Source organism: Miscanthus floridulus, chromosome 8, assembly GCF_019320115.1.
Source record: "Miscanthus floridulus cultivar M001 chromosome 8, ASM1932011v1, whole genome shotgun sequence".
Lineage (NCBI taxonomy): Eukaryota > Viridiplantae > Streptophyta > Magnoliopsida > Poales > Poaceae > Miscanthus > Miscanthus floridulus.
Window position 1 is genome coordinate 182,867,091 of NC_089587.1, and position 72,089 is coordinate 182,939,179.

General features: G+C 44.8%; 3 protein-coding genes and 1 pseudogene across 4 annotated transcripts; 3 read left to right on the forward strand and 1 right to left on the reverse strand.

Moving 5' to 3' along the window:
* Nucleotides 1–32,556: 32,556 nt before the first annotated feature.
* LOC136470288 (eukaryotic translation initiation factor-like) lies at nucleotides 32,557–50,713 on the reverse strand. The gene is given in 13 exon segments (XM_066468183.1): nucleotides 32,557–32,978; nucleotides 33,659–33,777; nucleotides 33,779–34,275; nucleotides 34,554–34,796; nucleotides 34,973–35,010; nucleotides 35,013–35,138; nucleotides 35,141–35,321; nucleotides 35,406–35,493; nucleotides 35,623–35,713; nucleotides 36,598–36,787; nucleotides 36,923–37,027; nucleotides 44,327–44,398; nucleotides 50,606–50,713. Coding segments are annotated over 13 exon segments (2,202 nt in total). The 3' UTR covers nucleotides 32,557–32,634.
* A 342-nt stretch (nucleotides 50,714–51,055) lies between these two features.
* Nucleotides 51,056–57,909, forward strand: LOC136477689 (hydroxycinnamoyltransferase 2-like). Its single transcript, XM_066475931.1, has 3 exons — nucleotides 51,056–51,210; nucleotides 51,379–51,813; nucleotides 56,678–57,909. Exons 2-3 carry the CDS (start codon nucleotides 51,379–51,381, stop codon nucleotides 57,581–57,583), a joined length of 1,341 nt encoding a protein of 446 aa, XP_066332028.1. The 5' UTR covers nucleotides 51,056–51,210; the 3' UTR covers nucleotides 57,584–57,909.
* A 5,116-nt stretch (nucleotides 57,910–63,025) lies between these two features.
* On the forward strand, nucleotides 63,026–66,218 carry LOC136474216 (uncharacterized). 2 transcript variants are annotated; one of them, XM_066471816.1, is made up of 3 exons: nucleotides 63,026–63,421; nucleotides 64,888–65,400; nucleotides 65,651–66,218. In XM_066471816.1, exons 1-3 carry the CDS (start codon nucleotides 63,185–63,187, stop codon nucleotides 65,912–65,914), a joined length of 1,014 nt encoding a protein of 337 aa, XP_066327913.1. In that variant the 5' UTR covers nucleotides 63,026–63,184; the 3' UTR covers nucleotides 65,915–66,218. The 2 variants fall into 2 exon arrangements, with proteins under 2 accessions (XP_066327913.1, XP_066327914.1); XM_066471817.1 differs by having other exon boundaries at nucleotides 63,029–63,415.
* Nucleotides 66,219–71,475: 5,257 nt separating this feature from the next.
* LOC136474218 (phosphatidyl-N-methylethanolamine N-methyltransferase-like) overlaps nucleotides 71,476–72,089 on the forward strand; it is a 3,468-nt pseudogene continuing 2,854 nt past the window's right edge.

The following is a 72,089-nucleotide window of genomic DNA, read 5'->3' on the forward strand; positions in this document are numbered from 1 at the left end:
CAGATCTAGAATACCATCCTCATCTTGTGAAGTTCCAGGAACATACGAACCCCGCGTACGACGCATCTGCTCATAACAAACCAAACTTTATTCACAAGCCTTTATTGAATTGCACAAAAGCTTACTCCAGACACATTACATAGGGTTTACTAATATAAACACCAGAACCTGTAAGTACTAAAACAAAGATACATAGCTTAACTATAACTAACTATTATACAACTCTACTCTTTTCCGTGATTACTTCAAACTTCAGGCTCGGTATCCATTCCGGAATTATTACCGCCTTCATCATCACTTTCATTGATCATTACTAATTCTTCAGGATCTTCTTCTTCTTCCTCTTCCGATTCATTATCATCGGCAAGGATGACACCGGGGTCCATGGCATCAGCTTGGGGCTCATGATTGGGATTTAGTAGATTACTAAGCCTATGAACTTCCTCATGCAGATAAGTATTATGTTCTTCTAAATCTTCTACATAGAATTCTAGCTCATGAGTTCTAGCTCTAGCTACATTTTCCCTATGCCAAGCCTCATTTCGTCCCTCCACCGTACGAACTAATATGCTTTCGCAGTTCCTGTGCACGGTAGGTGAGACGCCTGAATTGATCCTGTAATTCTCCTACCTGTATAGCATCCAAAGCCCTATCTCTAGTAGCTTGTGCTAATTCTACAGAAATCCTTTGTATCTCTGCCTGGGAATCAGGCCTAGAACTGCTACTGCTAGCACCATCATTTCTAGGGGCAAGTTGATGATGAGGAACTCCTTTGGGTCCAGTGGACTTACGGGGCGTCATCTTGGCATGAGCCATACTGTAGGAAACCAATTTAATCCAAGTAAGACCATTGGATCAAAATCTAAAAAGTAGCTAAGATGGATTACATTCTTCAAACCAGACTCACTACTCAACTCCAGACTAAGAGGTGAAGGAAGTAACGAGTGAATTATTAATGATGCATGAATCGTTCTTACGAACAAAAACATCAAAGTTTATAATGCACATAAACAACATTTATTTTTATATAGGGCATAGTAAGATTACTACTCCACTACACAAGACCTTTTTAATCAAATACGGAATGGTGAGAAAGAAATAAGATAAGTCAGAAGCAATTTGGACCAAATTATCAAGTTAAATTTAGTCATCCCAAATCATTTTGAAGTTTTTGTAAAACAATACAACAAAAACCTTGTAACGATCGCTCTGATACCATTCTATGGCAGAACCTCCTAAATTATAGGACCCACATGCACTTGTCACTGTCCATCGACCTTTGACAACTATGCATATGTTCCTGGTAACTTAAGAAGTCTGTCGGGTGTCCTCGGGGAACCCCGAATCATCCACGATTTTCGAGCAGGATCACGTTATAGAGTCATTGCTAGTATTACAACATTTATTCAAATATCAATACCAGAGTAAAAACAGCGGAAGTCTTACGATAACATAGTTTACAAACCAGTTATTTCAAACCTTACAAACTAAGTTCGATACTTATTACAAACCATAGTAGTAGTGGAGTGGCATATTAACATATACATAACACACAAAATAAACATCCTGCCCAAGGATCACACATTTACTTCTCATCGTCAGAACGAACGATAGTCATGCAGCACGATCCAAAATAGATCTGCTCATGAGGCTTGCACCTGCAACAAGGGATCAACGAACCCTGAGTACAAAAGTACTCAACAAGACTTAACTGAAATATAACTGATAAACTCAGGAATGCAGGCTCAGGGATTCAAGGTATGGCTTTAACAATAATCAAAGTTCTTTTGCGTAAAAGCTCTTTAACAAAATTCTTTAATTCAAAGGTATAACTTTATAAGTATCACATATGAATCTGCCATGATCCGTAATGAGATCATGAACTTCATATCAATCTCTTTCGCAGACCTTTCTCAAGTTCCAGTTATTAATACTACGATGATGAACAGTGAGTTGAGTCTCCATATCCGAGGAGCAACGACGATTCTAACCGATTGTAAACCCAGCTGGGATTCCAGACCACACGACATATGCAGGTCCCCGACCTACATATACCAACCTACCCTCGGATCCTCTTAAACAAGAACGGGTCCGCGCCACCCGAGAACATAGTACTCCACCAATCCAGCCCATGGCCACGTGGGTACACGCTATTCCCGCCATCTCTCCACTCCCAGTGCGATGAGTAGCCATTCTCGTTCTAGAATCTCCAAGTTAAGGCTTACCGGAGTATGTGGTTAGTACTACAAATTCTCACCTCATGCAATTCAACAACGGACGTGCCTTAATCGACACAGGCGGAAAGACCCCGCTCACAAGACCTCCATGTCTGGTGGCTCACACTCTCTGAGTCCGCCCGGTCTAGATTTATTACTCCACATTCCCATATCACATGCTAACATAATTAACCAATGTTCCATTTAAAACTTGCAGGTGGCAGGTAATCACCCGACTTTCATCGTTCTACGCATAGCTAAGCAAAACTAGGCATATACGAGTTTAAAACTGGTAATATGGTAAATATGGAATAACAAGGGTGGTAATGCACCAATTAGGCTCTTACTTAACTCCTAATCACTTAATGCAGTAACAGAAAGCAAAAGCGAAATTAATTTATAAAACACAAGGTAGGGTTGTATGCATCCGGGGCTTGCCTTCGTTGACGATAAAGTCTGGTTCCTGCGACGTTTCACAAGTATTCGATCCGACCTCAATAGACGGATTAACCTCCTCAACAACTTGATTAACTACCACGTGTTCACCTTCGTTCACTACACGTAATAACAATGCCATGTTTAACATGATGCGGAATACGAAACATGATGCTCGATGATGGATACAAAAATTAACAATTTGAATACAACTTTCCTTCGCGGTACAGTTGCAAGTCAAACAACTAAATCTTTTTCGTAACACATACATCAATTGCTAAGGATCATTATCAACTAATGACCCAAGGTCATCACTCAATCCAAAATTTCAAACAAAACCTAAATCATTAAAGGTTACTATTTGCTTTTATGAATTAATTATTTAATTCAAAATTATGAAATAAATCAACTTATTCTAATTGAGCTCAAAATTTTAGTAAATGTTCATTACATGATAAGTGAGTGGCAAAACAAATTTCATAATTTTTGGACAATTAAATAAGTCTAGAAAAATCATGGAAATCCATTTATTAATAAATTGAGCAATTTTTATCACATTCAAAAAGTACTGAAAAACATTATTTCATATTTTTATTAAATACTATACATCACAGGGAAGTCACACAAAAATTTTCATAATTTTTGGATCTCTAAATAAATCTACACAAAAATAACAAATTGCATCACTATTCATTCAAATCTGAAAATAGAAAAATCCATTTGAACGCTGAGTCACTGACAACGGGTCCCACCTGTCATCCCAAACCTCGCGCGTTTGACCACGACGGCGACGGCGCTGACTGACGTAAACTCGTCGACGGTGAGTCCAACGACGACGGCCAAAGTACCAAAATGATCACCAAGACTAGGCGCGTCGATTGACGTCCCTATCAGCACTGATTACGGCCCTATACTAGCTCGTCGTCGGCCATGGCGGACGCGGTGGCACGGCAGCGCTATGCCGGCGGCGTGCAACCGGTAGAGCTTAAACAAAGGATCTAGGAAGCACCAGTGGCTCACCCCGAACGCGTTGAAGCAAGGAGCGAGGTCAGAGAAGCAACGGAGAGGCGTGACGACGATCACGGTGATCACGGCGGAGCAAAGATCGTCGGTGAGGAAGAACCGGCGACTGCAGTGGTCAAAATGAGCAACCAACTATGGATTAAGTACCATAGCATCGAAACGAAATGGAATCGACCAAAACCAGGGACGGAGATGCACCGTGGAGCTCTAGCCACGGCGAATCGCGCTCGGCGGAGGAGTTGCCGGCCACGAGGAAGAAGACGATGCAACTCGAGTTCCCGACGAAGACAAGCCGAATTGGTGGGTCGGCTGGATACGCAAGGAGTAAGCGAAGCTGGAACTAGCTTATCAGCGATGGTGGAGCACAACAACGACGGCGCAGGCTCGCCGGAGATGAGCAAGGCGATGGGAAAAATAGAGCAAGAAGAAAGGGCAAAGACGACGGCGGCTCAGGCTATAAAGGGGGCCAAGAAGCTCGAGGAAGCTGCGTTGTGGCCTTCACCGCGCCAGCGCAACGCCAAAATGGCCACGACCGCGCCTGGAACGCCGAAGAAGGAAACGCCGGCAATGTAGCTTCGGCGGTGGACACTGTTCACAAAAATTACAGATTTGCCATTCGCCAAATTTCACAAATTACTCCCAAATTTTCATAACAACTCAAAAATCTCCAAAAACAAAAGTTGTTCAAAATCAAAAGTTCTACAACTTTGCTTTAGAAACCTTACCCAAATTCGGCCTACATTTTGAAATGAACTTTTGAATCCAAAGCGGGGATATTTAAGGAATTTTGCCTTTTTGAATAACTTCAAATTTTACTACACAACTTGAAAAACTCCAAAAACAAACTTTGCTTAACTTGTCAAGCTCTACACTTTTGCTTTTGGACTCAACCCCAAAATATGCTTAGATTTTGAAATGGATTTTCAGGGTAGGATTTAAATATTGAAAATCAGGGTTTTCGGAGTTTCAAATCAATACAAAGATTTCAAACTTGATTCAAACAATACCAAGCAATACTTATAACATTAATGTAAACTTATTTTAGTGAATGCATACAGAGTGTTTAATAAGACCAATTGCCTTGCAATGCATATGATGACATGGCCGTTTTAGTATTTAAACACCCGGGGTGTTACAATCCTTCCCCCTAAAAGAAATCTTGCCCCGAGATTCAAAGCCATAGGGTAAGTAATGGAAAAGGAAATGTGTCAGTCCAAAAATATCCAAAACTTGTCCATAAAACAGCTAAGGTTTATTTTTCAAAACACAACTTGTACAACCGAGCTCAACTAACACTACTATATTCTTATATAGACGCTAGAAATTCTGGAAACTTCTCTAACAAGTAATCTTCTGATTCCCAAGTAGCTTCCTCTTCTGAATGTTGATTCCATTGTATTTTATAGAACTTGATTGTCCGTCTTCGAGTAACACAATCTTTCTGATCTAACACTCGGATAGGATATTCGGAATAAGTTAGATCTGGTTCAAGTTCCACTCCTTCAACTTCAACATTCTGTTTAGGCACTCGGAGACACTTCTTCAATTGAGAAACATGGAACACATCATGCACAGCTACGAGATGTTCAGGTAATTTCAAGCGATGTGCCACTTTTCCGTACCTTTCCAAAATTTGATATGGTCCAATATATCGAGGGGCCAACTTTCCTTTAACACCAAAACAGGTAACTCCTTTCATTGGTGATACTTTCAGATATACAAAGTCTCCTTTGTTAAATACCAATGGTCTCCGTCTTCTATCCGCATAGCTCTTTTGGCGGGACTGAGCTATCTTCAAATTACTCTGTATTTGCCTAACCTTGTCTTCTGTTTCTTTCACAAGGTCAACTCCAAAGAATCTTCTTTCTCCAGGCTCAGACCAACTCAACGATGTTCTGCATCTACGACCATAGAGTGCTTCAAATGGAGCCATTCTAATGCTTTCCTAATAACTATTGTTGTATGAGAACTCGGCCAAAGGTAAGCATTCATCCCACTTATTGGAATAGTTAAGGACACAACACCTTAACATATCTTCAAGTACTTGATTGACTCTTTCAGTCTGTCCATCAGTCTGCGGATGATAAGCTATACTATACAGAAGTTTGGTACCCAATGAAGAATGCAATTGTTTCCAAAAGTTAGAGACAAACTGTGTACCCCTATTGGACAATATGGTCTTTGGTATTCCATGGAGACTCATAATTCTTGCTAAATATATCTTGGCATATTGGACAGTGGGGTATATAGTCTTAACAGGAAGAAAATGTGCTGACTTAGTGAGTCGATCTACAATTACCCATATTAAATCAAATCCCTTTGATGTCTTGGGTAGACCAACAATAAAGTCCATACTTATGTCCTCCCACTTCCAAGATGGAATAGGCAATGGTTGTAATTCTCCAGCAGACCTCAAATGTATAGCTTTCACTTTCTGACAAGTATCACACTTTGCTATATATCTCGCAATTTCTATCTTCATTTTGGTCCACCAAAATCTTTGTTTTAAGTCATGGTACATCTTGTTACTCCCCGGATGAATAGATAACCTAGTAGCATGTGCTTCTTCAAGAATTAACTGTCGCAACTCGAGAACCTTTGGTACTACCAGACGATCCTTGAACCATAGCACACCTTCATTATCTATGCTGAAACATTCCGCCTTCCCACTCCTGACTCTTTCCTTGAGATGGGCTACACCATTGTTTTCCTTCTGAGCAGCAATAACTTGATCTCGAATAGTAGCTTCAACAATTATGTTGGTCAAACTTCCTTGTTGAATTACTTCTACATTCAACTTTTCCATTTCTTGACATAAATTCAAACCCATTGTTCTCACTGTCAGACAATTGCAATAACTTTTGTGACTGAGGGCATCTGCAAACACATTTGCTTTACCTGGGTGATAATGTACTTCCAAATGCCTTGCAATGCATATGATGACATGGCCGTTTTAGTATTTAAACACCCGGGGTGTTACATCGGGGCAGTCCTCGAGCATGGCCGTGGTCTAGTCCATCCTTGAGCACAAGACATGCAGCGAAAAAACGAACGCCTCTTGTACTATTATTTGGTGTATTTATTTATCTCCTTACTCTGTCAAGTCCAATCTGACACGTCTGGTCAAAAAAGCAGATGGATATAGCACGTCACACTGTCTTCTTGCTCTTTCTGGCAAACAGTCACTTGGCACCTGTAAGGAGGTGCGTCAGTGTGGGCCCTCTCACACTATCAACGAAGAGGCGCGTACACTGGTTACGAAGGGGCACATTTATTGGTGTAGATCTCGAGGTTGTGAGAACAACCGTCTGCGGCACATGCGCACGTCTCCCAAGAATCTCGGGTGGACAAAACGACGGAGCTCTTGGTTATTTATAAAATAGAACTGGTAAGTTACTTTTTACCGATCCCCATTATCATTCGCCGCCGCAGCCTTCTTCTTCCTCCTGCCGAACCCTACACCTCTGAAATCATCACCAATCCCCCCCTCCACCGCATCCACCCCTTTAGCAAGGACAGATTAACGGTGAAGAGAGACGCCTAGAAGAAAGCCGGAGTCGTGGCAAAGGAGTGGTGGAAGTCAAGGAGCAACGAGCAGACCATCGAAGACCTCATCACCATGGGAGTGCTCCACAACAAGGCACTCGTGGGATGGCACGCGCTGGAAGGAGAAAGCTTTCCCCATCCACAACCAGGTGAGATTGTGGTTTTCGAGGACCCTGGCACCACATGCCTGCGTCACCTATTACCAGGCTCGGGGACTAAGTGGGCACACTTCACCTTGCGGCGAATGTGTTTATTTAATCGACCCCTATGCTTTGACTGATTGTAAGGATTACTATCGTGCTCGGGAACTGTCCCGACCACTGCTCGGAGATCGTTCTCCTCGGCTACATGTGATTTGTACTCACATACAGTTGAGAGACATTTATTTAGACCTTGCTACAAGGCTCATACTTCGCCTTCCAGCAAGCCCGGGGACTACATCGGTACGATGCACCTGCCGATGCATCTCGTATTGCCTGTACGACAATTGGGTTCTCAACTTAACTGGGAATTCTTTTTAGACCCTGGCACCATGTGCCTACGTCACCTACTACCAGGGGTTAATACCCCCATAGCTAGTCCCCGAGCACCATGTATTATGCTACGACACGCCATTTTAACCTTCTTTGACAAGTAAGGCTTGAGTCCTTGACGTCTTTGACCACCGTTGTCGCCAAAGAAGTAGGTTGTCCGAAGAATGTATGGTGCTCTTATGAAAAAAGAAAAAGATTTCCATCCTATGAAGTGTGCCCACTTGTATTTCTGAAAAGAAATGTAAGTGAATCTTGAAGCGTAGCACCCTTGATCATCAGAGGCGTAGGGGTCGAAAAACAAACACATTCACCACAAGGTGAAGTGTGCCCACTTAGTCCCCGAGCCTGGTAGTAGGTGACGTAGGGACGTGGTGCCAGGGTCTAAAAAGAATTCCCGATTAAGTTGAGAACCCAATTGTCATACAGGCAATACAAGATGCACCGGCAGGTGCATCGTACCGATGTAGTCCCCGGGCTTGCTGGAAGGCGAAGTATGAGCCTTGTAGCAAGGTCTAAATAAATGTCTCTTAACTGTATGTGAGTACAAATAATATGTAGCCGAGGAGAGCGATCTCCGAGCAGTGGTCGAAGCAGTCCCTGAGCACGGTAGTGGTCAGAGCAGTCCCCAAGCACGGCAGTGGTCGGAGCAGTCCCCGAGCACGGCAGTGGTCTGGGTAGTCCCCGAGCGTTATAGTGGTCGGGGCAGTCCTCGAGCATGGCCGTGGTCTGGTCCATCCTTGAGCACAAGACATGCAGCGAAAAAACGAACGCCTCTTGTACTATTATTTGGTGTATTTATTTATCTCCTTACTCTGTCAAGTCCAATCTGACACGTCTGGTCAAAAAAGCAGACGGATATAGCATGTCACACTGTCTTCTTGCTCTTTCTGGCAAACAGTCACTTGGCACCTGTAAGGAGGTGCGTCAGTGTGGGCCCTCTCACACTATCAACGAAGAGGTGCGTACATTGGTAACGAAGGGGCGTGTTTATTGGCGTAGATCTCGAGGTTGTGAAAACAACCGTCTACGGCGCGTGCGCACGTCTCCCAAGAATCTCGGGTGGACGAAACGATGGAGCTCTTGGTTATTTATAAAATAGAACTGGTAAGTTACTTTTTACCGATCCCCATTATCATTCACCGCCGTAGCCTTCTTCTTCCTCCTGCCGAACCCTACACCTCTGAAATCATCACCAATCCCCCCTCCACCGCATCCACCCCTTTAGCAAGGACAGATTAATGGCGAAGAGAGATGCCCAGAAGAAAGCCGATGTCATGGCAAAGGAGTGGTGGAAGTCAAGGAGCAACGAGCAGACCATCGAAGACCTCGTCACCATGGGAGTGCTCCACAACAAGGCACTCGCGGGATGGCACGCGCCAGAAGGAGAAAGCTTTCCCGATCCACAACCAGGTGAGATTGTGGTTTTCGAGGATTTCTTCAAGCGGGGTTTTGGGGTTCCAGTGCACCCTTTCCTTCAGGGGCTCTGTTTGTATTACGAGATTGGGATTTGCAACCTGCATCCCAACTCGATTCTTCTTATCTCCACCTTCATCCATCTTTGCGAAACCTATGGTGGCTTCCAGCCCCATTTCGACCTCTTTCGCCATCTGTTCTGTCTGTGGAAGAAAGGGAGCAGCGGCTCAAAGATAGCTGGAGGCGTATACCTCAATCTGCATGATGGGATGAAGGCCCAGTACTTGCACAGCCCTTGGAACACATCACTGGACTGCTCCCAGAGAAGACGAAACACTCCTGCTTTACATTGCGGCTACCAATCGAGTAGTCTCCATGGCCATGGTGGTCGAGCGCGATGAGCCCGGCCACATCTACAAGGTACAGCGACCAATTTATTTCATCAGTGAGGTACTCAATGAGTCCAAGACTAGGTACCCACAGATTCAGAAGTTGATCTATGCCATACTGATAACATCCCGAAAGTTGAAACATTACTTCGACGGATATCGTGTGGTGGTCATGACTGAGTACCCTCTGCGAGATATCATTAGCAACAAGGATGCGAACGGGCGCATCGTCAAATGGGCAATGGAGCTATGCCCCTTCTCCTTGGAATTTGCTAGCCGTACTACAATCAAGTCTCACGCACTCGTTGATTTCATCGTCGAGTGGACAGACTTAAGCACGCCTGCCTCTCTGGGGTCCGATGAGTATTGGACGATGTACTTTGATGGTTCTCTCAACATTGACGGTGTGGGGGTAGGAGTCCTTTTCGTGTCACCATCCAAGGAGCAGCTGCGGTATGTCCTCAGGATTTATTTTCCAGCATCTAATAATGCCGCCGAGTACGAAGCATGCCTACATGGTTTGCGCATTGCGGTTGAGCTCGGCGTTAAATGTCTCTATGTCTACGAAGACTCTGCTTTAGTCATCAACCAACTCAACAAGGACTGGGACACGACCAGCAAAAAGATGGATGCATACTGCAAATCGATCAGAAAGCTGGAAGGCAGGTTCTATGGCATCGAGTACATACATGTGGTCCGGGACAAAAATCAAGCAGTGGATGCGCTGTCAAAGTTAGGATCATCTCAAGCCAAAGTCCCACATGGCGTATTCGTCCAAGACCTGCTCACGCCTTCCATCGAAGAGGAAGATTCCTCGGTCGACAAGCCTCTAGACCAGCAATTGGTTGCTACGGTTCCAACGTCGAGCACCACCAAGCCGCTTCTGACCACTCTTGAGTCTGACTAGAGAATACCTTTCATCAAGTACCTAACAGATGGCAGCAGTTACACTGATCAGATAGAAAATAAGCGCCTGATGCGTCGCAGTAAGCAGTACCTGCTCGTTGATGGCAAGTTATGGCGCAAGAACGTAAAGGAGGAAATCTTGATGAAGTGTATAACCCAGGAGGATGGCAAACATCTCCTGGACCAAATCCACTCTGGCTCCTGCGGCAACCACGCGGCCTCAAGAACGCTGGTCGGTAAGGCTTTCCGAGCAGGGTTCTATTGGCCGTCAGCAGTAGCCGACGCGGAGAAGCTAGTACGCCACTGTGAGGGTTGTCAGTTCTTTGCCAAGAGAATCCATATACCAGCACATGAGATCTAGACAATACCAGCCTCTTGGCCCTTTGCATGTTGGGGATTGGATATGATCGGGCCCTTCAAACCGGCTCCTGGGAAATTTACATGCGTCTTTGTGCTGATCGACAAATTCTCTAAGTGGATAGAATACATGCCTCTGGTACATGCATCCTCAGAAAAGGCTGTCATGTTCCTCGACCAGGTCATCCACCGTTTCGGCATACCCAACAACATCATCACTGATCTGGGCACTTAGTTCACCGGGAACGCTTTTTGGGACTTCTGCGATGAAAGGAGCATAGTAGTAAAATACGTCTCAGTGGCGCACCCTAGAGCAAATGGACAGGTCGAGCGGGCAAATGGCATGATCTTGGATGCATTGAAGAAGAGGATGTACAGAGAAAATGACAAAGCTCCCGGAAGATGGCTCAAAGAGTTACCAGCTGTGGTCTGGGGCCTCAGAACTCAGCCCAGTCGTAACACCGGCGTCTCACCATACTTTATGGTTTACGGCGCTGAGGTAGTCCTCCTAGTAGATATAGCTTTCAGATCAGCATGAGTAGAGAACTTCAACGAAGGTAGGGTCAATGAAGTACGGGAGCTAGAAGTGAATAGTGCAAAAGAGAAGTGGCTCGATTCTTGTGTACGTACAGCCAAATACCTTGCTGTTTTGCGCAGGTACTACAACAAGAACGTTAAAGAGCGGTTCTTCATGGTTGGGGACCTGGTCCTAAAGTGGAAGACAAACCAAGCTAGTGTCCATAAACTCACAACCCCATGGGAGGGGCCCTTCATGATCAAGGAAGTCACACGACCAACATCTTACAGGTTAGCTCACCTGGACGGTACGGACATACCAAACTCATGGCACATCGACAAGCTTAGACGTTTCTATGCTTAACCACTGAGATATGTACTCCTTTTGTACTTTCGATTTACTTCAATAAAGCTATTATGATTTCTCCGACCACTCTAAAGCGTCACTTCAAATTTTATGGTTATTCTAACTTAGCCAGTAAAGGCCGACCACCATTCCTTCTACGGTTTTCGGAGCAGGCCCTGTCTCTGATTCCTCCCAACACGTGCATGGGATCCGCTCTCTACGTTACGGGTGATCGGCAGGTCCCCCCTGGTTTGACTTGTTCGCGTCTATGTGTGCACAGGTCACGCACCTCACACTCCGACCACATGGCAAACTAGGGCCGCACAAACTTTTCAGAATGACGTGTCAAGCAAAATGATACAACTAAACAGAACGTTAACATGTTCTCACTTAGTTACACCAAAATGAGTTTGAAGCTTAAATACGTTTTATACAAAGCAAACAAGCTTATGATGATATATAGTTACGTTATTACAAGCTTGCCTAAAGAGGTCCAAGTTTACAATAACACAACTATGTCCTTCTTCTATAGCTCTAAGCCCATTACATTGGCTGGTCGGGGCGCGCGGCACCTAGTGCTCGCCGCTTCTGATATTCTACTCGAGTCTCGGGGACTCTTGTGCTGGTCGAGCTGAAGAGGATGGCCCCGCTGATGCCTGGCTGGTCGAGACCGCAGGCTTCGTCGGTTGGCTTGCAACTGATGGCATTTCCAGCTGACTTGTCGATGGCATACCCTATACAGGTGCTGTACCACCTCCACACAGGTTAATGTCACCAATTATCTTTGACGACAGGTCCAGCTAGGCCATCCGAAGCTCCTCAGCCTCATCTGGGTCTACCTCCTTTGGGTACCCAGCCTCTAGGCGCTTGAGATCGATCAGGGGGTAGTGGGCACGCAACATGCTTAGCACATGTGCATTCGTGTACTCACCCGCCTCCTTCACAAACTCTTGGAACCATTCCCATGCCTTTCGGCATCTCTCGACCAGTCCGGGCTGTGGCGTCCTTGGCACTTCCTCTGTGAGCGCCGGGTCAATAAGGTCGAGGACGGGTAAAATGCCAGTTGCCACCTCCTGGCACCGGTTCTTCCATGTATCCCGATCCTCGGTGGTCTCTAGGCATCGCGCCTTCCAGCAGTCACGATCTTTCATCACAGCCTCCAGGTGTTTCTTGGCATTTACTTTTAAAACTGCAAAACGTACAAGACATCAAAATGTAATGGCACGACAAGATAAGGCGGGCAACAGAATGAGCAAGGTGGTCTGGAACACTTACTTTTTAGTTCCTCCTTCATCTTAGTTGTGCGGTCTTGGAGTTGAGACTGGTCGCGCGCCAGTTTCTCGTTGTCCTCCTTCAGGTGACCACACTCTGCGGTCACATGGCTATTCTCCTCTTGGAGGCGGGTTACTTCAGCTTCTAAGCCTGCACTACAGCTATCACTACCAACAATACAACAACAAGTGTCATGCACTAGCTGTGATAAAATGACAACTTACTTGTTTTTTCCTACTCTTTGTTACTGAGCTGGACGACCAGGTTCTAGTTTTTTGCATCTTGTTCCGTCCTCTCCTGGTCGGTGGCTTCAAGTTGGCGGCACAAGCGTTCCACCTCGGCCACCAGTTCTCTATTGTTTGCCGTGATTCCCTCAATCTGGTCGAAGCACCTCTTTCGGTACTTTGCGGTCTTCATCAAGTCCTGCACATAAACAAGCTAAGTCAGACAGTTCGACTAAATAGCAGGATTAAGTGGTCAAGCCAAACATACCTGGACTTCTGTCACCAGACGTTTTGCCGCTCGTTCAACTTTTAGGATCTCTTCGACCTCTAGGATTTCCTCATGCATAACCCACTCATCGTTCCACCAGCGCGACACATATACATGTTGTCGTTTGTCTTGGGGACGGCCCAGGATCTCATCTACTTCGTCCTCTTCGGCCTCTTGTTCAGGAGGTGGCACTGGTCTAGAGTTTGTAGTCTCTGCGACCACTATGGCTTTCCCACGAGCCGTAGCATCGGCAAGCGTGCTCTGTGCCACCTCTGGCTACTGCTCCCTGGCTTGGTTTGGTCCCCTTGGCACCAAAGTATCCCCTTAGTAGGGTTAGTGCTCGAAGCACTTGTACTTGGCTCAGCTCTCTTCTCGACTAGCTACTCAGGGACTATCGTCTAGCCGCTCGTCTGCTGAGGTTCCGGTGCATTTTCTTCCGTAGGTTCCTTCACAGCTGGCTGCTGGGCAGTTTTTTCCGCCATTGCTGGCGAAGTCGTGCCGTACCTGGCTAGCTGGTTGGGATTTTCGGTGGACGCCGACCTAATATATCAGAGATAAGTTTAGAAGACAATAGTATTCAATACAAATTGTAAGCTTACATCAAGGTTACAAATACTTATAGCTTGGAAGCATGGAATGATGTGGCGAAGGAGCGTCTCTTCGACCGCGCTTGCTCCATGTGCTCAGCGGGTTCCACTAGGTCTTTTTCCACGACCAGTACCGGCACCGGGGTTTGGTGCTTGACCCCTTCTCCGCTTGTCCTCTATGTTGCAGTGGTCGGTGATGCGATCCCTACTGGCACAGAGGAGCCACCCTGCTCCATCGACTCCATTTGTCTCCTCCTCTTTCGAGGGACGAGCCGGGAGATGTCCGCATCCTCTGTTTCATCGTCTGAAAGAGGGAAGATGGCCTGACAACGTTTGTTGGCCGCGGGCCACTTGCCAGCAGCCCTGGCCGTTGCCTCCTCTCCAACCCCGAGTATGGCCCAGTCGACGTCTTCGGCCCTGGCACTGGTCTGGGGGGTTGGGCCAACAACTTGTGGCCAATCCACACCAGGGGGTGGAGACACGAACACTGCTGCCCTGTCACGACCATTACTCTGGGAAACATAAAGATGACAACACAGTCAATTTTTGTTCCAACATAACTCTATAGCTACAAGGACGCATAATTTACCTTTGGGGGAGGTTGGGCCAGCTTGAAGGCATGCTCGATGTCGCTTAACATGACATAATTGGGATCGGCTAGGTTGAATAGCTCCCCAATCCTGGCCTTCACTTTGATCTTGTCAAGCGCCTCTTTTCTGGTCCTCGTTGGATCTGTGCTCCCCTAGTATTCATAGCCAGGATGTACCCTCTTCTGGCAGGGTTGGATCCTTCGGCTGATGAAGTTCCTGACCACGCTTGGACCATCCAGCTTCCCCCACGGGATCATCTTGAGCAGTTCTGCGATCTATTCTAAGTGCTCGGGCTTCTCTGACCAGCTGTTCTTCTTCTTCGGAATCAACCCCACATCGCACAGAGTAAGGAGATAAATAAATACACCAAATAATAGTACAAGAGGCGTTTGTTTTTTCGCTGCATGTCTTGTGCTCAAGGATGGACCAGACCACGGCCATGCTCGAGGACTGCCCTGACCACTACAACGCTTGGGGACTGCTCTGACCACTACCGTGCACGGGGACTGCTCCGACCACTGCCGTGCTCAGGGACTGCTCCGACCACTGCTTGGAGATCGCTCTCCTTGGCTACATATGATTTGTACTCACATACAGTTGAGAGACATTTATTTAGACCTTGCTACAAGGCTCATACTTCGCCTTCCAGCAAGCTCGGGGACTACATCGGTACGATGCACCTACCGGCTGAAGGTGATGCGGGCGTGGTCGGAGCCAGATGTACCGTGGTCGGAGCCAGATCCATCGTGGTCAGAGCCGTATCCGTCGTGGTCGGAGCCAGATCCATCGTGGTCGGAGCCAGATCCATCGTGGTCAGAGCCGTATCCACCATGGTCGGAGCCGTAGCCGATGCAGGTGAAGCAGTGGTCGGCGTAGACTGAATCCGTGCCTCCTCTATGGTCATGGCAACGAAGTCGTTGGAGCCGGTGGTCCAGGTGATCTGGCCGACGGTGAACGTGAGGCCGTTCGGCGTAGCCATGGAGCCGGAGATGATGACCATCTTGTTTGCTTGGAGAGCAGTATGCACACCCCCTACTTGGCACACCACTGTCGATGAAATATGGTCGACAGTCTACCTAGGGGTATGCCCAAGGTAGTAGATTGTCGGCAGACAGATGCGCAAGCCACAAACAAGACGGTGACGCAAGACAGACACGAGGTTTTATCCAGGTTCGGCCGCCAAGAAGGCGTAATACCTACGTCCTATGTCTGATTATATTGCTGTATGTCAATGAGAGATGTTTTTTAGAGGGGTCCCCTGTCCGCCTTATATAGTCCGAGGGGCAGGGTTACAAATCTGGAAACTAATCCTAGCCAGTTACAATTGCCATATGTGGCTGGATAAGGATTCCTATTCTAACCGACCAGTATCTTGCTTGATCGCCAAATCTGCCTTGACTCCTTGCACGGGACTCCGAACAGGTTGGCCGAGCCGCGCGTCATCTTTTGGTGGACCGGTCCCACTGATCCGGGCCGGCCCAAGCCTAGCCGTAAGGGTATAGGGGTTAATACCCCCACAATAGTGTTTTGGATAGTCCCCGAGCATGATGGTGGTCTGGACAGTCCCTGAGCATGATAGTGGTCTGGACAGTCCCCGAGCATGATGGTGGTCTGGACAGTCCCCGAGCACGAGAGGTGCGACGAAAAACCAAATGCCACTTGTACTATTATTCTGTGTATTTATTTATTTACTTGCTCTGTCAAGTCCAGTCTGACACGTCTGGTCAAAAAAGTAGACGAGTATAGCACGTCATACTGCCTTCTTGTCCTTTCAAGCAAACAGTTACCTAGCGCCTATAAGTAGGTGCGTCGGTGTGGGCCCGCTCACACTGGTAACGAAGAGGCGCATACACTAATAACGAAGAGGCACATATATTGGTATAGATCTTGAGGCTGTGAAAACAACCATCTGCGGCGCGTGCGCATGTCTCCCAAGAATCTCGTGCAGACAAAACAGTAGAACTCTCGGGGCCAGTGGTCTAGGTGATCTGGCCGATGGTGAACGTGAGGTCGCTCGGTGTAGCCACGGAACCGGGGATGATGACCATCTTGTTCGCCTGGAGAGCAGTACGCATACCCCCTACCTGGCATGCCACTATCAACGAAATATGGTCGGCAGTCTACCTAGGGGTATGCCCAAGGTAGTAGATTATCGGCAGACAGATGCGCAAGCTACAAGCAAGATGGTGACGCAGGACAGACATGAGATTTTATCCAGGTTCGGCCGTCGTAAAGGCGTAATACCTACGTCCTGCGTCTGATTGTATTTCTGTATGTCACTAAGAGATGTTTTTTAGAGGGGTCCCCTACCCGCCTTATATAGTCCGAGGGTAGGGTTATAGATCTAGAAACTAATCCTAGCCAGTTACAATTTCCATAGGTGACCGGATAAGGATTCCTATTCTAACCGACCAGGATCTTGCTTGACCTCCAAATCTGCCTTGATTCCTTGCGCGGGATTCCAAACAGATTGGCCGGGCCGCACGTCGTCTTCTAGTGGGCCAGACCCCCTGATCCGGGCCGGCCCAAGCCTAGCCATAAGGGTATAGGGGTTAATACCCCCACAACAAGCTGCCACATAAAATTTTCATTGGTTTGACATAAGTTCGACATCACATAACCAACTAAGCCTACAAGTTTTGGACGCCAATATTCGTTCGACCTAACAAACTAAGACCCAGGAGTGTAAGGATCCCTCGGATGCCTCTGTCTCTTCAGATTTGTTGGCAACACATTAGGAGTGTAGCCAACGTCGGTGTGGTCGCGTCGCTGGTGCGTACGGCTCGTACCCTGCAAGTATATGATATGCACGATTACTTATAATCTTTATGATCGTTAGTTCATGGAGCCTACGTATTTAAAGAAACTACCTTTGTTAGTACCTATGAGGCTCCTTGGATACCAAGCAGGGCACCACCTAGCTGAGACATGCCGATCTCGTCCTGCGACCAATCGTCCCACTGGTTGTGCTATCTGTGGAGGCCTGGGGGTCGCCGTCGTCATCGTCATCCTCGATTGCAAGGTCCTTCCCAGCACTATGATGTGATGGTGTACGCACTGTGGAAGTGGCACCTATCACCAACTGAGAAGAGCCGGCTGGTGTCCTCAAAGAGGCTGAAGACATGCCACCCAATCGTGCTGGGAGTGGCGGTTCCACATAAGGAGTGTCCATGCAGCTCAGCTTCTGAGCTAGCTTCCTGTAGCTCTTCTTCACCTTCTGCATAAATAGACGTTAAAGTTAGTGCATTTCCCAAATGCATATACACTAAAGAAACATTTTCGGAATAGATAAGTTTATGTTTACCTCCACAAAAGCCTTGAGAACGCCTGGCCCCTGCCCTCTAGACTCGTGAAGCTAGAACACTGCTTCATTGGACATCCTTGACAATTGTGTTGCCTAGGTACAGAAACACGGTTGGACAGTTTTAGTATACATACTTAATACCAAAAGGATAACAAATTGTACCATTCAAGTATCTTACCACGTATCTTTGAAGCGGGGCTCTCTATAGCTGTGTGTCCTCACTAGTGGCAACATCCTACACATCTTCGATCACATCTTCCTTCGAGTCCTCATCAATCGCCTCCTCAGTGTACGGGGGCTTGATATATGTCCTCGTAGACCTATGAAGCCACCGTAGGTACTCGTCTAAGGTGTGCTGGTTGTGTGAAGGACCTGCATGGACTGGCTGCCGTTCCCTGGTCTCCCACAAGTGAATGTGCGCGTTGTGTGTCATGCGCCAATCCTTGGTCTTATACCTCTTCCTACGGTCATACCTACAACAAAACGATGTTAGTTGTACCACACACACCTCTGAATTGTAGCTTTGTTATTAATTGATAACGCACCCGTGCAATCCTTGGTTGGTGGAGTAAAGCGGTGGTGGGCAGCCTGTCATTCTTCTAAACTGTCTGTAGACCTTGATGGGCAAGTGAATCTCAATCACGTGGAAGAAAATAAGAGGGACGTTGCAGCGATACTCGTCTGACTCGTCCCTAGTGACAGGACTAAGATAGTACTGGAGCTCTGGAGCACCCCAAGGACACCAATGCACCTGAACATTTCATAATTGAGTTAGGTTGTGATATAGTGTACATCAAACAAGACACATGTATGATAGTAAAGAGAGCGTAACCTGGTGCTGTGTTAGGACATCGAGACCGTCTGTGTACTCCCTGTACTTGTGCCTCGCATTCCCTCTAACTAACTCTTCTTCCGTCTAGATATATAGAGCTGTAGGGAGTGTATCCTACTCGTTCCATTGCTGCATTGAACACGATAATGAATTAGCCATTAATAATCTCATCATATGTAACTGCCTCGAAGAATATAGTGAACCAAAGTACTTATCGATAAACTAGTATTAAGGGGCCTCCCAACGGGGCATCGTTCCCAACACCAAACCTGGAGTAGGTAGGAGCACCCCCAAGGTTCGCATACCCTGAGGTGCAACGGCAGGGAACGCATAGCTATCGATATGTTCATGCCAGGACAGCGATGCCTTAGCTGTACGCCGCTATGTTCTCCCACGTCTGGCGTAGTATGTCAAGGAAGATCCAGCTGATGGTGTTGCCCGATGCGTCTGGAAAGAGGAAAGCACCAAGAAAGTGTCAGAGCCACACTCTAGCGAACCTGTCGATCTGAGCCTCCTCAGCCTATGGGTCCGAGTAATCAAAGCGCTCTGTGATCTAGGACGATGAAACTTTGGAACTTTTACTAAAATTCACCAAAGAAAATAAGATCCGATGGCTGTAGGAAAGTAATGCAAGTATTAAATAGGCTTGAATTGCTCACTTATTTTTCTTTGAAACCTCATCATCCGGTGGAAGAAAGCTAGTGAACTGAGCCACCAGCTCCCTTCAGTGATCATTGTCAACTATACCCGTCACTAGAAGTCCTCCCAACCGAAGGCCAAAGATAGCCTTCACGTCCTGCATGGTCAAGATCATCTTGCCGCAAGGTAGGTGGAACGTGTGGGTCTCAGGCCTCCACCTATTATAAGAATAGAACGACTGTTAGTTGACTCAAATTTGTTATAAGAATGTTTACGTACAAAGAAAGCACTCGCACCTGTCTATAGCTACAGTAAGTAGTGCTGGGTCAAGGGGCGGAAGACCGTAGTTGACAACACAGACAAGCTCGAGGAAGCCGGCACGCCATATATACGGCGCGTAACGCTCGTCCCACTGGTGCGCCCTGGTGTGCGTGCGGGGCCTCAAAGTAGGCAAGACCACCTGTGCGCACTGTTCGCCTAAATGGCTGTTTAGCCCTTTTACACACCGTTTATACGCTAAACGGTGGTATACCATTTCCGTTTATTCGGTGGTTTTGACCGTTTAAACGGCCGTTTTTCCTGTTTAAACACCCGTTTTGCCGAATAATTGGCTAAACGGTAGGTAACCGACTATTTACCGTTTAATGTTTAGGATAACACTGCCTGTGCGTCGGTGTCACTCAAAATGTGTGCTCGGTGCTGGTCGTCATACTCCACCTCAAGAATGGGGTACAGCGGGTGCTGCGTGGGAGGGGTCATCCTGTTACAAATTGATAAACAAAGGGTTAGAGTATTCAAATTAACAATATTCAAATTAACATTATGTAGCATTGCAAAATTTGAACTACTTGTTATGCAATACGAACACAATACGAAAGCACATGTATATATTCAAAGTAACATTAACAGACACATTAAACAACTTTGCTAGAAAAATAAGCATTTGACGAAACTTCATCGAGTCATCCAAATCGTCGTATCACGCACAACTAAGTACCGACAATCAATCCCTAAACCCAAAATCCTAACTAACAGTAACCTAAACCCTAACTACCTAACCAAAACTACCTAACCTAAACCCAAAATCAATCCCTAAACCCAAAATCCTAACTAACAGTAACCTTAACCCTAACTACCTAACCAAACCTTAACTATCCTAAATCACTAACAAATTCTAAATCACTATCCTAACAAATTCTAAGTCACTATCCTAAATCACTAACAAATCCCAACAAATTCACTAACCTAACTATCCTAAATCACTAACCCTAACTAAAATAATAATCATAATAACATGAAATTAAGAGAGCCTACCTTGATATGAGCGGGCGATCGGCGGTCGTGACGCGCCGATGTTCGTGGCGTGTCTAGAGTGGGCGGGCACGTGCGGGCGGCCAGAGGGGCTCTGCGCGGCGTGCGGGCGGCCGAGCGGGCGGGCAGGTGTGGTGGTCGGCGTGCAGGCATGGTGGCGGGAGGCGCTGCAGGCGCGGCGGCGGCGACGCTTCGGGCAGCGGCGGTAAGCAGGAGGCAGGGAGGGTGGCTCAGGGGTAGGGGCGGCTCGCGGATGATATTTATCTGATCCTACCGCGCCATGAGCCGTGATGCGTCACTGCCGTGCCAAGATCGGTGGGGCGATAGAGCCTGCCATGTCACCGGTCAGCGGCCCCGGTCTTTGCCATGTCAGCCTCCTACCGCGCCACCATGCATGGTGCGACACAAGCATTTCGAAGCGCCATGGCAATAGGCATGGCCAAAAGTGTTAGTTTTGAAAAAAACAGTGTTAGATTTAAAATTAGTTTACAAAAAGTGTTAAAAAGAAAAAAATTGCGGGCAACATCTTCTGGGATGAAAATCCTTCTTGAGTGCTCTTACAATGATGATGGCATCTGCGGATGTCAGTCACCTTCCTAAAGGAATCACTGGAGCGCTTAAGCTGCCTTAACCGGCCCCAAAAGCTCTGGCTTTGACTCATCATCTGCAGGTCTTAGGGCGAAAGCCCTTATGAGCCTGGTGCTTCGGTCATCGATGATGGCATCCGTGGACGTCATTTTCCTTCTTGAAGGCATCGACACAAGCACGCCTGTCCCCCGCCGAGCTTGGCATGGCCTTGTGCTCTCCCTGGTTGCTCTCCCTCCCTTTGTGCCTCCTTACTCCTTGTTCCCTCTTGGGTGAGACTAGCCCTAGCTATCGGTCGTTGCCGATGTTTCGACAAGTGTGCTCATCTAGCGTCTCTGCTCCATTGGCGCTCTCCTTGATGGTGGCAGAAAATCTAATGCCGGGTGGTGTTTCCACTGTTGCCGCCATTCCCCTCCATGGTTTCCTCCCCGTGGACGACGTTGAATGGTGATACATGGGCCCAGAAATGCTATAGGTGTCACCATCAACTTCAAGGGAGGTCGCCGTGTCTGGTGATCTTGGGCTTGCGTGTCCATCACCACTCTTAGTCCCCATTCCACTTTTGGTCCTCAGATGGAGAACGGCAGCGGAGCGGCGTAGCTACGAGGAGTGGTGCAGGGCACAATGGTCACGGCGTAATCGATGAGTATGCTGTTCGGAGAGTGGCATAAATTGATGATCGGTTGGCGTCCTTCGGCTTGTGTCTAGGCTTATCCTTGAGTCCTCGTGTTGGTTCTTCTTCTTGATGTCTCTGTTAACTTGTTGTTGTTGGGTTGTTGTTGTTGTTGCTGTTGTAATCTCTCCCTCCCCCCATTGTACTTCTGGACTTATTGTATCTGGATTGGCGCCATGTCCTTCCACCACCTGGCTTGCCCGACATCTGTGGAATGAAAATTCAGGTGGGGATAGTTCATCCTTGGTGACCTTTCAAAAAAAAGAACTAAAGACTCAACTCTATTTGTTGGCGGTGAACTAGGTTCTTCCATCCAAGCAAATTAATATCATCCCGGTATCAACCAAAATGGCTAGTTATACTGATAGCTAGGTCTATAGATTGGTACATGAGTACTTACATCCCGTTCTAGCCTCGAGACGCGCCAAAACTATAGTTAATATTGTTATAAAAAATACAATAGTTTTTTTTTTTTGAAAGGAAAAAATATTATAGTTTTTTAAACAATTCGGCATACTTTATTCATTCAGGATAGTTACATCACTTGCTAGGCAATATCGGCCACTTCGGCCAATACCGGTCATTACATTACTAGCGTCAAAAAACATGTAACAACTCATTTGATGTGCAATTTTATTTACTTGTGTAGAACTATATATTGTCGAGCACACGAACTCACTAAGCAAAATTGGGCTAAAAACATGAAGTCCTAGAGCGACCGGTCTTCATTTGGTTCACCCTTTGAAACTGCAAGCACTTGAGACATGATAGGTCAACAATATAAATGCTAGATTTCATTTGGGTCACCCACTCAACCTGTCGGTGCGAAAAGTGACCAACAAGTAAATATTTGTAGTTTTGCCGTGAGTTGTGATCGGATGTGGCCCAGCACTCAATGACACAGGATTTATACTGGTTCAGGCAACGTGCCCTACATCCAGTTTTGGTCGGTCGGTGACTTTATTCCTGAGCCCAGGTGCACAAACTTTGTTGTGGGGTTACAAAAGAGTAGGAATGAGAAGGGGTGTTAGAGGCCCGGTCGAACTCTGAACCAAATGGGCGAGAGTGACGGGTGCTCTAACGTGCGCTAAGTATTGGAACGTATGCTCTGTGTAGCTATAGGGTTCTAGAACCGTTGAGCTGTTCGAGTACTCAGGTTGCCTAGAGCCAGAGAGAACGTCTAGCCTCTTTTCTTTCAAGAGCCGAGAGAACGTCCTCCAAAGAGGACAGAGCGCATCCCCTTTTATAGTTGAAGGGGATGGCCTTACAAGTCAGAGAAAGAGAGAATAGATACGTGTGCTACATAGTCTTGTTGCCCACGATGTCGGGTACGAGACGGTTGCCGACTCCCACAATACTGTTTATATCAGACGCATATGGCAGGCTCTACCGTGCTCGCCTGGTACAACAAACGTCGGCGCCTACAATACTGTTTGTACTCTAACATGCCTGGAAGGTTGTATAGTATCCGTCTGGCATGGCCTGGTGGCACCATCCTGAAGGTGCGCAGGGCATGGCAGGGTATGGTCCTCGGTATTGCGGTTGACTTGAGCGCCTTATCTTATCTGCTTTGCCTGATCCCTGGGCCCTCACCAAGCGGGTGTCCCCGATCGGTCGTTCTCAGTTGGCCCCAACCGTGTCGGTCGGGGAAGAATCATGAGCAGAGGTCCGGTGTATCCCCGGTCGGAAATGGAGGTTGGAGTCGGACTGTGTCCCCACCTTGGCCAGGCCTTCCGATCGGGGAATGGATCGTTGCACTGGCCTGTCATTATGTATCTGGGCCGGCCCGAGAGGCACGTGTTGTCGCAACGCCGTCTGCTGGGCAGAGTTTTTTGCTGGAAAACGGGTCCATTGGGAACCCCGGGTTTATGAACCCGACACAACCCTAATCCAACATGTGATCTACTCCCCTCCTCCTCCGTTCTAAATTGTAGGTCATTCTACATTTTTTAATACATAGTTTTTGTTATGCGTCTAGATATACATTATGTCTAGATACATAATAAAAACTATGTATCTAGAAAAGCTAAAACAACTTACAATCTGGAACAGAGAGAGGACCTAGAACCACATGATTGGCATAACAATATGATCCAAGCAATTTAACAAGTTGAGGCAGTGAATCTAACGATTCGAGCGGCCTCGAAGGAGACAGTCAACCCCATACCGGTCTATTCCATCAGATTAATCGTCATTGCTACCAACCTAATAAGTAAACAATCAGGAGTATTCATGCGAAAGGAGATGAAACATGGTGAAGATCTCAATCCAGCTGACCTAAGTGGCATTAATGGGGCTAAACTTTTGCGTCACTCCATTCCATCCTTCCTTACAAATACTCCAGCTATGAACAGACCTATGCTATGATAAAGGAAAAAGTCTACTTGACCCCCCAACTATTATACTTGGTCCACTTCACCCCCTCAACTATGAAACCGTCTGTTTTACCCCTGAACTATATAAAACCGTCTGTTTTACCCCCTGGGGCGGTTTTCAGCACGGGTTGCTACAGTAACAGCGGGTTGCTACAGTGGCGGTGGGTTTGCTACAGTACCCGTTTTTTGAATTTTCTTTTTCTTATTTATTTTCGGTGAATTTTTGAAAATTCATAGTAAATCATAAAATGAAAAATCTAATTTTATTAGACTCCACATGAGTAGATCTACATAGTAAATATATAATACGGTATACTTTAGTACAAAATTTTTACTGTAGCCTTAGATTAATTGGAAAATCTAATTTTGTCTGTAATTAATTAGAATAATTCATAGCTGCAGCTTCTATGGTCCAATTGTGGTGAAATTTTTATGGTACACTAATTATTGTATGCTTGAACTATAGTAAAAATTTCGTACTCATTGGACTATGTATAACTTAGTTATAGATAAATTCTAATTAATTACAGACAAAATTGGATTTTCCAATTAATCTAAGGCTACAGTAAAAATTTTGTACTAAAGTATACCGTATTATATATTCACTATGTAGATCTACTCATGTGGAGTCCAATAAAATTAGATTTTTTATTTTATGATTTTTCTATGATTTACTATTATTTTTCAAAAATTCACCGAAAATAAATAAAAAAAAGAAAATTCAAAACCACAGGTACTGTAGCAAACACACCGTCACTGTAGCAACCCCGCTGTTACTGTAGCAAAACCGCCGCTGAAAACCGCCCCAGGAGGTAAAACAGACGGTTTTATATAGTTAAGGGGGTAAAACAGACGGTTTCATAGTTGAGGGGGTGAAGTAGACCAAGTATGATAGTTGGGGGGGTCAAATAGACTTTTTTCCTATGATAAATATATCCCGTGGGGTCACCATTCTAACCACGAAAAAGAAGAAACATGGATAGGCTAAGGCCCACCACAATAAACTTAGAAAGTAGGCCTAGAGGAAAGGTGAGAGTGCCAGGGAGAATCCGTAGCTGTCAGCTGCTTCTCATCCACTTTATACTCAAGGATGCAACTCAACTTTGAGTGAAGTTCTTGTCTTCTGTATCATCACTAATACTTAAGTCTCATTTTATATTTGTATGTAATTTTAGTTTTTACTTTCTTTGTTTGTGAGTTCCTCTATCGTGATAAATAGCCTTTCCTATTTATTGTGATTATCTTTATTTAGATATATGTGGTAGAACCGCCAAATTTAACTTAATCCTGAGTTTACTTGTCCACTATTAGACACTTAGACACTAAGTACGTAATAGACTGCCTTAACCCCAGTAGTATGTCGAGCCCACTATGGTGGGCAACTCAAAACTATCCACGTTTAATACAGGATAAAAAATGAGTAATAAAACTTACAACATCATTAAGCATTTCATACATGACATTTCATCACAACATGATCCAAATAGTTATTACAAACTAGGTTTAGAGTTTAAAGCGAAAATAAATAAGGTAATGACTTAACACAGAGGACGAATACCAAAATCAACTACAAGTTCACATGTTAAAACAGAAATACACTTTGAAGGACGATATATACAGGATTCTCGTTGTGCCCACTAGGAAAGACCCGTACACACAACGACGCAACTGAAGTGCCCAAAGCTTACCACACGAGTACACATGGTAAGTGGTGAAGACCCGCTCAGGCCTCCATGTGATCATCTGCGACAACATTGAAAAATAAAACCCTGAGTATACAGTGTACTGACTTACCTAACTAGGTGGGAATATCTTCCCAACTTTGAAGGGTATGTTGAGGCTATTTGGTAATCTGATTTATTTGTCTTGCAGAAAAACTTACTAAAGGTTCATCCTTACATTCAAGTTTTAGTAGTCATATTAAATTTATTACTTGCCATTCTAGATAAACATCTTGAGTTACTTTCAAGCAAGTGGTAAATTATCAAAATATCAATCTCCACCCTTTTTTCCCATCGCATCCATCGTTATGTTCCAGACACTACTATGAAGTTAGCAATATGGCAAGTGTAATCCATAACCTAGAAGTGTCACGATTCGAATTGATGTACATGTAGTTAGGCAAATCATAAAGTCGTACGCTCCCCAATAGGTTTGTACTAAAGCCACCGTTCCCGAACTTGCACGCACGAGGCCTGAGCTGACCCGGTCGCCCCGGAGAACCCACCCTACTAGTCCCGTGAGTTTTTCCATGGACAAATATCACCCATGGGGCCAGTGTAGCAGTTCAACACAGTAACACCTTAGAGCAAGAAGGTACTAGACTTTCATGTCATCCATAATATTTTGTATTTCGTACGTTCAAACTGATCATAACACCATAACAGTCACGGGCCTTAATTGTAGTTTTTTCTATAATTTTCATCAAAGCTGAGTTGCTTTACCTTTCCAAGATTTTTAGAATGACTTATAATTTAGAATTGAGAAAGTAACTACTAAAAATTGTATAAACATAGTAATGGGGACGAGGGTCCCGATCTTCCATCAGGTTCAAGATAAACAACGATTTGTTCGGAGAGCGACACACCGATCCGGTTTCAGATCACAAAGACCCGAACCCTGTAACCTTAGCACCACGTCTCCTCTGATATCAACCATGTCACAATCCGGTTGTCCTCGCCAAGAAGGCTAATCACTGCTGCGAATCGAAGAACACAAGCAAGAACAAGATAAAAAGCAACTTAATTAAAGTGACAATTGCAGATGAATGATTAAGCACTCGAAGTTGGGGTCTTGCAAACCGATAACGGCGACTGTTCAATAACAGATTGATCTAAAACAAAACCCAAAACCTAATGTAGGTGGTGGCTACTGATTATATAGCCTAAGGGGCGTCCAAGGATCCCTCTTCACGTCCTAAAGGTGTCCCAACACGTTACAAGGCCCAACGGCCCAAAAGACGACGATGCAGCGCCGTGACAGATTCTGGACGTCAACTTGTTTCGACGATTCACATTGATTCTGATGGAATTTTGATGTGGGACCACTTCCAATGGTTTTCTTATGAAATTATCTTTCCATCCATATGTGGATCATCAAAAACGGAGTTCGTATGCGACCTGTACGTCCGTTTTACTATACGCTGGTTCTGGAGCCCGAGATGGACTCGAACTCAAGTTGGACTGGGCCTCCGGCTTAGCTTGGACGTCCTTGCTGGCCTCCTAAGGTGGTGGCCAAGGAGGAAAACATCCAAGAGCTTTCTTGGTGGGTTCTCCAAGTCCTTGGGGTGTGCTTCCACTTGGACTAGGGTCCCAAGGATGAATAACAAGCCCATAACGACAGTGTAGCTCCTAGCAGAAACAGCGACAGAATATCTTGATGGTTTGGAGGCCTTGCTGATGTGATATTGAGATGAGACTAGATCTATTTGAAATCTTATCAAACAAGCTTTCCATCAAGTGCTCATTAACCTCGATCGCACTCCAGATGGCTGAGTTATGGCCTTCCCAATGAAGCACTGTCGAGCTACCGATGAACCAAAAATTCAACTTTGATGAACTTGCACATTGAGACATATTTGTACCTACATTCAAATAATAACATGTACATGTGAAACCAAGTGAATTGTACCAAAAATCACTATGCAAATGTAGGAACGAGCTCACCTTATAAACAATGGTCGTATCCGATGGTGTCATGTCCTCATCATCCTTCCCTTCTTGACAACAAACCGTCCTCGGTTTGGGAATAGCTGAAGAAAACGTTGTTGGTAGTAGCCAACATTGCTCCCTTTCTTGAAATTTAACATGTTTCTTTATAACAAAACTGGGGGAACTCGACATGACAAGATTATAGCAATTGCAATCCTTTAGTTGATCATACTTTTGCACAATATAAGGAGATTTCAGATTTGAACAAATATAGACACGATGCACCATATACTCTCATTTACAATTATATTTTCCAATAAAATGATATGTACAAGTAGACAACCATGACAATTCAACACATTTAAGTTTCTCTTCTAAACTACTAAGAGCATATAAAGTATCAAACTCAATATAACCCAAAGTATTTGAAGAATACAATAATTTCTTTTCATCTTTTTCGATGGCAATGGAAAGCAAATTTTTATGTTTAGCATAAGTAATTGGTTCCAAAGCCAAAGCATCATACTCATTCACTAGTTGTGGCATATGTATAATAAAAGCATTTTCACACAGCTCTTCTTTATCACTAGCATTATTAGAATAATTATTTTTTGACAAAGGCAATTTAGATTTAACATCCAATTCTTTCCTTTCATTAGCAGCTCTATCTCTATTAGTTTGTGCATTTTCAGCATGGTTTAAAGTTTTACCAGACTCCAAAGTATGTGTGGGAGGTGGTGGTGGTGAAGATGTTGTAGTGGCGAAAGTAACCACTCGCCTTTTTATCGTAGTCTCAACCTTCGCAAATGGTTGCTCCATCCTTGCTAAAATCTGGTTGAGGGTGTCGCCAATGTTGGTATGGTTCTTTTACTGACATTCCTGCAATTCTTTTTCTGCAAGCATAGCAAGCTAAAACAAACGTTTAAGAGTATAAAATTCTATATGGAAAACAATATCTTGTATTCATGCCTCAAACCACCAAAAAAACGAACAATGATATCTTTCATGTCCTCTACTATCCCACAACGTATTGCACACTTTTGAAACTCTGTATAATATTCTTGGACAGACATATTGCCCTGCTCTAAGCACTGCAATTTGTTATGCCATTCATGTTTATAAGAAGGAGGAATAAAACGATCAACATAGCTATCTTAAGTTCTTCCCATGTACCAGGTAAAACATCCTCTGCAACTAGCCCATACCACCAAATAATGGCAAAGTCCTTAAACTCACTAGTAGCTTGTCGAACTCTATATTACTCAGGTACAAGGTGGGCACTAAACTTTTGTTCTATCATTATCTCCCAATTAAGGTATCCTTCAGCATCATAATGACCCAAAAAGGATGGTATGGTCAATTTACCTCTCATACCTTGATGATTATAGTCTATATGTGAGGGCTCATTGTTCTTTATTCGGTCCATCCTTGCAAACTTTTGGTCCATGATTTCCTGCAATTCACTCTTAAATAGAAACTCGTTGTTTGATATTGTTAGAAATTAATATAAATCCCCTATCAACTATTTATGGGTAAGTGGAATCACACTCTCACACGTCTTACCAAGTTCTTACAAGGTTCTTACCAACGCAAAACAGTGGATGGTACAACCGGTGGCTGGTTCGTGATACCTGTGAGGGTGTGACACCAAGATTGCAAGGGTCTTTTTCTGTACCGATCTGAAGTATATGTGGAGCTTGGGAGGCATGAAAAAGAACAAATATATATATGTGGCACGCAAGTCAGTGACAGACAACAATATTGAATAAATGTCCAGAGCACTTGTCCTAGTTGCTGGCCTATACGTGTTTCTATCACCAGTTATGATAAACAAGAGAGGAAACAAGGATGAAAGGAAACAAGTATTAAAGGTAGCAACGGATATGAACAAGGCAAAAGATACCACAAATAATAGAGCTATTGAGTGTTCCTTATGTGCTCCTTTTCGATATCTTCTATTCTCTTTTACTATTTTTTTCTTTTATTTTTTTGTCCAATCTTTTTTTTCTTGCTTTTGCTCTTTTGATATTTTTTCTTAGCAAAGATCACACAAGAATAAACCACAAAAAATTTGAGCTCAATTGAATAAAAGATGTGGCCTATAGAAAATTAGGACTGTGCTCTAAAAAGCATACCAAAACTTGTGGGCTCAGAAACTCAATTTTCCTAATCGAATTTCGCAAATATAATTTTTGCGAACCCAGCTATGCTGGGATGAAATAGATCTAAAATTTTCTGGCATTCTCCGTAGATATAAATTTTTTCCCGTTTCGAGTTCGGATGCAAAAGTTATGACTGTTTTAAGGAAGCTGCTCGAATCAGGGATTTAGTGGACACAAGATGCAAACCGATGGTGATACGGAATAGCGGCGGGTGGAGGTATCAACACAAACTAGAAAAGAACACAATCTAAACCAGCAACAAGACTTTGACCTAGGACACAAACTCAACAAAGCGGACTCTGAAACTGAATCATGCAAAGGCTATGGCGTGGATGGTTATAGGATAGGAAACAAATATGGCATTGGACTATGGGATAAAAGCAAAAACACTCGAACTAAGGGTAAGATGCGAACTTGACGGTATACCTGAAGCTCTGATTACCACTTAATGGGGGCGAGGGGCCCGATCTTCCGTCAGGTTCAAGATAAACAACGATTTGTTCAGAGAGCGACACACCGATCCAGTTTCAGATCACAAAGACCCGAACCCTACAACCTTAGCACCACGTCTCCTCTGGTTATCAACCATGTCACAATCTGGTTGACCTCATCAAGAAGGCTAATCCCTGCTGCGAATCGAAGAACACAAGCAAGAACAAGATAAAAAAACAACTCAATTAAAGTGACAATTGCAGATGAATGATTAAGCACTCGAAGTTGGGGTCTTGCAAACTGATAACGGCGACTGTTCAATGATAGATTGATCTAAAACAAAACCCAAAACCTAATGTAGGTGGTGGCTACTGATTATATAGCCTAAGGGGCGTCCAAGGATCCATCTTCACGTCCTAAAGGTGTCCCAACACGTTACAAGGCCCAACGGCCCAAAAGACGACGATGCAGCGCCGTGACAGATTTTGGACGTCAACTTGTTTCGACGATTCACATTGATTCTGATGGAATTTTGATGTGGGACCACTTCCATTGGTTTCCTTATGAAATTATCTTTCCATCCATATATGGATCATCAAAAACGGAGTTCATATGCGACCTAGACGTCCGTTTTACTACACGCTGGTCCTGGAGCCCGAGATGGACTCGAACTCAAGTTGGACTGGGCCTCCGGCTTGGCTTGAACGTCCTCGCTGGCCTCCTAAGGTGGTGGCCAAGGAGGAGGACGTCCAAGGGCTTTCTTGGTGGGTTCTCCAAGTCCTTAGGGTGTGCTCTCACTTGGATCATGGTCCCAAGGATGAATAACAAGCCCATAACGACAGTGTAGCTCCCAGCAGAAACAACGATATAATATCTTGATAGTTTGGAGGCCTTGCTGATGTGATATTGAGATGAGGCCAGATCTATTTAAAATCTTATCAAACAAACTTTCCATCAAGTGCTCATTGACCTCGATCGCACTCCAGATGGTTGAGTTATGGCCTTCCTGATGTAGCACTGTCGAGCTGCCGATGAACCGAAAATTCAACTTTGATGAACTTGCACGTTGAGACATATTTGTACCTACATTTAAATAACGACATGTATATGTGGAACCAAGTGAATTGTACCAAAAATTACTATGCAAATGTAGTAACGAGTTCACCTTATAAACAATGGTCGTATCCGATGGTGTCATGTCCTCATCACATAGGTTCTATTAGCTAGAATCATAGAATCAGACCCTTAGTTAAGATCATAAAGATATATAAAATCGTATGATAAAATCGCAGATTTTGACAACTTGGAATGCAGTTCCTATCTATTGCACCGATGCAATTTTCAGAATGAGACCAGAATTGAGGCTCTCAAAGTTCAATACGCATCAGAGTAAAGTTAAGATCTTTACGTTGATAACATCAACAGCCAATCTGTTGAGACACCCAATTGGTTTGGGTAATGCCATCTCGTAATGGTAGTTTCCCCACAGGTCATAATAGGTAACTGTTTCCCCTTAGGTTGCCTATTTGACTATGGTGTAGCACACCATCTTCCTGCTTCCCCCAGGACAATTTGTGATCCTGCTAGTTTACACTCGTGTACGGACGAGCTAACTTCAGCAAACCCCAATTCGAAGGATATCAGAGGGGTAAAACAAAAGGTGTCATCACACAAGAATCGTAGTGTACCATGTCAACATTTCACGTACTCAACGTAGTTGTATCCCAAAGAATACTTCCCAAAATACAATACAGGTTACACAATTTGGGAGCACAAAAAAATAGTAATGACATTAATAAGACAAATAGGATCAGGTTAAAGCCTTTCATCTCAGGCAACAGAAGTAAAAAAAAAAAAATTAACCTACCGTTACAAGCGAGCAAAATTTGTGGCTTACCCAAGTTTCATTTCGTCACTGTCCAAACAATAAGCTCACATATGACTTCTAAAAAAATATACAGCTCACAAATGGTTTTTTCTCAATACTGGCATTGTAATTTCCTCAAGGTGAAACTAGATGAACAACTATCTGAGATAAGTTTTATGCCATTTATTTCAAGGATAAAAGATTGTTGCAAGCATCCATTTCAGTAACATGTGAGCTCAAGATTGCCTGACCCGATGGATTTGCGCCAGTGGTCTTCACTGCAGCTTTGGAAACCGCTGAGCGGAAGAAGGTATCCTCCATTTTCTTTAGCGTATCCTCAAGAACTCCAATACCCAGACAACGTGACATGATTAGCCGCCCAATAACTTCACCAAAGCGTGCTGGAGCTTTCGGAAGGTCGATAGCAAGATCATCCAGAAGAGACCCATAAAGCAAGCATCCAGTTTCCAAGTCTGCCGTCTTGAAAGTATTCTTGTTGTGAAGGTATTCCAGTAGCTTAAGGCAGTCTCAATGGTGTATTGATGATGGTTTCTATCCTTATTAAATGACTTGCCACGTAGATAAAACGCTGACATGACAACGTAATTAATGAAGAAAGAGAGCAAAAATCCTAGAAATAGTTTCCTCATGAAGAAATTAGGTCTTCTCTTGACCCAATGCACCAAGAAACCATGAAATCGCCATTGGGGAGAAACCACCAGTTTCCAGGGGGCTCGTGCCGCACTCCCATTAGAGGAAGAAGATAGAGTTGGGAGAGAGAAAGAGAAAATAATTATTACTCATAGAAACCATGGGTCGGAAAGCAGTACTTTTTTGTGCGGTATTCTATGTTATAAAAACTACTAGTTTCTTTCATTGGGACTGTATTGATGATGGTTTCTATTCTCATTAAATGACTTGCCACGTAGGCAAAATGCTGACATGGCAACGTAATTAATGAAGAAAGAGAGCAAAAATCTTAGAAATTGTTTCCTCATGAAGAAATCAGGTCTTCTCTTGACCCAATGCACTAAGAAACCATGAAATCGCCATTGGGGAGAAACCACCGATTTTCAGGGGGCTCGTGCCACACTCTCATTGGAGGAAGAAGATAGAGTTGGAGAGAGAAAGAGAAAATAATTATTACACAAAGACACTTTCACTGTGGAAGGTAATTTCTATAGATGATTTCTTGTGCTATAGAAACCACAGTTATCGATGGAACTGGCACCTTTGTCAAGAGCAAGATTGATGGCCTCTTTAACAACTTCTGGGTAGTAATGAGGACTCTTGAGCTCCTCAATGCACTGCTGTGCTTCATCTAGAATATTCCTCAAGAAGAGAGATGGTCTTCTTTTCTAGACCAGCAGAGTTTGACTTGGGAGCAGCAGCTGGCTTCACAACTACAGGAGCTACAGATGGAGCTGGTGCAAGTCCCGGAGAATAACTTGAAGGACGGGATATTGGACCACCACTGCCCACAAGTGCACTTGTCTTCCCACTAATTAGTGCTGCACTGCCTTGAGGAAGTAGTTTAGAATTGACAGACGGTGGCTTATTCACCAGCTGGGTGTGGCTGCAGAATGAGTCAGTTGTGGATTTAGAACGTGGAACTTCCCAATTATCATCATCTAACCCAGGCATTCCAGGCATCTTTCTCGCTCCAGGCATGCCAGGCATCATGCCACCAGTTCCAGGTCCATTCATTGGGAAAGCTCCAGGTGAGAGTGGCCCTCCAGTACCAGTTCGTCCATTCCTCATGTTTCGCAATCCAAGTTTCATTTCTGCCTCTGTATGAATTTCACTGATTTTCTTGGCTTTTATCTGAGAAAGAAATAACAACATACCAGAGTCAGTGAAAACTAGAAAATTCAACCCAGTTTGTGCGTAAGAATAGCAAGCGCTGGTTCATGGAGAAAGGCATATCGCACTGAAATAGACTAGTGTCGTGGCCAACTATCAAGCATGTGGAACATGTATCTTCAACTTGCAATGTATGTTTTATTCCCTTTATTTTACAAGACACTAGTGTATATATAGTAGATCCTGGCACACAGAACACTAATGCAAATACATTTCAAGATCGGAGCTGAGACATTTACCTCCTCACGTCGAGGCACCCAGTTGTTTGAACGGAGATCAAGGACATCTCGTGCCATGAACCTCAAACGCGGTGCCAATTGAGTATTAGTTGTAAGCTCCTTTAGACGGTTGAAGTAGACATCGTTAAATCGACGAGACTTTGGGTTCTCATCCAACTGTTTGCCAATTGTGTTGAAAAACTGACAGATGGCCTCGACATTTTCCTCAGCAGGGCAAGAATTGCTATCAGAACCCAGCAACTCCTACTTACAGCAAATGAATTAGAAAATATTTGACAGTGATAAAACACAATGTATGTGGAGAAAGGTGTTCCAGTCTAGAAGTCTATTCCCACAGATGGATTGGGGGAAAATGGATCACTTCAGACCCAGCTATAACTACCCAGCTGAAGAATACACAGGATTAAATATGTAAGTACCTGAACAATGTGATGTACTATCTTCTCTGTCACCATTTTTGCTTCAGCAGCTCGCCGATAAGGCGAATGTTTCCAAGTGTTCGAAGCTTCACAAGCCTTTCTTTATCACGTTTCTCCATCTCTTGGTCTGGACCAGTCAATTTTGCTACCTCAGCCCGTAGGTTCCAGCACCTTCAAATGCCTCTTGACAATTGTTCAACAGTACACGTTTGAATGTAATGTCTCTACCACCAGGCTCTTCAGAAGGAAATGATGGGAGGCTTTCATTGAGTTCAAAGCATAGCTGAGCATACATCTGACAGAATGTGGGCTCAAATACAGCCTTCTCAAATATTAGAGTAATAACATCCTGAACAGACAGGAGAAAAGAGGTCAATCACAAGGAACTGATAACAATAAAGCCAGCAGAATAAAGAAGTAGAAATAAACAAACCTTCAAAATATCAGCTGTAGTAATTCCTGCTTCTATCAGTTGGCCCTTCAGAAGGTCAAACTTCTCTGGCCTCAATTTGTTCAGTATTCTGTACCATGAATAAATATTTTTTAAAGAAACCCAAACAAATTTGACTTCTGAACACAATAGTATAGAAAACAAAATAGTGATACAAGTACCAGAAAGGTAAAAAAAAAAGTCTGAAATCAAACAGTACCCTTTCACGGTTTTAAGAACTCTCTCCTTTTCAGAGAGATTTCCTCTCCGGACTGACCATGGGACTTCAGCCTTGATAAGAGCAGGGGTGGGACTAGGGATGAAAACGATACGGACGGATATCACCGATATTACATTTGTTTTCATATTTCTGTCCGGATTCGGATTTGAATACGGATAGTGTCAACTATGTCGGATAGGATACGATTGGATATCGACATCATAAATATGTGATTTGAGTATTCGGATACGGATACGGTATCGGATGTTGGATATCCAGACTCGGATACGGACAGATCTCAACCCCTCTAAACGAATTCGGTTTCGAATACGATCGAAAAATATCCATACCGTTTTCATCCCTAGGTGGGACCAGTATGATGTAAAATAAATCAGGAATGTTAGAGAATCCATTTTGGTATGACATGCAAATAATTAGATGGTCATGTGCTAGTTTTGCAGCAGCTTTGCTTGTGCAGCATCCAAATATATGTGCTGTTGATTAATGTACTTGAAATGTTATGTGGATGTGGCATTCATTCTAATATCACACAACAAATAGTTCACATGTTCAAATTTTATTATGCGAATTTGAGCTGGTCATCTAAACATTAGAACATTTAGCATGTGCCTGGCTAAGGTTTGAATCAGACAAAATCCATACAGCAATTAAGCATTTACATTGTATATATGCTTATTTATGCGACAATTGCCGAGTTGCTTACAAATCAATCACTGCTTGCAAGTTGCAACCGCATGTGATAATGTGAATGCATAAAAGGCACTTTTCCTCTATAATTTTTTTTTTCTAAAAAATCATATACACAAATATCTACAGAGTTGTCATTTAGCATAATAGTTACAAAAAAATACACAGTGACATACACAAACAGAACAAGGGAGCTCAGCCTAAATAAATGATTGCAGAATCCACTGGGAAAAAAACATGATAGGACAGATGTTAGTACTCTGTTTCAAGATACCTGAGATTTAGCAGGAAACTGGGAGCTTAATTGCTCTTGCTTTCCACCTGAAACACGAGATTCTTTAGCTTCACGGATTTTATCCCATGACTTCTCTTCACTAACAACTGGGGAAGTCTGAGAACGTGAACGCCAGTCACGACTGTCTGTCTCAGTATAGCGGTTATGTGATTGAGTTTGTACCTATCATCGGACATGATAAAGCACCCAAGGGATAGTATAATCAGGTGATCTTACATGCAACACTGAGGAAAATTAGAGCAGTGTGAAGGAAGTAACAAAAGCTCCCATCTTAAAAGTAAATGGAAGAGTTCTCACATTTGAGTCACTGCGAGCCCAACTTTGATCCTCGCGTTCCTCTCCAAGAAGTTCTACATTAATTTCTTGCTGAAGTTTCAAGATTTCCTTAGCTATATCAAGAATCTGCAAAGTAATTTAACCAAAACATGGACTAAGCGATACCGTTTCAGGAAGAGGAACAGAAAACACACGCGCCATGATATGAAATCATTTGGAGATGCATACAATAACTGATAGTAATATAACGATAAATATCACGCCCCCTCTATCAACCAACTATTGACCAACACTGCTTCTTTATGCAGCTTAGGAACTTAAGATGCCACCAAAACTAAGATGTGCCATCAGTTTTCCCAACATTGCTCAGATCCATGATTTATAAGGTGTCACCTAGTCGTCCAGGCATACACCCAGCATCACAAGATAACAAGGTTTTAGTTACACCGTCACCTAGTCTAGGGATGGGAATGGACCGGAGCAACCCATTGGGTAGTTGAACCAACCCACAAAAGTAAGGCCAATGGGTCACATGGGTCAGCCTCAAAGTCTAAAATGGGCCGATAGAGACAGAACCTATTGACCCAATGGGTAAGATGCGTCGACCCAATTGTCACATGTCAACCTTTTCTAAAATTTGTTGGTTTTCTTCATTTTTCCGAATAAGCACGGTTGGTCATATAAGTTGTAAACACGTCTATGCTTAGAAGTCAATCGGAGATTATCATATTTTGATAGTGAAAATAGATAAAATTAAAATCATGGTTCACTTGCAAGCTTTTTAATTTGATGCATTGCTAATAATCTTAATGTGTTATCATGGTACTTTTCAATATTGTATTCTTTTGTACAAGCATTGATAGTATTCATAGTCCATGATAGCCGAGAAACATTTGGGCTGACCTATGCTACCCATTGGGTCTGGGGGCCATAGTTTTTTTTAGGTGAGATCGATCGACCCATGGCCCCTAAAATTAGTCTTGAGGCCATAGGGTTGGGTCCAAGGCCAGGGCCAGGTTAGCCCATTCCGATCCCTAACGTAGGTGTCCAGGCGTACCGTAGAGGCCTAAACACTGTTAGCTAATCTACTGTTACCTTGTGTGAACACAGCAAGGTAAGACGGCGTCGAAAAGGCCCCATGCTGTGATACTGTAGCCGCTGCAGGTGTAGGCGCCGCACGGCTCACCTGCAGCATTGTAGTCATACAGTGGCCGGCGTAGAGTCAGCCCTGTATGTTATCTAGTTACTGTTACAGCATGTGGGCTGTACTAAGACTAGATAGATAGAGTTGTATAAATAGACTACCACGGCAACTTAGTAAAGCGAGTTCAGATTTACCATCTCACAGACAAGGCTTCGGCCAACGCTGGTGTCTTGTATTGTGCGTGCTTGCTCTGTTCTCCCTTCTTCTTCTAGCTCTGGTTATAGTGTGTGGGGACGGACAACGACTGTTCGTGGTCGGCACGGCTAGTGGGTGCTCGGCAACACTAGCGGGTGCTCGGCAAGATCGGCGGAGTGGTTCACTCGCCCGAGCCGGTGATCCTGAGGGCCAACAAGTGGTATCAGAGCCGTACAAGCGCCATCGCCAGACTAACCGATGGCGACGACGGACGGTTCTGAGTTGGGCGACAATAGTGGCACTGCTGTGGCTGCCCAGCCACGAGGGGAGGTCGTTGTTCGCACGGTGCGGGAGGTCAGCGGCACCAGTTGGCCGACGCTGACTCGCACCAACTATGGAGAGTGGTCGGTGACCATAAAGGTCAAGCTCAGAGCCCGACGGCTCTGGAATGCTGTTGACAAGGGCACCGAAAATAAGGAAGATGACATGTTAGCGTTGGAGGCTATCCTCGTTGCTGTACCGGTGGAGTATAGGGAGTCGTTGGGGACAAAGAGCTCGGCTAAGGAGGCGTGGGAGGCTATTGCGGCGATGCGCGTCGGTTCCGACCGCGCAAAGAAGGCAACGGCCCAGCTTCTAAAGCAGGAGTACGCCCTCCTCAAGTTCAAGGATGGTGAAACGGTGGAGGACTTCTCCCTCCGCCTGCAGACGCTCATCAGCAAGCTGAAGAGCCATGGCGTCACAATCGACGAAGAGGAGGCGGTCTCCAAGTACCTCCACTCCGTCTCGGCAAAGTACATCCAGATCGCTCTCTCCATAGAGACAATACTGGACTAGTCCACCCTCACCATTGAGGATGCGATAGGCCATCTGCGGGCAGTGGACGAGCGCCTGGAGCAGGCGACAGCAACGAAGGACAGCGGGAAATTCCTGCTGACGGAAGAGGAGTGGGCTGCTCGAAGGAACTCTGGGATGGCAGCCTCCTCCAGTCGCGGTGGCAAGGGCAAGCACCGCGGCAAGGCTTCTTCGGAGAAGAAGCAGGTCGACCCCAACACCTACCGGCGTTGCGGGAATATGGGCCATTGGGCACGGAAGTGCCCAAACCGCAAGCAGGAAAAGAAGGCTCAGGCTCACCTAGCGCAAGCCGATGACGAGGATGAGGCCAATATCCTGATGGTGACGTTCTGTGCACTGCATGACGTCGAGGCTGAGGGTAAGGAAGAGGCGACGATGGTGGAAGGACCTGGGAGGGCCTTGAAGACCGTCAACCTCGATGAACCGCGCGCCCAAGTTCACCTCGGGCGTGTGGGTGCTGACCAGGAGCAGCGGTGGTATATGGACTCTGGTGCCAGCAACCGCATGACAGGCTCCAAGGAATCCTTCTCCGAGCTCAACGGCGATGTTACTGGTACGGTGAAGTTTGGTGATGGCTCAAGGGTGGCTATGCAAGGGCGTGGCACCATTATCTTTAGATGCCAGAACGGGGAGCACCGCGCGCTAACGGATATATATTACATCCCGCAGCTGTGTTACAACATCATCAGCATTGGTCAGCTAGATGAGCGCGGTAGCGAGGTACTGATCAAGGACGGCGTCCTTAGGATCAGGGACCGGGAGCAGCGACTTCTTGCCAAGGTGAAGAGGTCCCTGAACCGGTTGTACTTGCTCGACCTGAAAGTAGAGCAGCCGGTGTGCCTAGCGGCAAGGCACTCTGAGGAACCGTGGATGTGGCATACCTGGTTCGGACATCTCAGCTTTGACGCGCTTGGTCGGCTAAAGAAGATAGTCCGAGGACTACCCCACATCAAGCACAAAGGTGAGCTATGTGACAGCTGCCTGGCCGGGAAACAGAGGAGGCTACCTTTCCCAAAGGCGGCCAAGTATCGCGCAAAGGAAGCTCTCGAGCTCGTTCACGGTGACCTCTGCGGGCCGATCACGCCTACGACATGCGGTGGTCAGCGGTACTTCCTCCTACTCATGGATGTTTGTAGTCGCTACATGTGGCTGCAACTCCTGACGAGCAAGGACGAAGCGGCGGCGGCGATCAAGAAGTTCAAGACGCGCGCGAAGGCCGAGAGCGGCAAGAAGCTCCGCGTGCTGAGGACTGGTCGTGGTGGTGAATTCACTTCAGTTGAGTTTGCTACATACTACGTGGATTAGGGTGTGGGGCAACACCACACTGCGCTGTCCTCGCCACAACAGAATGGCGTGGTGGAGCGACGGAACCAGACGGTGGTCGGCATGGCCTGATCCATGATGAAGGCCAAAGGCATGCCGACGAAGTTCTGCGGAGAGGCGGTGACCACAGCGGTGTTCATCCTCAACCGTGCTCCGACCAAGGCCCTGACGGGCAAGACGCCGTTCGAAGCTTGGTATGGGTGCAAGCCAAGCGTGTCCTTTCTCCGGACATTCGGTTGCATCGGCCACGTTAGGAAGACGAAGCCAAACCCCACCAAGCTGGAGGACAGGAGCACACCGATGGTGTTCCTAGGCTACGTGGAGGGTACCAAGGCGTACCGGCTCTACGACCCACGCGGAGATAAGGTGCTAGTCTCGCGCAACGTCGTGTTCGACGAGGAGGCAGCTTGGGACTAGAGCAGTCCGAGCATGGGGGAAGCTGGCAGCTTCACCAACACCTTCATCGTCGAGCACTTGGTCATCCACGGTGGTTGAGACACTAGGGAAGAGGTGCCGAGCACTCCGGGAGGAGCGCCGAGCACTCCAGCGGTAGAGTCGAGCACTCCTGGGGCAGTGCCGAGCACTTTGGGAGGGATGCCGAGCACTCCGGGAGGAGAGCCAAACACTTCTGGAGGGATATCGAGTACGCCAGGAGTGGTGCCAGGTGGTTCTGCAGTGGTGGCGACCACTTCAGAACAGGTGTCGAGCACTCCCATGGTGGGGTCAAGACGTCTTGTAGTGGTGCCAACCACTACAAGACTGAGGCTGGGCACTCCTACAGTGTGGCCGAACACTGCAGGAGTTATGATGAGCAGTCCAGAAGCAGTGCCGAGCACTTCAGGTGCTATGCAGGGCACTCCGGCGGAATAGGGAACTCCATCGACGTCGATCGAGTTCGCCTCACCCCCAAGTGATATCACTGAGTTCGTGGACACCTACCACGAAGGTGAGGAGGTGCGGTTCCGTAGGCTGGACGACATTGTCGGCGGCACAGGTCCCTCAGGTCTGGTGGGTAGGCTGCTCAACGACGCAGAGCTGCTACTCGTCAGTGCAGAGGAACCACCCACGTTCGCGCTAGCCGAGCGTGATGGAAATTGGAGACGGGCGATGCTGGAGGAGATGAAGGCGATCGAGGAAAACGAGACTTGGCAGCTCGTCGATCCACCTCCAGGATGCCGTCCGATCAGCCTGAAGTGGGTGTACAAAGTCAAGCGGGATGAGCTCGGCGCCATTGTCAAGCACAAGGCACGCCTCGTCGCTCGAGGCTTTGTTTAGCGCGAGGGCATCGACTTCGAGGAGGTCTTTGCACCAGTAGCGCACATGGAGTCGGTTCATTTGCTACTAGCCTTGGCAGCAGCAAAGGACTGGCGCGTCTATTATTTGGACGTTAAATCGGCCTTCCTCAATGGCGAGCTGGCAGAAACGGTCTTTGTCAGGCAACCTCCAGGGTTCGCCGTCAAGGGAGAGGAGCACAGGGTGCTCCAACTGCGCAAGGCGCTCTACGGGCTGCGACAAGCCCTCCAAGCATGGAACGCCAAGCTTGACGCCACGCTGGGCGAGTTTGGGTTTCAAAGGTGCGCAACCGAGCACGCGCTCTACACGCGACGACGGGGGAAGGAGGAGCTGCCTCCAAGCTGTTGGAGAGGAGCGGCATGGTGGAGTGCAAGCCATGCGTGACTTCGATGGAGGAGCGGCTGAAACTGATGAAGGCCAGTACCGCGGCGAAGGTGGATGCAACACTCTACCGAAGCATCGTCGGCGGTCTGCGCTACCTAGTCCACACGAGGCCGGACATTGCGTTCGCCGTGGGCTACGTCAGTCGCTTCATGGAGGATCCTAGAGAGGATCACTAGGCTGCGGTAAAGCGGCTACTGCGCTACGTCAAGGGAACGGTGAATCATGGGATCATCTTCCCAAAGACTGGCGGGAGTAGGCTGCAGCTCACGGTGTTCAGCGATGCAGACATGGCAGGGGATATCGATGGGCGACGGAGCACCTCTAGCGTGCTCGTCTTCCTCGGGTCGACCCCAATCTCATGGCTGTCGCTGAAACAAAAGGTGGTGGCGCTATCTACGTGCAAGGCAGAGTACGTAGCGGCGGCCACAGCGGCGTGCCAAGTTGTGTGGCTACGCTGGCTGCTGGGCGAGCTGACCGGCGTGGAAGCTCACCCACCAGCACTGATGGTGGACAACCAGCCCGCCATCGCCCTCGTGAAGAATCCGGTTCTGCACGACCGGAGCAAACACATCGACGTGAAGTTCTACTTCCCCAGAGACTGTGTCGATGGAGGGCATATTGTCATCGAGTTCGTCAAAACAGGTCGGCAACTCACGGACGTCCTCACCAAGCCGCTCGGACGACTTCGACTCATGGAGCTGAAGGAGATGATCGGCATGGAGGGGGTACAAGGGTTAGCAGTAGGATTAGGGAAAGATTGTTAGCTAATCTACTGTTACCTTGTGTGAACACAGTAAGGGAAGGCGGCGTCGAAAAGGCCTCCTGCTGTGATACTGTAGCCGCTGCAGGTGTAGGCGCCGCACGGCTCACCTACAGCACTGTAGCCATGCAGTGGCCGGCGCAGAGTCAGCCCTGTATGTTATCTAGTTACTGTTACAGCATGTGGGCTGTATTAGGACTAGATAGATAGAGTTGTATAAATAGACTACCACGGCAACTCAGTAAAATGAGTTCAGATTTGCCATCTCACAGACAGGGCTTCGGCCAACGCTGATGTCTTGTATTTTACGTGCTTGCTCTGTTCTCCCTTCTTCTTCTAGCTCTGGTCATAGTGTGTGGGGACGGACAACGACTGTTCGTGGTCGGCATGGCTAATGGGTGTTCGGCAACACTAGTGGGTGCTCGGCAAGATCGACGGAGTGGTTCACTCGCCCGAGCCGGTGATCTTGAGGGCCAACAAACACCACACGACACTACAATGCCTCAAAAACCTTGCTCATGTCCACTCACAAAAGTGGCATTGTGGGCCAGCTTTTTGTATAAAAAAAGGTCTTAAAATGTACTCCCAAACACTATGATACAGAAATCAACAGCCAATGTTGTGAACGGCACTCTTCCCTGAATGCAAGAATTAAATTCAAAGACTTTACTCCCACACAAGTTGGGTAGGCCCGACATGAAACCCAGTAAAAGCAATAAAAAGTGCATAAAACAGAAGTATTTGTAAGAGTAACAGTAGTAATAATAAATAAGATAAGTGCAGCCTGCAGTACCACAACAACAGCAAAGTCTTTTAGTCCAAAGCAAGTTGGCTAGGGTAGGCTAGGATAGAGTTAAATCAACTGGTTGCTTAAATGGCATGAAAGATGATGAATACACTACACCAGATAACCTCACTTTTCCTATTTACATATATAATACATATTAGTATAGGCAGTGCCATCATTTGATAATCAATAGGATATGAGAATTGAAGTTTAGATAAATATAGAATCCATTTCATTACTTCAAAATTTTCAATTATTAACGCACACCTCCCTGAATTACCAATAGATTTTGTTTTCTTGCCTTTCATATTTGACAAGAAAAAAACAGATAACACAAATAGATGTTTGCTGACAAATAAAAGAAAAATTCTATTATGTGAAGACAGTGTTGTTTCCACTTCCTAGGCTCCTAGCTCTCAGAGGGAGCAAATGATTACATCATTACAACATGATATGCTATGAGTTGGGTATGGTTACCCAAGGGGCGTCAGGAGTTACTTTCACTGTTTCATGTAATGAAATAAACAGCTAGATAAACAGACAGCCTGTTCGCTTGTTGGTTTCAGCCAGCCTAAACCAGTCAGCCAATAGTATTTTCCTCTCACAATAAACCAGCACCAACCAGTCCAAACCAGCCCAGAAACCAACCAGCGATCAGACCGAGAGTGAGTAAGAACGAATAAGTACCTCACGCATTTCAAGGAGTTGGTCTCTTGTGTACCGAACACGCTCAAGAGGCTCAAAACGTGAATCTCCAAGCTGCAGTGCATTATTACGCAAGTCAGAAAGGCAAAGACAAGGATACAACAAATATTCTTCCTTTGCATGCAGAATTAATTGGACGAGAAGCAACACATACACACAAATGCACCAACAACATGCACTTCGAACTTGGTCAAACAAGGAAACTTGAGTAGAGGACCATTTCTTTGGCCCACATAGGCATCTAACTTGAGTATATCATTTGCTTTCAGTGTTTTACTGTCGTCGGAGATCTTGGATTCCTCGCGAGTCAGTGACCCACGTGATCGAACAAACCTACAGGAGAGCCGGGGGCGGCGCCGACGGGGAGCGCTTCTTCTTCCACCGCCCGGCAACGCGGTGCTGGCGCAAGGGCGGTGTAGCGTCCAGGGCGGGCGGCATTGGAGTCTGGAGGCCGCCTCGCAGGTGTTGGCTGCGTTGGACGGGCAGGTATCCAACAGCAGTGGGGCAGGTTGATTATTTGGGCAGTGTTGGCTGTGCTTTCAGTGGTGCCCCGTTGGAGTGTATTCTGGCACAGAAAATGCTATACACCACGAGTGTTTCAACACTCAGATTTTGTTTCTTCTCTTCTTTTTCTCTCTTTCTCTTCTTCTCCAACTCTGACGAACTTAGGGTGTGTTTGGTTGAGTTGTGGCTGTGGAAAAAAGCTGTTGTAGGCTGTGAGCTGTGGAAAAGCTGTTGTGGGCTGTGAGCTGTAGAAAAGCTGAAAGCTGTTTGGTTAAACAAGTATAAAATATACCTTCTATCTTTATTTCTCTTGAAACAACTATGGAAGAGCTTTTTATTCCATCAATTTCGAAAAGCAGAAACCCAAAAGCCAAAAGCAGGGTCAAACCAGCTTTCAAAACTGTACTACGGAAAGCAGCTGCTTCTGAAAAAGTCACCTGAAAAAGCAGCCCATTTGGTTGGGCTTTTGGCTTTTGAGGCCAAAAATCCAACCAAACGGACCCTTAGTAGGAGCTCGGAGGAGGTTGGTCGGCCAAGCGGTGGGAACAACGGAAGGGCGGCTGTTAGGATTCTGGCGATATAGGAGGCGGTCGGGCTAGGTCGAGGCGGGGGCTTCCATGGCCATGAAAGTGGCGGGATGAGGGGAAGGAGGTCACCGCGAGTGACGTAAGGTCTCACCGCCGGAGCACCATGGCCGTGGCCGCGGAGCTCCGACGAGGCCCTACTGCGCCACGACGAGCGGCTGCGGCGCGTGGGGGGGGGGGGAGAATTCGGTGAAGAAAAAAAATCGAGTGTTCTCAGAAGCCAAAACACCCGAGCGACGGATGGACAAATCCTCTTGGTACAGTTGTACAACATATACGGAACTATTGGTCCCCAGGTGGCCAGGTCTGCCTAAACGAGTAGATAATGCACTCGTGCCGTAGCATGCATATGTGTTCGATACATGGGAGTATATGGAATTATTGATTGATTGATCTATCATTCATAGATTGCGTTTGGTTTGGCTTCATATATCGTTATCCGTTCATAGCGTTAAACGTTTGCGTTAATTATGTTTACTAGGTAGCGTACTCGTGCGTTGCTACGGGATAACTAAGAATTTATACTAAAAACACACGGATCACACGACAACATATCAATACTGTAAAAATTAAATACCAACGTTAAAGTAACATTTAATCCAAAAAGCAAAGTTTATGAATTTAACACAGTCATGAAGTGCGCGGCGTCGCAGGCTCACAAACTCTACTTTATAGGCCTTTCCATGATGCGGCTAAGATAATATTTTATATTGGCAGAAAGAAATCTTCGATATCCATTTCTTTCATTGTAATCCATTTATGTGGACAATGTTTAAAGTGAGGGCACGGTTACAGTTTTTAGTAGCTTTACGATATTGTCCGAAACTATAAGATGATTGATGTCTTGCAATGATCCTTTCGTTAATTTAGTTTTCTATCTATGTTTAATTGTTTATTCAGTCTATTTTATAGGTACGCCGGTAGATAATGGATGATAAAATTCAAGCATCCATAATTTATCTATTTGATTTTGAGCATGAGTTTTGTTTTTATTTTTTAATTGATATATTGTCCTTTTATTTTTACCGTAGCGTTAGCACGGGCATGCATGAAAAATGAAGATGTCTTTATAGTGCAGAAATCTTTCAAGAAGATCATGCATTGATTATTCTTGTATTGAATATTATATATATACAATCACCTAAATATTCTAATTAAACTATAAAATTTTGAATTCGAATACCAGGTAAGACATGTAAATAGATATTTCAAAACTACCTGTAGAGTCCAAAGAACTTAATAAATAAATACTTCTAGAGGCAATGCAAATTCTCTCTAATATTTTATTTGGTGTAGTTAGTGTTATCATAGTACCTGCAAGTATTCATGGGAAATAAATCGTGGACAAAACGTGGATACTTTTTGGTGCAGCATTCCAACATGGATCCATCGTCCTGCTAATATCCTTGAGGCAGATCACATAAATGATGAGAGTCCCTCTATGAGATTGCTCACAAGAGACTCAAACTTATATCTGATCATGGTAATATTGAATTGCTTTGCATCAAAAGCACCGGCAATGATAAACGGGGACACAGGTTTTAGTATGCATAGTGGAGAAAAACTCAACATTGGCCTTCTCAACAGCTTTTCTGAGCCTTTGCAGTGCTAACTTGTCATTACTCAGATAGTCAAGAGGTGCACCATAAAATTATGCACCACTAAGAAAAGTATCATCATTGGTTGCCTTGACCTAAAAAATATGTCGAAATTAAGAATTACAACACCTAATTCAACATCTTGGAACAGACACTCAAGTGGATACCTTATTCTACAATATATATCTGTGTGGAATAGTCCTAAAGCCACACATATTTATACGGTGAGTATAACATACTTTATTTTAAAATTTTATGAGAGATTTTTTTAAGACACGCAGTATTATCCATGTGACAGGCACTAATATTTACATATATACTCGAACCTGTGTGTACAAGATTATATGGAGATGCAGCGGAACTTATTCATAGATTTATTGGCGCATGAAAGAAATAAATATCGGAGAATTCTTTCTGCCGATATAAAATATTATCTTAGCCATATCACGAAAAAAATCTATACAATAGAGTTTGTGAGCCTGCGACGCCGCGCTCTCCGTGACTGTGTTAATTTCATAAACTTTGCCTTTTAAATTAAATATTACTTTATTTAACAGTATTGTTATCTTATCGTGCGATCCGTGTGCTTTTAGTACAAAAAATTTAGTTGTCCCGTAGCAACGCATGGACACGCTACCTGAAACAACAAGCGAGGGCGATGGAACACTTGAGCGTGAAACCAAATAAAAGAAGGAAAAAGGTGTCCTTTTTGCAAATGCAAAGAGAGAAGGTAATTAAATGTAGGTAGATTTGTAAGGTTCTCAGAAATACAAAGAGGTTCCTTTTGTCTTAATTCTATTTCTTTCTGTGTTAATTCTCTTTCCTTTTACTCGTTGTCATGTATGCTGGTGCATGCAAACATGCAATGTGTATATAGATAGCACAATAATTTTCTACTTCCTATTTTGTCGTGACTCCTCTATCACGTGACAGGCAATATTTAATCAAGAAGAATTATGCATGCGGGAGATGTCGTGGGATCGCAAGCATGGGTAGACGGACGAACCAAAACAAATGCCGCACCAAAAAATGTCCACACTTTGTTCTTTTTAGTTGTAGGAGATTTTCGCCTCTAGCACAATTAGATCGCATGTAATCAGATGCCATATCATGCAAAATCGGTACCTCTCTAACAACTGCATAATTCCCTAATTAGATAGTAGTAGGGCGCTCATCGTCTTTGTTGCCATGGGGAGTGTTCGACTGGTGGTAAAGTCGCTGGTGCTGATTTGTATGGCTGATTTTTTGAGAGATAAAAATATTGTATCATGACTTATAAGCCAGCAAATAAGCTGGCTGAAACGACCAGCCGAACACTCCCATGAACAGCATCGTACCCGCCCATAGCGTTGCCCCGCCGCATCGTCTTCGCTGCTAGTACGCATCCTCGCCTCCCGTAGCGTCGCGACGCCGGTAACGCCACACCTCGGAGCCCACCGTCTTTATTGTCCAGCGTAGTGCGCACACCATCGTCGCCTCGCCGCCCCTCACCTTGTCACCGCGCGCATGTCCACACACATGAGAGGATGGCAGCAGCGAGGCTCTACTGCCCAAGGACGAAACACGAAGCATCCTGCAGCGGCACACTTGTCTTGGCGCAGAGGCTCACCACTACTATAGACGGCTTCTATAGAGGTAGCTAGGAAGCATCTAAGTTTCCGCATCCACGAACCAACATTTGTATGGGCGACTGTCCAACTGTCTCTAAAAATCGATTTGTAGAGGGGCTAGGGTTGGAAACCATGTAGAGAGGGGCTGGGGATGGGAACTAGTAGAATTCTAACTCAAAGTCCCTATTTGTAGAGGTCTCCAAATCTTCCCTCTCAGCCCTTGTTTAGTTGGAGAAATTTGGATTTTGGGGCTACTGTAGCACGTTCGTTTTTATTTGACAAATAGTGTTCAAACATGGACTAATTAGGCTTAAAACGTTCGTCTCGCCATTTCCCACCAAACTGTGCAATTAGTTTTTCTTTTCGTCTACATTTAATGCTCCATGCACAAGCCACAAACATTCGATATGACAGGTACTGTAGCAACTTTTTGGAAGTTGAGATGGAACTAAACAAGGGCTCATTTCTTCTCTCACGACTCACGAGTCACGAATAGGTAGAGAGCTTCGTACCTTTTTTAGAGAATTTGTTCTCACACCAACTCACTCCCGCGTGTCTTTTTTTTTCCGTCCCGACTCTCTCACGCGACTTGCTGAATGCACTTCTGCACTTGACCCCACCACGGCTCCCTTCCTTGCGCCATCTCCGGTAGGTCAGTCGACTGGTATGACTACGGACACACGCGCGTCCCTCTTTCTCAGTTCACGTGCCATGTGGCAGCTTATTCAGCAACCAGCAATGGAGAGCACGGTTTCTTTCTACCGCCACCAACTACCATGACTCCATGAGCATTGCATGACCGCACGAGGCCTGTGACCTCACCCTGACTCGGATCTGACGAAGGACGATGATCGCCTCTGGCCGGTTCATTTCGTGGTAAATGATAGTAGATTTTTTTTACTGTAGACTGATTTAGTGTGAAAAAATACTGTTCCAACTTATAATCCACGATCGTATAAGCCCAGCCAAACAGACTGCGGCTCCTAGCGGCGGTTTATATATTTATATATATATAACATGTTTGTTTATTGATTTCAGTCAGCATAACAAACTAACATCAGCCAGACTTATAAGTCCAGAAACCAACCGACGAACGGACCGATAGTTATTAAACCTACTGTATGTGTATATATATATATAGTACGACGGCGGGTGCCGCGCTGCACGTTACAACGACCCGCCACAAGTAACTCGAGCCACCGCATATGCATTATCTTGCCATTTCTCTCACCAAACGCACTGAGATTTACGCTTGACTACAGCCGTGTATCACTGTGGCTGCTTGCTTGCTCTGCACTCCTGATGAGTGGTAACTATGCCTATGCGTTGTAACCTGTAACGCATCACTAGACCAGAATTTCGGACAGGCCAAAGAAAGCACAAGTTCAGAACAGCACAGCTGCTTGCTTATTTGCCTGCTGCTGGCTGGTGCTGCTGCCTTGTGCCAATATATAGCGTAAAGCGTGTGCTGACTTTTTCGATTGATTCCTAAACAAATCAAAATCTTGCAGCAGCAGTTCGCTGAAACGGTACGGCTGATAAGTTCAAGCGAACATGGTTCAACCGTACCGTTTCAGCGAAATAACAATGTTTTTCTCTCACAACAAATCAGCATCAGCATCGGCCGTTTTTCTATAATAGCCCACCGACAAAAATCATGCATGATAGGTGCTGGCAGTCATCAGCCTCGTTGGAGTACTGTACTATTAAAACCAAGTAACCTGTAAAGACCACCACTGCGGGGCCAGGGTACCAGGTCTAACTAACACACCACCTCGACATCGAAAAATCAAAACAATGTCTGACGTGCATGCACGCCATTGAAGCGGTCATTATATTGTTCACCAGGAATTCCAGTGAAATCATCCCCTTGAAACATAGAATCTCTCTGAACAGAGTCATCTTCACGTTCACAAATAAAAAACCTGGACGGCGTCGCCGCTGCTGATCACTGCATGGACAGACCAGGTCGAGCCGGCATGCGACGGCCGAGACGCGGCGCGCGCGGTCGGCCTTCCAAAGTTCCAAGTGCGTGCAGTGCAGCATGCGTGCCCCCGCACCGCCGTCGTGCATTCCTCTGTCGCTGCTGATGGGGCGCGGACCTCATCGGATCGGGGGCCGGGGCAGGTCACCGGCTCCCGGCCTCCCGCGTCCAGCGTCCGGTTGGGTGGACCGCGTCCACCCAGGGTCCCAGCACCAGCGCAGCACACCACGCCTCCTTGCCAAATCCAACCGCCAAACCCCCACCCTCCGGCGCCCGCTGTTGCTTTCCGCGCTGGTCATCCATCCCACCAAACGCCCGGGATTTTTTTTCTCATAAAAAAGAAAAAGAAAAAACGAGACTCGGGCACAGATTCATGGAGCACGACAAGGAAGGAAACCGGGGGTTGCGCGCACGGCTGCCTGGCTATAAAAGGCGCTCCACCCCCGGCTAGCTCACCAGCTCTCCACCAAGAGCTATCCCCGAGCACCACTACCTAACGCTACCTGCCTTTACACCGCGGCGGTCACGTTGAGCTCGAGTTCGCGTCCGTCCCAGATCCGCCGTGCTCCTCCATTGCTCGCGCAAGGTTGGTTGCTGCTGGCCTCGCCTCGCCTACTCGTCTTTCTTTCCTTTCCTTCCCGCCTGGATTTGGGCACGAGGCGCTCCGATGGGTCGATCGGGGGATCAAATTCAATCAATTCGACTGTGTATAATACGAATAATAACGCGGTGGGGGTCTTGTGTCGCGGTGCAGATGAAGATCACGGTGCGGGGGTCGGAGATGGTGTACCCGGCGGCGGAGACGCCGCGTCGCCGGCTCTGGAACTCGGGGCCCGACCTGGTGGTGCCGCGGTTCCACACGCCCAGCGTCTACTTCTTCCGCCGCAGGGACGCGGACGGGAACGACCTGACGGCCCCGGACGGCAGCTTCTTCGACGGGGCGCGGATGCGGCGCGCGCTGGCGGAGGCGCTGGTGCCCTTCTACCCGATGGCGGGGCGGCTGGCGCGCGACGAGGACGGGCGCGTCGAGATCGACTGCAACGCCGGCGGGGTGCTGTTCCAGGAGGCGGACGCGCCCGACGCCACCATCGACTACTTCGGCGACTTCGCGCCCACCATGGAGCTCAAGCGCCTCATCCCCACCGTCGACTTCTCTGACGACACCTCCTTCCCGCTGCTCGTGCTCCAGGTAAGGAATCGATCCACCCCCCTAAGACCTCCGAGGTTCGGGTCTTGCAATTCACTAGGATTTTGATGATTTGATCGGGGAAGGGTTGAAAGTCGAAAGGCGAAACAGAGTGGGGTTTGCGTGAGGAGATCGAGGTTATCTGAGTCGCCGCCAGCGCACAACGACTGGGTCAACGTAGGTAGACGCGTCACAGTTGTTGGGTGGGTGCATCCGTGCATGTGCGGCGTGTGGACGAGACGACATAGCGGCGGGCCGCGGGCGCCGGCGCCGACGCCGACGCGGATCGGTTCGCGTGGAGACAAGCTGTCAAGCCTGCTTGACGTTGCTCCATTCCTGCGACAGCCGAGGATTGAAAGGACGATCTTCAGATCTTACATTTATGGAAGAAGAGCTCGAGAAAAGAAAGAGAGAGTCCAACACTTAGGGCCTGTTTAGAATCCAAAAATTTTTGCGCAGTAACCGTCACATCGAATCTTGCGGCACATGCATGGAGTACTAAATGTAGACGAAAAAAAAAACTAATTACACAGTTGGTCGAGAAATCGCGAGACGAAACTTTTAAACCTAATTAGTCCATAATTAGACACTAATTACCAAATACAAACGAAATGCTACAGTGAGCCAAAATCCAAAAATTTTTGGATCTAAACGGGGCCTTACACTGGACCAAGCCTCATAAAAATGCGACCAAGCCTGCAAAGGGTTCCGTTCCGTCATATAGCACTGCTCCATAAAAGAAATCGTACTTGTAGTCAAATAGGCGTTGAATAATGCGTGCTGACGGTGCTGTGCCACATTTAATTACCACGTACTATAAGTTAATCTGTCAGCGATAACGATGGTTTGGTGTTTTGCAAAAGTCTGCGTTTGTACTGTGTTTCGAAAAGAAAAACGCTCCCTGCCTTTTCATCCTTCACATGCTGTCCCAAATACTATTCCAACTGAATTGTTGTGAAAGAAAAACACTGTTATACTGATTTGGTAAACAGTAAACTGAGGGGAATAGCCGGCTGACCGGTCTAAACCAGACCAGCGAACGGCCAGAAAATATATAATTTGAAAAGGTAAAACATTGTAGATCGTTACCATCACATCAGTAGGTTCGTACTTGCGTGCCTTTCAGTACTTCACTTTTGTAACAATTATAATAATAACATATTGTAGAGAAGTCAATTGTAAAAGTAAGCCTTGAAAGACGTGCCTGAGGTTGCTGTTGAACCTTCTCTGATGGATGCGGGTGCCTGCGAGCATGTGGCTTTGGGTTGCAAATTGTTACCATGTGGTAATCTTCTTTGTTCTTTGTGCGTTTGCTTGTGGTAATCCCCAAATACCATTTTGTAAACATCTCTTTCCCTCTGAATAAAAAATATGCCTCATGGCATAGTCGAGAAAAAAGTACGCCTTCAAATACTTCGAAATCTTAATGTCTTGTAAAAACAACTCGAGGGAGTACTAAAAACATATTTCTTCGTTTCTAGAATAGCACGGTGCTTTTTTTGAGAAATATTTGTGAGAGTGAAACTGTTGTGTTACCACCTGGCCTTGAAAATCCATATGTACTGTCTAAATGTTTAGAGCATCTTATGCCAAAAAAAATGTTTATAGGATCTTTAAAAATCTCGTTCAAACAACTCCCAATCGGTTTTTTTGGCAAAAAGGGGAACAAGGTCTTCCAACAGTTTTATAAAACCTGCCCCTAATGTTAAGCACTTGGTCCCTCAACTCCTCTAGGCACCCTTTATACCCCCTGGGCAGCCTCTGTGTCCCTCCTCTGTTTGCCCCTCCACCAGCTTCTCTCTCTCTCCCTTTCCGTCCAGTTTTGGAATTCTAGGAATCTAACTATTAGATATATTACTAATTTTTATAATGACAATTTGCTATGACACGGATTTCAAGTTACACTTTGTCTATTTATTAAACTTATGATTATAGGATAATATATGTGATTATAGATTTAATGTATCAAGTTTATATTGTGAAAATTAAAGATTGTTGGCTAAATTACTAGTCAAACATCGTGCCTTATAAACTGCACAGGAGAAAGCTAAAAATATAATACATATTCGTTTTATTCTCCTAGCACAATCTTTTTTATAACATCCTAGCACAATCATTAGTTCATTAAATGATTCTTAAGGAGCTTAGGGCACTCACAATGTGTAAATTATGATAGTTTATATAGATATTAATTGCACTGCCATGTAGGCAATTTGCTGACGTGGCAAGTGATTTAATGAGGAGAGAGAGGAAAAATTCAAGAAACCAAGTCTAACTAAGAAACTAGGTCTTCACGGTTATTAATGGACAAGAAACTGCTCGTAGCCCATTGGGAGAGCGAATATGATTTCTATCACTACTTATATCGTGTACTGTAGAAAATCTTGCATTGGGATGGATAGTTTTTTGGTATGATGTCCTATGTTATAAAAATTGTTAATAGTTTCATGCATTGGAAGTGCCTTAGAGCTCGTGTTCATGGAATTCGTGGAAACCATACAGTAGCTCATTTTCCGTATAAGGTCTTTGGGGGTAAAATTGTACCAATGGTAAGTACGAAAACGACAACGAAAAATGAATAAGATAGATTTCTAACATGGTCCTCCCATGGTCCCATACCATGGTTGGTGCTGTTAGGTCGAAACATGACATCCTTTTCCCTTCGAGAAGAAAAGAAACTATCGTGACAGCAACGTGCTACCACCCCGAGTATGCATAAGCGTATGACCATGACCTATGTCTATGGTCTATCCTGGCTTGCCTTCCCAGCAATTCCGGCACCACCCGGTTGCCATTTCGCAAGATTTCAATTTCTTTCGACTAGTGAACAGGTGCCTAGCACCTACTGACTGTATATCATTTAACTGCTGCACATGATAGCACACATGGATTGGAAACAAAAACAATTCCTTTTTACTCACTCTGTCCCCCAAAGTAACGCAATTCTGCTTTAAGAAGTCAAACGATTTCAAATTTAACTAAATCCATACGAAAAATATAAACATTTATGATACTAAATACATATCATTAGATTAATCGTGAAACACATTTTTATGTTAAATCTATTTGGAGATATAAATGTCAACACTATTTTCTATAAACTTGGCTGAACTTAACCTTGACTTGTCGTAAGCCTATAATTGCATTTGTTTTGAACGAAGGGAGTATTTGTTTAAGGTTCACAGATGCTATCAAGGTCATCATTCAGCAGGCGGGAACCTGGCAACTTGCCAAGGTGTGACCCAGTAACCACTAACCACGCTGATGATGCTGAGTGATGAGTAATAAAGTGGGTTGCTTCTTTCGTCGAACAGCCAAATGTAGTTGCGCGCTAGTTGTTCTTTGCTTAGCATGCACGCGTTGCTTGCTCGATCAAAGAAAATGATAGCCTAACAACAGAAGCGCCAGAAGGATGATGCTTTAGACTTTTCTTGAGACAGCAAGCAAAGTTTGGTGGTTTCTTCTGTTCTGATCTGCAGGTCTCTTGCTTTGTATAGTACAGTACCGTTCGTGATTGGTCCATACTTAGCTGTGCATCCATGATTATGGCTGGCCTCAACTATTGTGAAAACGTAGCATGAAGCGAGCGAGGTGCCAAGAAACACCAAAGATTGGCCAAGCAAAACTTTAGATTTTCTGCAATTGTTGGGGTGTGGGTTGTGCAATAATCCGACAACAATGGTACTCCCTATTTAGCTGTGCATCCATGATTATGGCTGGCCTCAACTATTGTGAAAACGTAGCATGAAGCGAGCGAGGTGCCAAGAAACACCAAGATTGGCCAAGCAAAACTTTAGATTTTCTGCAATTGTTGGGGTGTGGGTTGTGCAATAATCCGACAACAATGGTACTCCCTACGTCGCTGAATAAATAGATTCCTAGAGTTGTCTTAAGTCAAACTTTGTAAACTTTGACCCGAATTTCTAGAAAAAACCGTTAAGATTTATGATATCAAATTAGTATTATTAGATATATCATAGAATATATTTTTATAATATGCTCATTTTATGTCATAGATGTTGTTATTCTTTATTATAAAGTTAGTCAAACTTAAAAAAACTTGACTAGCACGGATTTTAAGAATTGATTTATTTAGGTATGGAGGGGAGTATTCAATTCAAAATTGTACTATGACAGAAACGTGGGATCCGCTTGGAGTTTTGGTTACATACTCACATTGGATTGAAGTTGCCACTTGCAAGGTGTTAGAATTTATTAATCTAGTCCATTCGGTTTTGGTGCGATGATTGTTTCATCATGGTAGTTAGATGTATCTTTCTGAGCCTGAAAAAAAAAATCTTTCTGAGATGCTTGTTTCTACTATAAAATCAGTAACACTAATCGGCAATGCAAGTAAACTTCCGTATAGTTGATGGATGATGGCTGTGTGTCGCTGTTTGGTTGAAGCCTTGCTAGGCAGCTGCGCAGCCAGGCAGCAATCTGGACCCAGGCTGATGAAGACCTGGCCCGGGGGCACCCGCCCAGGCAGGTTGATCCAGCCCCAGGCGCCGGAAATCGACGGCCTGGGTGAGGTGCCTGGGCCAGGCAAGATTCCCAGTCTTCAAAGCCAACAAGCCCGAAATCATAGGCCTGAGCTTAGTTGTCGGTCCTTCGTGCTCCAAGTCCAAACTTCTTTTCTACGGTAGGTAGAGAAGAAAGATTGCCTGCCTCCTATCTCATTCATTTACCTACCGGCATCTAGTATATACGTATTGAGTATATTGATTTGGACTTCAGTCTCCTGCTCTCGTCTTGTGTTCTTCGTTTGATAGGGACAACCGGACAAGTTAAAGAATGCTTATACTTAAAAAAAAAGGAGGTCAATTTCGGCACCTAACCAAAATTGGCTCTCTTGTTTTTGCTGCAGGTGACCCACTTCAAGTGCGGTGGCGTGGCTATCGGCGTTGGCATGCAGCACCACGTAGCCGACGGCTTCTCCGGCCTGCATTTCATCAACTCGTGGGCGGACCTCTGCCGCGGCGTCCCGATCGCCGTCATGCCCTTCATTGACCGCTCACTCCTCCGCGCGCGTGACCCGCCGACCCCGGTCTACCCGCACATCGAGTACCAGCCGGCGCCCGCCATGCTGTCCTCTGAGCCGCCACAGGCGGCCCTCACGGCCAAGACGGCGACGCCGCCCGCAGCCGTGGCCATCTTCAAGCTCTCCCGCGCCGAGCTCAGCCGCCTGCGTTCGCAGCTCCCCGCGCGCGAGGGCGCGCCGCGGTTCAGCACGTACGCGGTGCTGGCGGCGCACGTGTGGCGGTGCGCGTCCCTGGCGCGCGGCCTGCCGGCCGACCAGCCCACCAAGCTGTACTGCGCCACGGACGGTCGGCAGCGGCTGCAGCCGCCGCTGCCGGAGGGCTACTTCGGCAACGTGATCTTCACGGCGACGCCGCTGGCGAACGCCGGCACGGTGACGGCCGGCGTGGCGGAGGGCGCGTCCGTGATCCAGGCGGCGCTGGACCGGATGGACGACGGGTACTGCCGGTCGGCGCTGGACTACCTGGAGCTGCAGCCGGACCTGTCGGCGCTGGTCCGCGGGGCGCACACGTTCCGGTGCCCCAACCTGGGGCTCACCAGCTGGGTGCGCCTGCCCATCCACGACGCGGACTTCGGGTGGGGCCGGCCCGTGTTCATGGGCCCCGGCGGCATCGCGTACGAGGGGCTCGCGTTCGTGCTCCCCAGCGCCAACCGCGACGGCAGCCTGTCCGTGGCCATCTCGCTGCAGGCGGAGCACATGGAGAAGTTCCGGAAGCTCATCTACGACTTCTGATCTCCAACTCCTCCCCAGAAGTCATCATCAGTACCAACCAGTACGCGCAGCACAAAGAAGCAGAAGCGCTAGCAAGAGGCGCAGGGAGGGTGATTTTTCAGCTTACTACTGGAGTCTGGAGGGAGTAGGTTGCAGCAAGATTCTTTGATTTCACACATAGTTCCTGCACACTTTTCCGTTCCTGCCTGCCCCCTTTGGGCAGGGTGTATGTATGCCTTTTTGTGCCGTATGATTTACGAGCCCCAGCAATTGTACGATGAATGAACAATTTATTAATCCGTTCTGAATGATACAGATTAATAAGATTAATTAACTTACCTCTTGAACCTTTTTGTATATATAGGCATAAAGGGGTATATGCAGGGGAGTGCAGGACAGTGGTGCGATTCAAAACGCTGAGTTCGATTGAGACCAACCAATGGTTTGGCTGGTTTGGTGTGAGAGAAAAATACTAGCTTATAATCCATGATCGTTTACGGCCTGCCGAACAGGAGCTAAGAAAAGTACTAATACTACTACAGTACTCTGCTCTATTGGACGATCGAGAAAGTACAGCATGATTACTTTGGTCTGGACATGATCATATGACTGGACCTTCTTTGCCATGTGTACTAGTTGACGAATTGAGACATCCCAAACGGGCCCGCTGAATAATTTGGGTTCTAGAAAGACACTGCACAGTGCACATATCGAGTACAGGACGGACGGCAACGGAAAGAACTTGGAACGTCGTCTGATTCCATGGATTGCAGCGATCGGAACTGGTCGCACAGGTCCCCTTTTGTCTATGACCCGAACCACATGCACATGCGTGGACAGCGATCGAGCTCCATTGCTTGGTGGTTGGTGGGTCATGGGTGTTCGCCAACCCTGGCCCGGTTGCAAGTAGGTGACGACGCTGACACGGGCTCCATGTGGCCTGTAGCTGTAGCTTCTCCGCGCGGATTACGATTGTAGTCGGGAGTCCACGGCACGGACCGGACGCAATTTGCGATTGCTCAGTCGAGGTTGGTGGTGTGTCAGCTCTCACCCGTACCAAACAGAATTTATACCGTCGTCAACCGGTTAGATCATCGCCGGTATATGGTCTCTCGCATACCACTGCTGTGTGTGTGTGTGTGTGTTTGCGAGAAATACCACTGCTGGTTTTAAGTGAACCAGCTATGATGCCTATTACTGTTGCAGTGCACGATTGTTTCTCTGTTTGCTTCTGGTTCCTAACTGGTTAAGAAAGCTGGCAAGTTCCTTTTTTCTTTTCTTTTTTTACAAAAGCAAGATGATAAGTTAATTCCCCAATTCACTTGACTGATAAGCCATGTCTGAAAGTACTGTTGGCTGATTTATTGTGAGAGAAAAATACTGTTCGTTGATTGAAAAAGTATGACTTATAAACCAAACGAATAGAGCATAAGACATCAGACATCAACACATACATAAAACAAATTACACATGCACACGGGCACAAATGGTAAGACAAAACAAGCGTTAATCTCAATTGCATGGTTCTCATTAAGAACCACTAAAACCACTTAGCCCATGTTCGCTTTGCTGAAAAGCCATTGCTGAAAGTACTGTTCGTTGATTTATTGTGAGAGAAAACACTGTTCGTTCGCTGAAATAGTACGACTCATAAGACAAACGAATAAAGCCTTATCTTGTGGGTCTAGATACTCACACCGGTGGCCTCGTCCTCAACAACAACCTTCACAATACTTTAAATTTGGAGTTCTTTGACCATGCATACAGTAAGCCAAATGAGTCAATCGCATCATTCATGTCTCTTGACAAAGCACACCTTAGTATTTGAACTAAAAAAAATCATGCATTTGTGGCATGTAGCGCGAAACCGTCGTGGCCATGAGCTTGTGAAGGTGAGTAGAGATGCAAGCGAGTTTGTCCGGAAACCCACAAGTATTTACGGGTTCGTGGATAAACTCGCTTGCATCCCTAAATGTGTTGAGGTATTGTTATCCCTGCTAATGGTTTGTCGTCAAATGCTTTGTGGGTTGGTTTTGAGATTGTATTACTTTGGTTTGGTGAATAGTGGATTGAGATTTCGGATGGAATGTTTTGGTTTGGACTCTCACTAAAAATCCACGAGTTTGAATTGAAACCGCAGGCTCAAATTGTGGTGTGAACTACAAGCCTAAAATGTAAGTTGAAACCACAAGTTGTGATGCACGTAGACTATCAGGCAGCAGAGCAGAGGATGCGGTACGACGTGAAGGTCCTAGTGCCGGAGAAGGAGGCGTCTGGGCTCGACCTAACTGCGCCATCATCATCGTCAGTGGCAGATGCAGAACAGGATTGAAGGGGGGCTGGTCTCTTCTTCTTCCTTTCTCTCTCTCTCTCTATTTTTCTTCTTTCCTCCACCTCTTCTTCTCCCTCAACCTCCCCATATTTCCATTGATGCACCAGCTGTAGCCCCCCCCCCCCCCCGACCCCCTGTAGATCCGCCCCTGACCATCGTTGGTCAAAACGGAGGCTGTTGTGCCACCAGTGTTGATGAAGAAGATAGTGACGACATCCAACCTACTGGGGCGAGACCATTGGCAAGTTATCATTCCTGAAGTTGAAGAACTGTCATAGTCAAGCATAGCACTTTGGACGACTGCTTTCTAGGAAATCTAGTCGAGTGCATAGCACAAGTGTAGTCGAGTGCATAGCACAAGTGAAAAAGAAAGGCAGTAAGCAGCCTGTTCGCTTGTTGGTTTCAGCCAGTCCAAACCAGCCAGCCAACAGTGTTTTCCTCTCACAACAAACCAGCACCAGCTAGTCCAAACCAGCCCAGAAACCAACCAGCGAACATGCCGATGATGAGGAGATCACTGCTATAGACACTCATCCTTTACAATGACTAATTACTCGAGCTCGTGCACGTCGCTTAAGTCATAAGGTGAATTCGTTACTCTGACTTTATTATAGTTTCTAAAGATGGTATCCTATTGAATTCTTGTGATAGTTTGATCCTAAGGAATATGGGAGTGTCGCCTATGAACGTGTCAAGTTGTGTGGAGCTCCAATCAATTTTAACTCGGAACCAGCAGATAGCCATGCACTAAATCGATGATAACTTGTAGAGAGTCTAATTAAGGTAATTTTGGATGCATTGGATAGCTAAAGATGATAGCTTTGTTTTGGCTTTGGTCTAGATTCGTCATCGAACATTCTTTGTGAATAAAACTGTTTTATTTAGGCCTTGTAAACGTGTTGGGGTTAGGAAACATATTAACTTCACCATATCAAAAAGGCAAGTTACAATAATACATTTCATAATGTTTCTAATTGAGCATATATGTTGTCAAAAATATCTTGCTCAAATTTGATTAACTTTAGGATTGGTTGACTTAGGACAGATGAAAATCTATACCTAATAATAAAAAGGTAAAATTTCAGCCTATTTTTTTTGTGCGTCTTTTTTTTTTTGTCCGTCCCTCTCTAACTACCGGACAATGGAGAATTTCTTCCGTCCGGACTTATATATATAACCCGTGCTCATACGAGGTAGAATAGCTCTTATGTAGTGAGATACGAAGTCCGATTCCAAAAAGGTTCTTATAAAGTAACCTAAATAGATATTTTTATCCAAATTGAATAAGAATCCTAACCTAAATAGAAAAGGATGCGCTTAGAAATTTACTTCTAATCTATACCTAATATTTTTATCTGGTCTCTTCGCATTCTTTTTTGTCAATCTGTTGTCCGCTTTTGCTTCTTGTGTAGAGTCCATTTCAATTTCCTGGAGAGTACATTTTTTTTTCCCGTCGAACCTTGGCTCCAGGTCCGTTTCTGTTTCTTACATCTATAGAGTACTAGAGTCCGATTCTGTTTGTTTCTCTTCTTGTGCTTTTCTTCCCTTCTTCATGTCGTTCTTTTTGTCTTTTTTTTTTTCTTTCTTTTTTCCCATTTATTTTTCTTTTCCAATTTTTCTGTTGTTCCATTTCTATTTTTATCAGTTTTTAGCTCGCATTGTCTTTTTCATTTTTCCCTATTTCTCCCTGTTATTGTTTTGTCCTTTCCTAATTCCTTCGCTCCTGTGGTTTTTATTTTTTCATAAACTCAAAAATAAATAATAGCTCCTATGGTTTTTATTTTTTGATAAACTCAAACATAAATAATAAATAAATATAATATTATGGGCCTTTCCACTATTAGCTTTTTTCTCAGAAACAAAGGTTTTCACCATCATGTTATAGCAGTTTATTATCTAATTCAGTCTAAGTATGTAAGATGAGAACTAGCACGTGGAAAATCGAGTGTGGATCTATTAAACTCTTAACCCTATTTAAGAAGAGATTTCCACTACCAAGATGTTAATGCTATTTTGATTAGGAAAAAACTATCTTATTACAACCTATTAAACTTTTGGTCTAATTGATCAAACTTTAAACTGAAATGTTGACTAGTTTATTGTTTGATCTGGTCTAAATAAATTTGTCTCTAAACTATATATATATATTTACCAATGCAATCTCCCGCCACTAGGGTTACATCTGAAAACTTAGATATGTCTCCCGTCATAATCATAGGCGGATAGACCAATTCTTGATTATGAGTGCACAAAAGGAAGTCATGGAACTTATTTAGACCAGAGACTGTATTTTCAATGCACATGTAACTGAAAAAATATCAAGATTGTATTTTCAATTTTATACGGACTTAATAGGACATTGTTGTATTACTGCTAACATTAGCTTATATTATGGATGTCACGATCATCATAAATAAAATATAGCTTTTAATTTTTATAAAAAAGATAAAATATAAATAGATAAGTATCATTCCTATTGTTGTTTTTCATGGATGCTTGATAGTCTTTTTTTCTCCCGTTGCAACGCACGTATATATTTGCTAGTATATATTGAAGGACGGATGGAGTATAGATAAATAAAAGATTCTCTGATTGCCTTTCCTAAATTCTTGTTGAAATTTAACCTAACTTCTTTATGGTTTTAATGTCCAAATTATTGCCGTGGGTTCCTTAGGCAACGTATCAGGTGCAAACCAATCAACCTGCGTAAACTTGGAAACTACCGATCAGAACCATTGGATGTTGATCCAATGGATGGGGTAAGAGGTGAGATTTTTTTGTGCTTAAACCCTCACCTGCCGGCCTTTTTTTTTTGTGCTTAAGCTCCCTTATCCTATCCATTAGATTAACATCTATAGCCTGTTTGGGAGGCCGTAAACGATCGTGGATTATTTACTGCTGGCTGGTTTGGTGTGAGAGAAAAATACTGTTTCTGGCTGAAAATTTACGATCGTTTACGAACAAGCGAACAGTTTATAGAAGTTTTTAAATTTTGATGAGTAGTTTTTAAATTTTAAATTTATAGAAGTTGGTTGGTTTGCTGGTGATACGCCCGAGAGTGCTCGAGAGTCTCTTCACTCGTCTTCCAGAAAACGCAAAAGCAAGGAAGGGGAGCCATCTCGAATTCTCGATCCATTCCCAGTTTCCCATCCATCCATCCAATCCATCTGAAGGCGAGGGTTATCTCGTACCTCCCCCCCGCTGTTCTCCTCTCCCGCAGGCCGCATCCGATAGCATAGCGCAGACAAAACCCCTCTCCGCGCCCGCCCCCCACCGGTGACCGCGCGCCCATGGCTGCCTTACTCCGCACGGCCGCGGCCCTCGGGCCCCCGCCCTCGTCGCCGCTGTCCGCACAGGAGCCGCGTGGGCGGTGCCTGCGGCTCGCCTGCTCCCGGCGCGCGTCCGCCCGACCGCTCCGGGCGTGGCTGCTGCCGACTCCGCACGTCTTCTGTCGCGACGGGTGCAGGCTCCGGCGCCTGGCCGCCACCGAGGCCGACGAGGCTGCGCAGACGGCGACGCAGGTGAGGGTGGGTGTTCTGGTGGCCGTAGCTCGTGTAAACTCTGTCGTTCCTTTGTATCCAATGGACGGGTTGTTGCTTCAATTGCGAAGAATAGCTGTCAGATTGCTGATATCGTTAGCGTCTAAGGAAAATTTGAAGTAGAAAAATATGAACCGGAGGTGACATATTGTTCATTCTGTAAACACCAGGTTTGTCTATGTAATGATCTGCAACCGCTTTGCATTGACTTCTGAGGACGAATTATTTGCCCTTACTTGTTAGGATAGGTAGGTACACAATTTGTGTCGAAGCTACTGCTTCTTTTCGCTATATTTTGATTATATATGGCTGGGGATACATAAATGCTGTAATTTTGGGGAATAAGCAGCTGGACCTTCATTCTTGAGTTGTTTACTATGACCAGTTAAGAATTTTTCAATATGTTGTTTCATAAATCATTTTCTGGTATGAATATTTCTGCTTTGCCTTCTTAAGCGTCCCCTAAACAGATCTTGGTTAGTCATGATTAGTGATTTTTAGGTGGTCCTCAAGAAGATCGAGATTTAGCAATGTAGGACAGTTGTGGCACTTAAATTATATAGCCTTGTTGTCCATGATAGTTATTTTTTCGCTGGGAGACATTCTAAAATTTGTGTGCTAACTTATCATTCATTTTCAATATAAGCTTGTAGGCTTCATAACTTGTACTTACAATAGTCTAATGTAATTTTATTTTGAAGTTTGATCAATATTAGAGCGAGTATTGGATAGGACTTCTGTAAGTAATGACTGCCCAAAGTTTCACTAATTTGGAAGCATTAGCTATCTGTTAGAAAAACAGGATGCTGCACTTTTATGGAAAACTATTGGAAAACCTTGGATAATAGGGTAGTCACACCGGTGGTGCATCTTTATTTAGTGGAACTTATCTGTACTTGTAAAAACACTTTCATGTGATGCTGCCACTCTGATGGTGTGACAGCAATAGCAGTACCCAGTTGCATGCCTGTGCACTTGTGCTAATTCATGAAGATGCTAGTCTCCTGTTTGATCCTTGAAGTATAGCAAAATGCACAATCTTGCTGGTTGAGGACTTTGATTTGTTTTATTTTACTATAAAATGCTATTATGTTGGAATTTTGTTAGAGGTTTTTGGATTTGAAAAGTTATGTATCAAAGCCTTCATTCTAGCTTTAGGTATGGCACTGATTTGTGTAACACCTTTAAAATAGTTAAATTGCAGTGCAGGGATGCAATCTTTCTGCAGATTACATGACAGCAACATAATAATTTAAAGGAAAATGTTTTGTTATGTTAGGTTGGAATTTTCTCTAAAGATGGCAATAGTGCAACAATATCTTGCTTTCCTTTGAATGCTTGTTTAAAAGCTGAAGAAGTTCATTTTGTTGCAATTCTATCCATGTCCATGTGCAGATAATCTGTCTATTGGATGCTTGGGCTTTTTTGTATGATGTTATTTTTCTATGCTGCAGGAGGATTCAGAAACCGAAGTTACTGGAGATAGTGCTGCAGATGATGGTGCTGGAAGCGCAGATGAAACTCCATCTATTATTGTGACAATACTGCAGTCATACAGAGAAGCTCTGATTAATGATGATGAAGCAAAAGCTGCTGAGATAGAGTCCTTTTTACTTTCTATCGAGGAAGAGAAAAACTCTCTTTTGAACAAAATCGCTGCTCTAAATGCCGAACTAGCAACTCAACGAGAACGTATCTTGAGGATCAGTGCTGATTTTGACAATTTCAGGAAAAGGACAGAAAATGAGAAGCTTAACATGATGGAAAATGTGCAAGGGGAACTTATAGAGAGCTTTTTGCCTGTTCTTGACAACTTTGAAAGAGCAAAAATGCAAATAAAGGTGGAAACAGAGGGAGAGGAGAAAATAAATAATAGCTACCAGAGCATTTATAAGCAATTTATCGAGATTCTGAATTCACTGGGCGTTGAAGATGTCGAAACTGTTGGCAAACCATTTGATCCTATGGTAAGCTAGTCTTAGCAAAACATCATCTAGATTAAATTCTGAGATTTGCATATTCCACTTAAAAGTTTTGTTGCTACACTACATATCTACTCTTACATTTTTAGTATTTCAGTGTAATCAGGTGGTACAGTCTATTGACTATTTGACTTCTGCAACAGAAATGCTAAATCTTTATAGTTGTCCACATCCGAGCATTTGCAAGGATATATTTTTCTTTTAAAATGATTCCTTATTGCACCTTGTGTTTCAGCTTCATGAAGCTATTATGAGAGAAGAGTCATCGGAGTACGAAGAGGGGGTCATTCTCCAGGAATTCCGAAAAGGTTTCAAACTTGGGGAAAGATTACTTCGCCCAGCAATGGTCAAGGTGTCTGCAGGACCAGGCCCTGAAATGTCTGCAGGACCAGGCCCTGAAGTGTCTAGAGATGATGACCCTACAATTGTCGAAGATAGTGTGGCACCTCAAAAGGGTGAAGATGTTGAAGACGACGGTGTTGATGGTGATGCAGAATAGGTGGATGGAGCTTAATCTGTGAATCAACAAGAACAGGTCCAGAAATTTTGATGCTTTTTCTGGAGCGTGCCAAGCAGGTAATAGGGCAGTACCAATCGTTCAAGCAAGAGTTAGGTCCCCAAATGTGCTGTTCTTCCCTGCTGCCGACATGGGGTGTTGGTATTGCGACAAATTTGTGTTTCTACCCGCCGTGGTCGACTTTTTGTTCTTACAAAGAGGGATTTTTCATGATTCATTGATGCAACATGATATTGTAAGGATTAAATTGTCTCAGATATGCGATTGATCCTCAATGTCTGAATTCCATCGTTTGTACATTCCGAACGGAACGGCAGTGCCCGGGGCAAACAGGAGTGCTGGAGTATATAGCATGGCAATATATAGAAAGAAAATCGGACATAGCCAAGCTTGCGAGTTCTAACCATGAACTGTGTATATGATTAATATAATTAAAACCATTGGTCGTGTATGATATATCTGCAGTTGCATGTTGGAAACTCTTACGAGTAGACGGAAATGGAAATCAGATTTTATTTTAATATAATTAAAACCATTTGTCGTGTATGATATATCAGCAGTTGCATGTTGGAAACTCTTACGAGTAGACGGAAATGGAAATCAGATTTTATTTTAATATAATTAAAACCATTGGTCGTGTATGATATATCAGCAGTTGCGTAGCAGTTGCGTGTTGGAAACTCTTACGAGTAGACGGGCCTAATTCCCCCAATGTGGGCCTTAACACCCTTGCCCCCATGCCCAGGTCTTATATATATAGAGGTCCATCAGAGGCAGCTGCCACCACCCGCCGCCACACCGCCCCGCTCCGTGCCCGACTTTTGCACCAGCGTTGGCCGAGGCGCCGAGCTCGTGACTGCCGTCGACGTCGATATCGTCTGTCAGCACTGTTCCTCCTCCGACGATCTGCAGCTGCATTATACTTGAGCCGAAGTCGTGCTGCCGCCTGCCGCCGGTGATTTTCTTCACTGGAACAACTCTGCCGTCAAGGTCTGGGCGGGTTCTCGTCGCTGCCATCTGCTTCCGGTGAGCGCGGAGCGCCTACTCACGCCTCCCTTGCCTCTGATGCCTGTTCCACTTCTACCTCATGTGCTTATATGGGTGTAAAACTGATCCTGGTGCGCATATAATCATGTCTTGGTTCTATTCTTAGAAACTTTTGTCATTTTCTGTTATACTATATCCTTATCCTTGTTTTTTATCCCCCACTTGTTGCTTGTTAATTCATTGCTCCTGTGTTTGTTCCTTGCCTCAATATTTATGCTTTTAGAACTGTCTCTTACCTCACTCTTATGTATCCTAAAGATGGCTACAAACCATGTAGTCTAAAGAAACACTTAGTTTCAAGCGCGTTTAGTAACTAGTTTAGGCTTGCTTGCGTGTTTGTTATTATGTTTATGCATGAGCTGCATCTTTGTAATGTGTGTGATGTATTGTAGGTTGTTGTCCATGACTACAAAAGTTATTTTTCTTAGTATAAGTGCTATTCCCTCCATTCCAAATTATAAGACGTTTTAATTTTTTTTAATCTAGACAGTGTATATCTAAATGCATAGCAAAAGCTGCATATCTAGAAAAACCAAAACATCTTTATAATTTGGAATGTAGGGAGTCATTAGTTGGGGGTTTTAATCTTGTTATTATCTGAATCATGTTATCTTGTATTCTTGTTCTTTGTATTTAATTTTTTATACCATGCTATGAAATCTTGCATTCTATACCTTATTTTCACATGTTATATCTTGCTCATATCCTTTCCATGATCATCCTCTTTTCACCCAAATAGTTGGTTAACACAAGGAGCAATACTGTAGGCGCAAGTAACAACATTGGCAACAAGAACCCACCACCTCCTCCAACCCCTGTGATAATGGAGAAGATGGTGGCTATGCAGACTCAGATTTTGCAAGGAATAGTTCAGACAGTGACTTCTTTCCAGCAAGCTCAAGCTCAGCAGATGTAAACTCCACCTAGGGATAGGCATGGAGAATTTATGAAGGGTTGTCCGCCTATTTTCGATCATTGTTCCGAGCTTATAGAAGCTGATGATTGGCTCAAATCAGTGGAGAGGCATCTAGAGATCGCTCGGTGCAATGATATAGAGAAGGTCTTATATACTTCTGGACAGCTTCAGGGAGTAGCATTGGATTGGTGGGACTTCTACACCTGCTCTCATGCAACTCCAGCTAATATCACCTGGCAGGAGTTTAAGGATAGCTTTAGATCACACCATATGCCAGCAGGACTGATCAAGTTGAAAAAGGAGTTTTTTAGTTTAAAGCAAGGATCCATGTCTATCGGTGGGTATCGAGATAAATTCATTCAGTTATGACGTTATGCCCCTAGCGAGGTGGATACTGATAAGAAGAAGCAAGACCACTTCATGGAAGGTTTAAACCTTGGTGTTCAGTACCTACTAGTAGCTCACTCATTTGACAACTTCCAGCAGCTCGTAGATAAAACTTTGGTAGTGGAGAACAAACTACATGAAATAGTGGAGAAGACGAGAATGACATTCCAAAGTCAAACAGATAGCAGTTCTCGCAACTACCTTATCACTCAAATGGGAGCATATTTTTTCCGTGAAGATCTGTACGAAAGACCAGATCAAGCTCAACCCCAGTTCTATAATACACAAGTGCTCTATCGATCAACCACTTATCCTCAGGCAATGTCCAACCGTCGGAGTATTAAAGCAAAAAGAGCTTGTTTCCAAGTATAAAGCTGCATTGCTCCTGATTCATGCAGCTTTATACTTGCTAAATAAATGGTATTAAATTTCTTTACCACTCTTATATATCTTAACCTCATGAAAATATGAAGATATGTATGAAGAGTCGTCTTTTGCTAGCCTTTACAAATTTTGAGGACGAGATTTTATTAAGGGGTAGTTTAGCCGCAACTCTTTTTTTATTATTTTGAGATGGGAATGAAAAACACAAATGTGGTCTTTTTTCTTCCAAACTTACGTGCACAGCCTCGTTAACTAACCTCTAGTGGTGCACTCTAATAATCACCGGAGTTATCCGGTGACCCATTGAAAACACTAGTGTAATGGTGCAAATGAGTCACCTTTACTCTTAAGTGATCTCCAAAGAACAATTCCAGTGAGTGTAAAGACCACACTGAACTTTTTTTCTCGAACCTTTTCAAATGACTAACTCCAAACAAATTTCCACAGGAATACGAACACATTCAGCACTGAGGTAGCATTTTTAAAATATTTTGCAAACGTTTTCACTTGCTTCCTCACCGTGCCACTTGATCTAACACATGCATTATTAGTCCTCAACTAGTCGCACTAGATAATTGCATCTTGTACCACTATCTATTCAAACCCGACCATTCACTTCTCACAAGAAAAACATTGGTTCACCTAATGTTGTCACTCAATTACCAAAATAAATTAAAATTGGGCGTGGAGGGGAATGAGAGGGAGAGACACAGCCAGGGGGTGAACTATGAAAAAGACCCCCACTCATTGTGTGCATGGTGCGTCCGCAGCCACCGTGGACAGCCACGTAGGATGCAAACCTGCCTCCCAACCAGTATGGACTCATGGTGGACCAAATATAAAGATTAAGGGCCTAAAAATGCACTTTAAAAGGTGATGGACCTAGATGACACAAAGACAAAAGGTAATAGATCTGTGGTGCATTTTGCTCTTTTATTTTTATTTGGCCCAATAATAGAAGCACGCGCTCTGTTTCTAGGCCACACGGGTACTCTCAGTACGCGCGGGAGCGAGCTGGCCATGCACGGATGCAGCAGCGCACTCGCAAGTATGTTTATTTATTCTTTTCTTTTCTTTCCGTTTTCTTATACTTTTAATGTTTTCTTTTATGTGCTATTTTTTATTCTTATTTTCATTTCTATTTATCTTTAAATCTTTTTATTCCTATTTTGTTTTACTCTCCATTTTTTTTACGTTCACTCTTAAGTTGGTATATTTATATTTTTTCTTCCCTTTCTTTTATTTCTTAATTATCATATTCCCCTTTTTGTGTGTGTGGTTAATTTTCTTTGTATTTTTAAATCTTTTATTTTTTTTCCTTTTACTCTAATTAATTCTTTTATTTATATGTTTTACTTTTTTTGTTGATGGCTAGCTATAGGCTATAGAATTAGTGCATATTGCGTCTAAACAGCAGAGTTGGGGCCCACATTCACGTATCCATATTTTACTTTTATCAGGAGAGAACGCGGCCCAGCCATCCTCATGCGACTCCGTCCGATTCTGGTGCCGTTCGCAGGTAGGCAGGTACGTGTTCCTATTTGTTTCCTTTATTATTATTATATTTCTTTTTCCTTTTTCTATTTTCTTTTTTAATTGTATGTTTTCCTTTTCTTTTTTCTTTCCTTTCATTCATTTATTTTCCTTTTTTTCTTTTTCGTGGACTTTTGTGATTCTTTCCATTTTCTTTATTCTTTAACAATTTTTATTTTACTCTATTAATTTTTATTTCCTTTTTCTTTTTCTTTTTCTTTTTTGTTTCCTTTCCTTGCTTCTATTTAGTAACCGCATATGCACGTACGATTGGGGGGGGGGGGGGGGGGGGGGGGTCGGCGCGCGTCTTCTATCCGACTGGTCAGCAGGGATGTTTTCTACGATTCCAATTCGTCTCGATTCAGATTATTCAAATAGGCTGTAAGGGTTTCTTTGGTTTCGTATAAGTTCACACGTCCGTCTCTGTCCATCTGTTTTTTTTTCTTTTTTTCGTTTGTCTTTTTCTTTTTCCGTTCGTACGTTTCGTTTGTTTTTTTTCTTTTTCCATTCGACATGTTTTTTCGTTTGTTTTTCTCTTTACCATCCATCACGCTTCGGTTTCTTTGTTTGTTTTTTTCAAGAGCTATTGAACCGTTGATATTTTCTTAAGAAACAACGATTCCTGACACTAAGTTATTGATATCCTTGTGATTAGAAATATTTTTTTTTTAAAAACTGATCAATAGACAATACCAAATTATGAAAATTAATGTTATAATATATTTAAGAGTAATTTTTTTGTTTACAGTGGGAGAGCAATGATGTATCAAGGCTGTATTTTAATTTGATACAAGACTTAGTATGACATTGTCATATTATATTATAAATGTCATATTCATCACAAAATATATTAAAGTTTTAAATATTTTATATAAAGGATAAAACATAAATAAATATGTAGCATTCATGTCGTCATGTTTCCATGAACATTTATAACTTTTGTCCGGTGTAATGCACACACATATTTACTATAATAATAGTATTAAAATATGAAAATTTCTTTGTCCATTGTTCATCCGCCGTTTTTTGCTCTTTTTTTTTGTTCTGGTTCCGTTTATTGAGATAGAATTGGTAATGAGAATTAGCTCTAAGAGATATATACATACATATCATATAGATATAATTAGTATACACATTTTTCATTTTTAAGAAGAAGTACACATTTTTCATGATGCAAATTCTGGGGCCACTTCCCCGGGCCCATTAGACAGCCCACCGGCTGTGAACTCCCCCGCAGGCCCGCACCCCCAATTTGTGAGCACAGAAAATTTCACTACAATACAATTGCTAAAAAAAGAGAGGAAAATTTCACTACAACACCGTTGCGGCGAACACTCGAGCACCCCCGACCCCCGTTGAGATGGTCTCCATGGCGGCCGCGGCGGCGGCCGTGGGCGTGCTGCTGCCGTTCCCGTTCTACTACGCGCTGTGGACCCACCCACAGCGTTGGGTGGACTTGTGCGGCCGCGGCGCCGACCCGTGCCGCCGGATGGCGCAGGTCTCGCACTCCATCAAGGCGCTTCAGCTCCTCGCGCTCGCCTCCGTCGCTTCATTCTCCTGGCCCCCCGCCGCTCTACTGCCCCGTACTCCTCGCCGTCGGTCAGTATCTCAACTTCAAGTGAGTAACCGATTCGTCCTTCTCCTGTCTGTTCTCCCAGTTAGCGAGTCACCGTACATGATCCATCCCGCGTTAAGCAATGGCTGCAGGATTTTATAATCTCTACAGCTTGCAACTGTTTCTGTTGGTGCAGAGGCGCATTTGATTAAGAATCTCTTGTATTGTTGTCTGCCTTGACCGAACTACGAATTGTAAGGACTACCTTGAATGAATTGAGCTACGGGCTATCAGAATGATAGATGGCCAAACATATGTCTAAGCTCTCCCGCACC

Bases quoted from the DNA above. Each gene is read 5' to 3' on its own strand.
- LOC136474216 (XM_066471816.1), top strand. From the start codon at position 63,185: ATGGCTGCCTTACTCCGCACGGCCGCGGCCCTCGGGCCCCCGCCCTCG. The intron at 63,422-64,887 runs GTGGGTGTTCTG...TCTATGCTGCAG, and splicing joins AGACGGCGACGCAGGTGAGG to GAGGATTCAGAAACCGAAGT. The intron at 65,401-65,650 runs GTAAGCTAGTCT...CTTGTGTTTCAG, and splicing joins GCAAACCATTTGATCCTATG to CTTCATGAAGCTATTATGAG.
- LOC136477689 (XM_066475931.1), top strand. From the start codon at position 51,379: ATGAAGATCACGGTGCGGGGGTCGGAGATGGTGTACCCGGCGGCGGAG. The intron at 51,814-56,677 runs GTAAGGAATCGA...TTTTTGCTGCAG, and splicing joins TCCCGCTGCTCGTGCTCCAG to GTGACCCACTTCAAGTGCGG.